This window comes from Ostrinia furnacalis, unplaced genomic scaffold, assembly GCF_004193835.3.
Source record: "Ostrinia furnacalis isolate ACB-3 unplaced genomic scaffold, ASM419383v2 OfSCF7542, whole genome shotgun sequence".
Classification (NCBI taxonomy): Eukaryota; Metazoa; Arthropoda; class Insecta; order Lepidoptera; family Crambidae; genus Ostrinia; species Ostrinia furnacalis.
In genome coordinates this window covers 640-72,728 of record NW_021137781.1, presented here as the reverse complement: position 1 = coordinate 72,728, position 72,089 = coordinate 640, and the positions used below count along the sequence as shown (strand labels likewise).

General features: G+C 39.3%; 4 protein-coding genes across 4 annotated transcripts in view; all 4 read left to right on the top strand.

Annotated features, from left to right (window-relative positions):
• The window catches only part of Pex19 (peroxisomal biogenesis factor 19), a 17,763-nt gene extending 12,812 nt beyond the window's left edge, over nucleotides 1-4,951 (top strand). The window contains exons 7-8 of the mRNA XM_028321504.1: nucleotides 1,891-2,011; nucleotides 3,631-4,951. Of these exons, the coding sequence (XP_028177305.1) occupies nucleotides 1,891-2,011; nucleotides 3,631-3,741 (232 nt within the window). The 3' untranslated portion in view covers nucleotides 3,742-4,951. The remainder of the gene's footprint in view (nucleotides 1-1,890; nucleotides 2,012-3,630) is intronic.
• A 7,017-nt stretch (nucleotides 4,952-11,968) lies between these two features.
• On the top strand, nucleotides 11,969-15,099 carry LOC114365057 (trypsin, alkaline C). The gene is made up of 4 exons (XM_028321509.1): nucleotides 11,969-12,062; nucleotides 12,734-12,905; nucleotides 13,957-14,218; nucleotides 14,779-15,099. Exons 1-4 carry the CDS (start codon nucleotides 12,017-12,019, stop codon nucleotides 15,070-15,072), a joined length of 774 nt encoding a protein of 257 aa, XP_028177310.1. The 5' UTR covers nucleotides 11,969-12,016; the 3' UTR covers nucleotides 15,073-15,099.
• Nucleotides 15,100-25,601: 10,502 nt separating this feature from the next.
• Nucleotides 25,602-64,437, top strand: LOC114365055 (fatty acyl-CoA reductase wat). Its single transcript, XM_028321507.1, has 11 exons — nucleotides 25,602-25,712; nucleotides 44,902-45,094; nucleotides 55,067-55,160; nucleotides 55,605-55,727; nucleotides 56,658-56,812; nucleotides 57,445-57,561; nucleotides 58,937-59,046; nucleotides 59,514-59,575; nucleotides 59,948-60,167; nucleotides 61,579-61,759; nucleotides 63,787-64,437. The coding sequence occupies exons 2-11, from the start codon at nucleotides 44,904-44,906 to the stop codon at nucleotides 64,142-64,144; spliced, it is 1,611 nt and encodes a 536-aa protein (XP_028177308.1). The 5' UTR covers nucleotides 25,602-25,712; nucleotides 44,902-44,903; the 3' UTR covers nucleotides 64,145-64,437.
• Nucleotides 64,438-66,645: 2,208 nt separating this feature from the next.
• Nucleotides 66,646-70,193, top strand: LOC114365059 (uncharacterized). The gene is made up of 3 exons (XM_028321511.1): nucleotides 66,646-66,673; nucleotides 67,193-67,417; nucleotides 68,392-70,193. Exons 1-3 carry the CDS (start codon nucleotides 66,646-66,648, stop codon nucleotides 70,191-70,193), a joined length of 2,055 nt encoding a protein of 684 aa, XP_028177312.1.
• The last annotated feature ends 1,896 nt before the right edge of the window (nucleotides 70,194-72,089 follow it).

Genomic DNA, 72,089 nt, shown 5'->3' with positions numbered 1-72,089 from the left:
AGTGTCTAAAGTAGGATGGGTGACCGCGCTTAAAGAGCGTAGCAAGTGTCTTAAAGTTGGATGGGTGACCGTCATAGTAAGTGTCTAAAAGATGGATGGGTGACCGCGGCTGAGGAGCCTGGTGAGGGGCGGAAGTTGGATGGGTGACCGCGCTTAAAGAGCGTAGCAAGTGTCTTAAAGTTGGATGGGTGACCGCGCTTAAAGAGCGTAGCAAGTGTCTTAAAGTTGGATGGGTGACCGCGCTTAAAGAGCGTAGCAAGTGTCTTAAAGTTGGATGGGTGACCGCGCTTAAAGAGCGTAGCAAGTGTCTAAAAGTTGGATGGGTGACCGCGGCTGAGGAGCCTGGTGAGGGGCGGAAGTTGGATGGGTGACCGCGGCTGAGGAGCCTGGTGAGGGTCGGAAGTTGGATGGGTGACCGCGGCTGAGGAGCCTGGTGAGGGGCGGAAGTTGGATGGGTGACCGCGGCTGAGGAGCCTGATGAGTGTCTAAAGTAGGATGGGTGACCGCGGCTGAGGAGCCTGATGAGTGTCTTATAGTTGGATGGGTGACCGGGCGTAGCAAGTGTCTAAAAGATGGATGGGTGACCCCGGCCGTAGCAAGTGTCTTAAAGTTGGATGGGTGACCGTCATTGCAAGTGTCTAAAAGATGGATGGGTGACCGGGCGTAGCAAGTGTCTAAAAGTTGGATGGGTGACCGCGGCTGAGGAGCCTGATGAGTGTCTAAAGTAGGATGGGTGACCGCGCTTAAAGAGCGTAGCAAGTGTCTTAAAGTTGGATGGGTGACCGTCATAGTAAGTGTCTAAAAGATGGATGGGTGACCGCGGCTGAGGAGCCTGGTGAGGGGCGGAAGTTGGATGGGTGACCGCGCTTAAAGAGCGTAGCAACTGTAGCAAGTGTCTTAAAGTTGGATGGGTGACCGGGCGTAGTAAGTGTCTAAAAGATGGATGGGGACCGGGCGTAGCAAGTGTCTTAAAATTGGATGGGTGACCGTACTAGCAAGTGTCTTAAAGTAGGATGGGTGACCGCGCTTAAAGAGCGTAGTAAGTGTTTTAAAGTTGGATGGGTGAACGGGCGTAGCAAGTGTTTTAAAATTGGATGGGTGACCGCGCTTAAAGAGCGTAGCAAGTGTCTTAAAGTTGGATGGGTGACCGCGCTTAAAGAGCGTAGCAAGTGTGTTAAAGTTGGATGGGTGACCGCGCTTAAAGAGCGTAGCAAGTGTCTTAAAGTTGGATGGGTGACCGCGCTTAAAGAGCGTAGCAAGTGTCTAAAAGTTGGATGGGTGACCGCGGCTAAAGGGCGTAGCGAGTGTCTTAAAGTTGGATGGATGACCGCGCTTAAAGAGCGTAGCAAGTGTCTAAAGTTGGATGGGTGACCGCGCTTAAAGAGCGAAACAAGTGTCTTAAAGTTGGATGGGTGACCGCGCTTAAAGAGCGTAGCAAGTGTCTTAAAGTTGGATGGGTGACCGTCATAGCAAGTGTCTTAAACTTGGATGGGTGACCGTCATTAAGCAACGTAGAGTTTGGTCACTATAGGATGGGTGACCGCGTCAAGCGACCTTAATTCTGGTCACTATAGGATGGGTGACCGCGGTCAAGCAACTAAGGTTGGGTGACAGTGATCAAACGGGACTATTTTCCCACCTCTCGTTCCCACCGCTGCAACTCCTGTGTAGCCAGGATCTACAGCTTGACCGCCAATAACCCAACCAGTGAAGGTCAAGTTTGTCCCGGGGGAAAGTTAAACTGTTACTGTCATTGGACCCGCAACGAAATTAATCAGAAGTGACAGTGGTCAATCAGCCTTTAGTTTAGTCACCATGTAAATGTATGCCCAATAGCGTATTCTCAAAATCCAAAATCATTCGTTCATTCATTCATTCACTTGCCTCCAGGTACGAAAAGCAGATGGTGTTGATGCAAAAAGTATGCGCAGAACTGGAAACCGAGCAAGAATCCGACCCCGAAGACGTGAAGAGAAAACGCTTTGAAACAGTCCTAGAACTCATGCAGAAGGTATGTCATCATCAACATACATCATCATCATCAACAGCCCTTTACAGTCCACTGCTGGACTTTAAGCCTACTCTACTATAGTGGAGGGTTTTACCATAATCCCCACGCTTGGCAGGCGGGTTGGAGATCGCAGTTTAACACTGCAGTACACGCGCCCCTTTTTTACACGAATACACGCGCGGCCTACTCTGGTAAGCCAATTTAAAATCACTGTAAATCAGTTTGTAGTAAGTAATTTATGAATAGAATAATTATGTAAATGATAAAAGTGTTTATTATAGTTATTTTATTATCAAAGTTTCTTTATATAACTATTTGGGATCAAACATTATAAACAGATTTAAAAGTTGTAAATTTTTTGGACCAAAATTGCACTCTGAGACCAATGTTAACAAAAAAAAATTACTGAAAAAAATATGATTAGTTTTTTATCTGTCATAGTACTCATGACTTTCTACGGCCTGGTACACGGTGTAAATCCATTTGTTGCAAGTCTCATAATTTTTTTTGTCGAGTGATTTCGGGCTTTTGAGTAATTTGAGTAGACCCGCAGTTTTGACGGCCAATTTTAGAAAAGTGCGCAGACTCTAGCGACCCAAGCTTTACTGGCTTACTGACAAATTTAGTAAACGAGGCTTTCCTGGAATGCCAGCTCTCTGGCGCAAGTTTTCAAAAAGTTATAGCGTAAAATGTTACCCTGGTCTACTATAGTAGTCCGCGCGTGTACTCTAGTGTTAAAAGATTGATGTTTTTCAGAGAGCGCTGCTACTCGTTCTCTGTTTGATGTGTAGTCCCTAAGTCGCCTCTTACGAGACCCGCGGGAAGAGTAGGGGTTGGTGACAAATGTATTCTGCTCTGCCGTCACCACACGACTTTTAATATACACTCGGCGTCAAATAAATCGCACCTCCCGCGATAATAACTTTAAAGAAGTATTTTTGGGGTAAAAAACCTTTACTGACATAAAGTTTAGAAGTGGGCTTTCAAATGATATCAATATTGGTGGGAAGTGGGGATGCATACGTTTGAAACTGCTTGTCGCGGGAGGGAACATGACAAAACTATTCTTTCCTTTAGTCTCAGAATGTCCAATTTGCAAAATGTCAGTCTCAAAATGTCCAAGTTGCGAAATGTCCAAGTTGCGATATGTCCAAGTCTCAAAAGTTCAATGTTTCTTAAGCAATTATGAAATAAAAACTTATATTAGAAACTTTGAACTTTTAAGACTTGGGCACTCCGTAACTTGGACATTTTGAGAATTAGACATTTTGCGACTTGGGCGTTTAGAGACTTGGACATTTTGAGACTTTGACATTTTACTAAAGCCTGGTCCGTGAGCACGTAGAATTTTGTCCAATGACCCCAAGGTACCCATCCTTATCACTCGCGCGTAATTATGTTGCTGTCGCTCTCACACACTCACTGCGGGCGCGCGTCGCACAGTCGCGACAGCAATATAATTACGCGCGAGCGATAAGGATGGGTAGCTTGGGGTCATTGGACATAATTCTACGTGCTCACGGACCAGGCTTTACCACTTGACATTTTGCAAATTGGACATTCTGAGACTAAACCAAATTCTTCTTTTTGTGACCTTTTTTTTATACATGTTGTTACAGATGCAAGACTTAGGCCAACCTCCCGCGGAGCTAGTGGGCGATATAGGCGCCCCCCCTCAAGGGTTTGCCCCTCCCCCCGGGGCCGACGCATCGCAGTGCAGCGTTATGTAGTAACGCATAGTTATAAATACGCGATTGACCGTTTGCGACGCGATCTGTTAGGTGGTTGACCGTTTGTGAGGCGATTATTGACCGTTTGTGACAGTTTTTGAGGTGATTCATGACCATTATCGACCGTTTGAGACGTAGTTGACAGTTTCTGAGGTGATTTATGACCGTTTGAGAGGCTATATTGACCGCTTGTGGCGTTTTTGACCGTTTGAGACGCGATTTGTGACCGTTTGAGACGTGGTTGACCGTTTCTGAGGTAATTTGTGACAGTTTATGAGGTGGTTGACCGTTTGTCAGGCGATTATTGACCGCTTGTGGCGCTATTAACCGTTTGAGAGGCGATTGGTGACCGCTTGTGGCGTTTTTGACCGTTTGAGAAGTGGTTGACCGTTTCTTAGGCGATTTGTGACCGTTTGTGAGGCGGTTGACCGTTTGTCAGGCGATTATTGACCGCTTGTGGCGTTATTGACCGTTTGAGAGATGATTTATAACCGTTTGTGTGGTGGTTGACCGTTTGAGACGCGGTTGACCGTTTTTGAGACAATTATTGACTGTTTGAGATGTGGTTGACCGTTTGCAACGCGACTTCTGACATGATTCTTGACCACATTGGCTGTTTGCAGCGTGATTCTTGGCAGTTTGTGACGGGAATGACCATTTGTGACATGATGCTTGGCATTTGTAAAACGATTCTTTAAAAGGTTTTTTATTTACTTATAGGCAATCCGACACTGCCTCCTATTGTTTTCGATCAGTACTACCAATAAAAATAATAGTTGACAGTTTGTGGGTTTTGGAGCGATGACTGATTTTTGAATTTTACAATTATGTTTACATAATTAGTCAATTAATTTAATTTTACAATAAATGGAAAGAGGTCGCGTTTCAAACGTCACAAAGTGTCAAAAGCGTGATTTAACCCTTAAACGGTCATAGCAAATCAAGTCCTTTTTGGACCTCAATACAAGCAAGGTTGAGAATGCCTTATTTAGGGTAAATCACCCAAATATCGTCTGTCGCACTCGTGGTCCGTTCGCGAACTATTTGGTGCTGTGGATTACCTTTGCGGTATATTAGATATTGTGTGACAAATATTATTTAAAATACAGCACGTCAAGCTAAATTGCACTTATTTTCATAGTAATAAAAGTGTTTTGCAACAAAATGCGCAGCTTGGTGTGCTGTCAAAACTATATTTCAAATACTACGCGATGTATGGAATTTGTATGACTGCGTCATAAATGTATGATGTTCAGTCGGCGTCAAATAGTTCGTGACACCCAAAGTGGCCAAAAAGTGACAACACAACCTTATTCCAATGAGGGCTATCGTTTTTATACTTAACAGTTGGCACCCCTGGCGATTCACAGGACCTTACTCTACAGTGGCGCCATCTTGATGAGTGCAAATGCGATAGTCTTCCTACCACTTTCGCGCTCACCAGTCGGTGCCACTGTCTTCGCTACTAGCAAGTGACAGGACCTTACTCTACAGTGGCGCCAACTGGTGAGCGCTAAAACGATAGCCCTCATTGTAACAAAGACGTGCTGCGAACTTCTTGGCTACTTTGGGTGTCACGAACTATTTGACGCTGAGTGTTCAACGCGTAGTATAGTCCGGTCGTCGAGCACGTAGAATTTCGTCCAATCCAATTACCCCAAGCTACCCACCCCTATCGCTCACGCGTAATTATGTTGCTATCGCGCTCGCACACTCACTGCGGCCGCTCGTCGCACAGTCGCGACAGCAATATAATTACGAGCGAGCGAAAAGGATGGGTAGCTTGGGGTCATTGGACGAAATTCTACGTGCTCGGCGACCGGACTATAGTGTGAATATACCTTTAGAGGACACTGGAGTGTAAGGCTACAGTGCTGGACAAGATATTGTACACGTATCGGCGTTTTGCTATTTCAAAATGTTTTCAATTGATTTTGAATCTTGTGCAAAAGACATACGATTCAATATCCATTGAAGAAAGAAGTTTTGAAAGATAATAACTATTTCCTCAATCGATTTTTGACCTTATAGTAAAGGAATAAAGTTCAAAATTGAATGCATTGGATTTTAGAGAGATCTAAAAAAAAATCCATAGGTACAATATGTTGTCGGGACTGTAATATATTGTTATTTTTTAAATATAGTATTTTAATTAATTGTATTGTATTTGATTTTAATCATTATTGTTTTTTGTTGAGGACTCTTTGCATTTTTTCTGACGAAATAATTATTTTAACTTAAAGTTAAAAATAATTATTTTTCTACTCAAACCACGTTAATAAATTAAAATAACAAGGTTAGTAATGCCCGTTTTCACCATCAATACCAAATTTTTAAGTGACCCCTATGTAAACAAAATTCCTGTTATTTGTTACCATATCAAAAATTTCTTACAAAACTTTGCGCGCAAAAAGCAAATCTAGTATGAAAATCATCAAACTTGTAATGCTCGTAACTCAGTTCAGACTGAGTTTAGAGGTATACATGTCATAGTAAGTTTGGTTTATTACACTATTTTGTAATCAAAAAACAAAGTTTGGTCGATGGCCGCGCGAAAAAAAAAGACGCCAATTTCCGGCATTGTCTTTTTGTCAGTGTGTGCGTGCGCGCCGCATACGTGTTGGCGCGCTCACATACAAACCGCGCCCGTGCGTTTCTATGAAGATGACCTACTCATTTGTATTTACTCTGCTTCAAATTTGTCAGCTCTGTCACGTCATATGTCAATGTCACCCCTCCCGTGCTGCTTTCATACCTCAGGCACTGTTTAAGTTAAGTGCTAGACCTTACTCATACAAAATTATACCTAAATCCATGATTATCTTTTCTATTTAATGAACTAGAAAACACGAGGTTTTAAGTCCATAAGGACCCCTAGTTAAGAAACCCTATAAAAAACTTTACACAACTATAAAAATAAAATACATCCACAAAAAGCTTATTTATTTTAAAATACTAATAAAACATCACAGAGAATGTAAATTATGTTACTATTTTGTCTGTGGTTAGTTTTTTGACAGCTGTCACTAAATTGAGCGAATGAAGGAGTGATTTGTACGTTCACTCATTCGTTTTTCGCGCCAGTTCCTATGAATTGATTGAATGATATACATTTGATTTGATATTTAAATTGATTTCGAAAGGGTGGTGGAGTGTAGTATTAAAAATTATGTTTTAGTTAATACATTTATTTTGCAGTGCCAAAGATGGTAAAAATCAACCATTTTGAATATTAAAATGGATAAAAGAAATAATCAAGTGTTTAAATCAAAAACCTTTATGCAAGTTCCTTGCTTGCCTTTTAAAAATATTTTTATTAAAGGTTTAGTGCTTAACTCCAGTGCCTGAGGCATGGGAGCGGCACTGAGGGTATTTTTGTGACATCAAACGTCAGCGAGACTTCAGATTTGTATGCTCTGTCACGTCATAATTATGTCAATGTCACCCAGCATTGCCAGACGTCCTGATTTTTAAATCAAATTTAAATGTCCCGCGCGGGACAGGCTCGGTCCCGCTTTTCGGAGAGAGACACTCACTTCACCAGACTATTGTTTGAAACGCCATATTATTCTAAAGAATAAAACTTTTTTAATTTTTTTCTTTTTTTTTTCTAAAGACGAATTTAACGATAGAGTAAAATATTATTTTTTTGTTAAAATTCATTTTCTATATGCTACTTTTGCTATCTATTGTCACGTAAACGTAATTTTAAGTTAATTAAAAAGATAAATATTTGAAAACCTTTGATTAGGTATATACGTTTTTTTACTATGTCCCGCTTTTGACGGAAGAATCCCGCTATTTTCACTCAAAAAGTACCAAAGTCCCGACTTGGCGAAAAAAAAACTGGCAACGCTGATGTCACCCCTCCCGAACCGCTACCATACCTCAATCATTGAGTTTAGCGCAAGACCTATAATATTGTCATAATGTATTGTGATGTCAAATAGAGTATTTGAAACCAACCAATGAATGTGGGTTTCCTTAATGGGGATGTTGCCTGGGTCAAAAAGCAAGAGTTTTAATTAGTCCGTCAGTTAACTTATCAAAAAATACTCTACACGTATTTTTCACTTTTTCAAACTAATGAAAATTTAAAGAGATAAAGCGCCCCAAAGTTCATAAGAAGAGGCCCGTGACGTCAACGCTTGCTTAAAAATGCCGCACGTTGTGACGTCGTGCGCAACTTCAACGCACCATAACTATGTAATTATTTGTTAGATTGACAAATAAAAATATATGTGTCCAATATTTTTTGATATTAAACATTACGGACTAAAAAAATTTTTTTAGGCAACTAGCCTATTACGATCATCAGTTGGCCCCACTGGAAGGTAAGGTTCTGTCGGGTCTGACGCAGAATGTGCACTTCGCAAAATGAGCATTTCGCGAAATGCGCACTTTTCCATACTAATATTATACAAAAAAAACTCTTCAGCCTTTACATTTACGGGACTATTCCCACCGCTGCAACTCCTGTAGCCAGGATCTACAGCTTGACCGCCAATAACCCAACCAGTGAAGGTCAAGTTTGTCCCGGGGGCAAGTTAAACTGTCATTGGACCCGCAACGAAATTAGTCAGAAGAACATAGGAGTTCGAAATTAAGCCTTTACATTTGTATAGAAAAGTGCTCATTTTTCGAAGTGTACAGTCTGCGTCAGACCCGTTCTGTCATTTGCCAATAGCGCCAACTGGTGATCAAAAAAGAAACCTCATTCTATAGAGACAAAAAAACTTAAAAAATGATTTTGCCTTTTTGATGGGAAAGTAAGCTACCTAAATACCTTTAATATAATAATTTTTATATGCATTTGTTTAAATCCTAGTAATATTAACTCTTATTGTAAAAATCAAAAAGCATTATAATAATGTCAATATTATAAGTTACAATTATATTATACCTATCCTCTTCCAACCAATGTATAGTGAAAGGGATGACAATATTATATCAGTAGCTAAATTATTATTAATGATTTTTTCTCACAACTTTTAAATTATCTTAATGAGTGGTATAAAGTTAATGCACAAATCTGTATTTATTTTTATTATGATTGTGTTTGGTTCTTTTGTTAAGAAAAAATAAAATAGTTACCCAAAATTATTTTGTTTATTTTGAAATAATTTTAAATAGTAGGGTACACTGGGTATGGTTGTAACAACTCGAATGTTATCGTTCCCTTTGTACCTACCGAGCAACAGTCGAGTTGTTACCTGTACCCTGTTACAACCGTACCCTGTTACAACCGTACCCTGTTACAACCGTACCCTATTACAACCGTACCCAAGCTTTCCTAGGTTAATATAAAGTACCTACTAAATTATTTAATAACTAGCTGTGCCCACGACTTCGGACGCGTGAAAATAGTTTGAATAATTTCCCGGTTCTGCAACATTTTTCTTTATTGCTCCGCCCCTATTGGCTGTAGGGTGATGATATAAAAGCCTTCCTCGATAAAATAAATGTTTCCCTATTTTGCAACATTTTTCTATATTGCTCCGCCCCTATTGGCTGTAGGGTGAAGATATATAGCCTAAAATCTTCCTCAATAAATGGGATATCCAACACAAAAATCATTTTTCAAATCGGACCAGTAGTTCCAGAGATAAACGCGTTCAACCAAACAAACTTCAGCTTTTTAATATTAGTATAGATTTTTCTTTTTACCTAATGAACAAAGCGTGGAATCCGTTAAATCCATTAAAAGATGACTCAAATAATACAATGACGTCTAAATAGTGGAAAACCTCATTAACGTGTGATTAATATCACTATTGTTTGTACTTTTGTTGTTTTACTTATGTTAATGATTATTACTAAACTTGTTTACCCGCAAGGTGGACAGACGACCTAATATAGGTGGAAGGCTGAATGCAGGCCGCTACCAACCGGGCGATGTGGCAATCATTGGGGGAGGCCTATGTTCAGCAGTGGACGTCCTGTGGCTGAAATAGTGATGATGACAAACTTGTAATTCTTTGTTCCGTTTGGGTTGTAGTGACAACTGCGGTCACGAGATGTCAATAAATGATTTAAAATAATCATTAGCAGGCCACTTCTTCACTGCAGGAGTATGACCCTCTCTAATTTACCAGAGGCAAATGGAGGGTTTGGCCTACACTCCACGCTGCCCAGACGGGTTGGGCAGGCCTGTGGGCTGAGTGTGAGTTACATAAATTCTGTACCCCCAGTGAAAAGGGAGTTAAGTCGAAAATGGTGATTTTTGGGAAATCGCATTTGAAGTTAAAAAAAATCCTGCTTCATCGCTATTAGAGATAACTTGGTGAAATATTTTTAGGTGAAAGGTAATGTTAGATATAATTAGGCAGTGTGCCAGTTTGGGAAATATAGCATGTGGTTTTTTCGTAATTAAATAAAAACACAGTTATATCACCATGCACGACAACTTTACATTCGTGTAAAGTGATGTAATGGGACATAAATCATTTTACACCACACTGAATTGACCACACGCTAACAAGTGTAAAGTGATACATTTTCCGCCATTTCTGTTGATAATTTTTTGTTTCTTCAATTTTAGAAAAAGTTGTAAAACAAACATAAGTAATTACACTATGAGGAATCATTATTTCAGGTTATTTAGGGTAAATCGTCCAAAAATTTTTACTTATATCAATATACACCAATTTTGTGGTGAGAAAAAAAATGTGTAAACTGATCTAACTAACATAACAGCGATCTAAGTATCCAAATAACTATGTGTAAAGTGATATAAGTGGCGATTGTAAAGGAATAAGGCTAGAATTTTAAGACTGAATTCTAATTATTTACTCCTTAAATGTTTATTCTGATCTGAAACTACTATTTTATTAATTATTACACCATANTACTGTTTGCCCTGTTTTAATGAAAAACACTTTAATTAAAAACAAATATTATAATTTTATGGTAACTGAAATTTTGTTTTATTCCCATCCCTAGTCGAGACACAAATTGGACTTTCTTTCAGTGCGAAATGAGGCAGAAAAGATGTCATATATATTTTTTTAATTTATTCAATACCAAAATGTCATAACTGCGGGCGAAGCTAGTTTAAGGTTAAACATCTATTTAAGTTTATAATAGAAAAGTTTCAAGCCAATATTGTCTTTCCTGAGCTATATTTAAAGTATTTTTAGAAACAATATTTTGTGAGGCAGAAAAGGTCTCATACGCACTGTAAAGAAGTTCAATATTGACTCGAAAAGACCTCATACGCACTGGCTGAAAGTCTACGAAAAATGGTTACGCAGTGAGCGTGTTAAGTTGCAAGATTTGACGACAGACACCAGACATGTGAAAGTAATAAAAAGCTTGTAAAAACTCACACTCAGCCCACAGCTCTCTGATGTTCCCGTATTCGCCACTAAGGCCCATTGCGATTTTGCGATGGGCATCGCTGTGCGACAGGGTGGCACTGCTCAGTTTTCTCTTCCATTGTATGTTTTATGTGTTACCTCTGTCTTGTTTGTTTTTTTTTATTTACCTCTTGTATTTTGTAATGTCCATTAATTGCGATAAATGTTTCTTTCTTTCTTTCTTTCTTACTTTCAAATAGGTACTACCTACACAACCTCCTCTTCGCTTTGGTGGAAACCGGGCTTTAGTCACCTCTTCCAAATCCACGGGAAAAGTGAGGGTGATTAGGGACCACCCTTTCTGCCACAACCAATACCTAACTTAAGTTATTGTACCTACTTCTTGTTTATGTTCTTATGATTGTATTAGAGTAGGTAAGTAAGTACATCCATTCGCCACCTCATCAATAGATACTAAACCTTTGGGACCGCGTTATTTATGTTTATGACCCATTGTGTTAAATAGAGTACTTACATACTTATGTAAGTAAGTACTTACGTTAAATGTGGAACTGAATCAATGCGCCATAACTTATTTTACTTATATATGACAAACTAGGTGCCCGCGACTTTGTACGCGTGGACCCCGTTTTACCCCCTTAGGGGTTGAATTTTGCAAAATCCCGTCTTATTGAGCACCTACGTTCTAAAAGGAACCTCCATGCAAAATTTGAGACTCCTAGCACTTGTAGTTTCTGAGATTTCGTGATGAGTGAGTCAGTCAGTCGCAATGTTGTAGGAAATATTATGTTTAATCAAAAATTAATAAGATAGTCAAATAATTATATTGATAACAGTGATTTACAGTTTACCAACTAATCAATTTTTATCGTATGCCAGTGGATTATAGTGATTGTTTACATATAAATACCCTAGCTAAAATCAGAATAATTCAGTGTAGTGCCGTCATAACAAAAATGCGTACCTTCATCATTTTACTCTTGGGGCTTGCTGCTGTGTCAGGTACCTAATTAAATTATTTTTAAAGATTTAGATAAATAAATTATTATTAATTAAAAATCTTGCTTTTTATGCATAAACATTAAAAAAAACTCATTAAAACTCATTTATTTCTGTAAATAGGCTTAAAAAAAGCACTTTTACACGTCCCAGTATTAACCCTACCACTGCTTCAGGACAATAAATGGGCCAGTGCTGAGAAGAAGCAGCGCAAGAAACTCAGTCACTATTGTCAGCCTCTTTTTCAAAGGTTTACATGCTTTAAAATGTACAAAGTTATAAATATTTTTAAAATGTACAAGGCATTTGACCACAATCACACTTTGTGTTAAGTGGGATGCAGTCTAGGATGTATCATAAAATATCTGCCTTGTATTTGCCTATTCACTCTCGCCTTGAAAAGGCCCGGAGTATAGTCTTCGGTAAAGAGCAGCAGGCAGCGAATTCCAGTCCCTAGCTGTTCGCTTTTCTAAGCGATTCGAGTCGCTTCTCAAACTAAATTTTACAAACAACTTGAAAATCGATGAAAGAGCAGTCGCCTAGCAAGCGAAAGGTCGTGGGTTCTCTCTCCCAGCGACATCATCCAGTAAAACTCAAGTAGGTAAACTACATTAAGCTAGAAAGGGACTCTAAAATGGGGGTTTTACACTAAAGTCTAAACCAATTTCTTACAGCATACCCTAAGAAAATCCAAAGAATCGTTGGAGGTTCCGTGACTAGCATCAACCAATACCCCGAGATGGCATCGCTGCTATTCTCCCAGGGAACAGGCAGCCTCTACAGACAGGCGTGCGGAGGCACCATCCTCAGTTTCCGCTCCATCCTCACAGCCGCCCTCTGTACCATGTGAGTTAAAGCCCGGTCTGTGAGCACGTAGAATTTTGTCCAATGACCCCAAGCTACCCATCCTTATCGCACGCGCGTAATAATATTGCTGTCGCGACTGTGCGACGGGCGCCCGCAGTGAGTGTGCAAGCGCGACAGCAACATAATTATGCGCGAACGATAAGGATGGGTAGCTTGGGGTCATTGTACAAAATTCTACGTGCTCGCAGACCAGACTATACACAAAATAAATCCATTTCCATTTTAGGGTTCTGTAGTCCTGACAAGGAACCCTTATAGTTTCGATATGTCTGTCTGTCCGAGGTTTTGCTTGGAAACTACTGGCACTAGAGAGCTGTAATTTTGTGGAGGTATGTATATTGATCACGCCGACAAAACGGTAGAATAAAATTTTGGAAAAAAAATTTTTTAGTGTAGCTCCCCTACATGTTAAGTGGGGATGATGTTTTTTTCATCTTCTACCCCATCGAGTGGTGTATCACTGGATAGGTCTTTTAAAATGGCTACGGGGTTTCTAAGACTATTTTTCCATTTAGGGATCTGTTTGCAAATTATTAAAGTTTAAAGTGCCAGTTTTTGTTCGAATAGGGCGTGCCCCGCCATCTAAAAACTGTTGGCTTTAAAAATCCGAAAAAAATCGTAATGATACTGCTTTTCATGAACTTTTAAGAAAAACTATAGCGGTTAATATAGATCAGTTAGTTTAAGAGTAATAGCACAGAATAATAATATGTACTAATAGTCATTTGACTGATGTATTATAAAATTTCTTGACCAGCATAAATTCCTTAGAAGAAAATAATATGAAAAGTGACTTTCGATGAAGTCATTGCTTGCTTCTGAAATATATTGTGGTAACGACGGATAACTAAGGAACCCCACACTGCGCGTGGCACGACACGCACTTGGCCAACTTTTGGGTTTTGGGACATCTGGCCCATGCAGAAACTGGGCTTCGGGCTTATTGTATTAGACGTTCATAAGTGCCACCAGTGGTCAAAATTGAATAAAATATTTTTGATTTTGATTTAATGAAAAATTGTATTTTCAGTGGACATGCTCCAATAAGATGGCGCGCCCGAGTTGGATCCACCTTTGCGAACAGCGGCGGCTTTGTGCTCGACACCCAAACAATCACCAACCACCCAAACTACAACGGCTGGATACTAGACAACAACCTGTCCATCATCCGAACCTTTCGTGACATCCCCATCTGGAATAATAGCACCGTGCAATTTGCCAACATCGCTGGTGCCAACTACCAACTTGCTGACGACCAAGTCGTCTGGGCTACGGGATGGGGTGCCACTTCTGTAAGTTGCTTTTTTCTGTGACCTCCATATAAAAACTTCTTAGGCGACTTCGTACGCATGGACCCCGTTTTACCCCGTTAGGGATTGGATTTTGCAAAACTCCGTCTCAGTGAGCACCTAAGTTTTAAATGGAACCCCCATGCAAAATTTGAGAGTCCTAGCACTTGTAGTTTCTGAGATTTCATAACTCAAAAACGCCTTGAACAATTTTACCAATACTTTTTTGAAAATGTTTCTTGAATTCTAAGGATGGCTTTTACGGCGAGAAAAATCGAATAATTTCCAGATAAACCACGTCGAAGCCGCGGGCGGAAAGCTAGTCTTTAATATTATAAAAAAATGAATCGCAAAATGTTGGTAAGCGCATAACTCAACAACACTGCAACGCCTGGACCAATTTTACCAATTCTTTTCAATAATATTTCTTGAATTCTAAGGATGGTTTTTACGGCGAGAAAAAATCGAATAATTTCCGCGAAAAACTCTAAAAACAGCCCTTTTTTCACGCGGATGAAGCCGCACACGGCCGCTAGTTTAAAATAAATTTTGACCTATTTCAGCAAGGAGGATCGTCGTCTGAAGAACTGCGCCACGTGCAAATCTGGACTATCAACCAGGCCATTTGCCGACAGCGCTACGCTACCACGGGTGACACCATCACTGACAACATGCTGTGCGCTGGTTGGCTCGACGTGGGCGGTCGCGGCCAGTGCCAGGGCGACACTGGTGGACCGCTGTTCCACAACGGGGTCGTCGTCGGCGTCGGTTCCTGGGGCCGTGGTTGCGGTCAACCCTTCTTCCCTGGTGTCTACACCCGCGTGTCTCGGTACACCAACTGGCTTTCATGGGCTTAAGATTTAATACATACTCGCTAATTTCTATAATCTTATGTTTTACTAGCGGCCGCCCGCGACTTCGTACACGTGGATCCCGTTTTACCCCCTTCATCTATCTTACGCGGTTTAGATTTTTTCATACAAATGTTTTTTCCCGCTAACTCCCGTTCCCGTGGGAATTTTGCAATATCCTGTTGTAACTAAGCTTTAAGTTTACTAGGTACCTGCATGCCAAATTTCAAGCGTCTAACTTAAGCGGTTTAGATTTTTCATACAAAAGAATTTTCCCGCTAATTCCCGTTCCCGTGGGAATTTCGGGAATTCCTTTCTTAGTGCACCGCTACGGTACCTAAGCTACGTCCCTCCAAATTTCAAATGCCTATGTTTAGCCGTTTAGGCTGTACGTTGATATGTCAGTGAGTCAGTCAGTTTCTCCTTTTATATTTAGATTAAGCTTCAACCACAATGCAGATCGCCATCGCCGACGCGATCATAGGCCAATGACAGGGCGCGCGGACTGTCAAGAAAAACCTCGGACAGACAGACAGACATGACGAAACTATAAAGGTTTCTTGTCAGGACGACGGAACCCTAAAAACGGATCTGCGTAAAGGCAATAAACTCGTGCGTACTCAACAGGCTGTCACTGTAGTTTATTTTTACTTAATGCAGTCTATATTTGGCTTGAGATGCAAGCAAGGTAGATGAATACAGTAATACCATCATCATCAGTGTGCTTACCATGAGTTTATGTTACGTGTGCTGGCTAGCGACTGCGTAAAAAAATACATTAAATGTATGACAGATTGTACAGCGCCCCTAGCGGTTACTTTCAGAACTTTTTTCAAAATCTTCGTAGATTTTTTGACGTCATTAGAGAGGGTCGGGCTCCTGCAGTGGAGACTAAATAACTTGATGATGATGATGACCTTATAAAATACTACAAATCTAACTTGATATGCTCTCTATTGTGGACCTAAATGACAGTTAACTTTCTCCGGGACAAACTTGACCTTCACTGGTTAGATTATTGGCGATCAAGCTGTAGATCCTGGCTACACAGGAGTTGCAGCGATGGGAACGAGAGGTGGGAACAGTCCTGTATATTATGGACCTACTGAAATCAAATTGTAAGGTGTGTGAAATACTGCTGTGACGTAGGTACTTACTAATGCGTTTATTTTCGTATTTTATAAATAGCTTTTTGCCGATTAGGTGCAGTAAGGCATATTGATAAGATATGAGGCATATTATAGTTTGTTCTCTGTAGTTGTGCCTTATACACCTCTACATTTTTATCACCGAAAAATTTTTAACAGGTCATGTAGAAATGTGTAAAAAATTTAAAGTAAAAAAAAAATTTTTTTTCATAAAGTTATTTTTATTATTAAATTTTCTTTAGTCCGTATTTTACGCGTCACAGCTGGGTCACTCCGCTGCTCGCTAGAGTAGTTATACGCGCTCGCACATTGCCCCGATCTGTCTGTCTCGCTCACGCTTCGACCACGCTTCCAGTGTTATTATTACTTACTTAGCTAACTTCAAGTAATTTTGAGTTCTAATAAATGTTACATTATCTTACGTAATAGTGCTATCGACGCGTGTGTCCATAAATTACCAATTTTGAGATGAAATTTTGAGTAACTTTATTTAACTTTTTTTTTTGCATAAATAGGATCAGCACCTATCAATAACTCATTACCCAGATTTTTTTTCGGTGATAAAAATGTAGTGGTGTATAAAATAAATGAATAAATATTTTGTTCCTAATGAAAAATTTCCACAACAATACACACACAATGTAAATCGATTTAGTTGTTGACCGCCTCGCCTCCGATGATGACGTAGTCATTTACGTCATACGTCATTGGACTGGTGGCAGTGTCGGACTGGCCGACTCGAGATCCGAGGAACGCGGGTTCAAACTAGCTAGGGATGTTATGGATTATGTAGTTTCGGTTATGGATACGGTTACGGATATTGAAATAATATTATACCGGTTACGGTTATATTTTATTTCGGATATCCGAAAGTTTCGGTTTATCCAAAAGTTTCGGATATTTTCGGTTACGGATATTAGAATTTAAAAAATGTAAAATCCAAATGCTGTGCGACCCACAACCACTTTATACTATGACGATACCTATGATAAAGGTAGTACAGGTAAACTCAGTCAGTAAAGTTCACTAGATTTCTAGCTTTCGTTAGGTTAGAGGGAAGTCGAAACTTCGAACTCATTCTATGTTCTCCTGATTAATTTCGTTGCGGGTCCAATGACAGTTTAACTTTCCCCCGGGACAAACTTGACCTTCACTGGTTGGGTTATTGGCGGTCAAGCTGTAGATCCTGGCCACACAGGAGTTGCAGCGGTGGGAACGAGAGTTGGGATTAGTCCCGATTCTACTCGTGTCTCCTGGTGTATACAAAGCTTTAAGGTTATTAACATGACTCTTTAAAAATCTGTTGTTTTGATAACTCATCAAATATTAGGTACTAAAAATAAAGTAACCATTTCGCGGTTGGGTGCTAATTTTTTACTAGAATTATTGTTGATTTTGATGCTATCTGATCATGCTATTTTAAGACCCAAAGTGACCGCACTTGGACGCAAAACATTTAACCATTAAAAGTAACTAAAATATGACAGACAGTTGTTGCGGCGCTTCTTCTCAGCACTTGCCAAAATTAAATGTTGGTGTCGAAGCGCTGATAGGGTAAGAAGATTATGAGACATGTAGAGGCTCCTTAGATGATGCGGGGGTCGGCTGGTGACTCCAAACAACTCAAAAATACAGCTGCATAAAACGGAAACCACCAACCTGCGGATCAGAAGACGGAAACCAGGCTTCGAGGGTCGACCCGTCGATATTTCTTGCGGTTTTGATTAATTCAATTTATATTCAGATTCAGCGGATTTTTCACATTGACTTCATTTGACAGACGTTCCAAGACAAGATTTTATATTTTTTTATATTTTTAAACCGGCAGACAGTGGTGACTGAGTTTGTTGCGGCGCTTCTTCTCAGCACTTGCCAAATGTTTGTCTCGAAGCGCTGGTAGGGCAAAAAAAGAATGAGACATGTATAGGCTCCTTAAGAGCATTTGACGATTTACAAGAACTAATTTAATTAGTCTAAACAAATAAAGATAATTTTGATTTTTGATTTTTTTTTTGAAGATGGAGTTTTTTCTTAATTTTCCATAGAGGTTTTTCGCGAAGGTTGGCTCCTGCGAAGGTGCTGGCCCCGAATCCGATACAGATTAGTGGGAAACCATCTCATGCAGCTAGATAATTTGAGAGTTGGAGCCACCGAAGAAAAGGAAGAGAAGAAAGTTGGACATAGGCCCAACCAGTAGCACTAACAGGAAGGCGCTGGATGCAGGCCGCTACCAACCGGGCGATGTGGAAATCATTGGCGGAGGCCTATGTTCAGCAGTGGACGTCCTGTGGCTGAAACGATGATGATGATGAGTTGGCAATTTAAATGATAGATTGCATGGTATTTCTGAAAGCTCATATTAGGTAGGTACAAAGTACTTTTAAATTAACCTTTAGATTAACCGTAAAAATAGAGGCTACTGCGTTTCTTTGCCACTTCTCAGCTCCAATTAGGTATGTTGAATTTAAATATTATCTTATAATACGCTCTTACCTAATCACAAACATTACTATGAGGTTTCACAATGCGCGTGGACGCACAGGGCGACACACGAACCAATCACAGAGCTCTATTCAACCTTGTGCGTTCGATTTGCGGCCTCACTTAAGCAAGCATCGTTTGTAAATACGGGTGTTAGTTTCTTTTGCCCCTTCTGTACCTACTTTTGTGAATATTTTTAACTTTACGAAGCCACAAACCATAAATTCTACTTACTCCGAATAGACATAATAAGACTGCCTACGCACTGGGAATTCCCTTGCACCGACCTCATGGAATATTTACAAGAAAAATACAACCCGGCGGTTTTGCAGCGCGGAGGTTATATTTAGAAAGGGAGTTTTGACAATAAGGCTTCTCCACAGTAGAGCAACGTAAAGAAATCTTTGCTTTGTGGTAATGATGGACAAAAATATAAGGGGGCGTCTATTTTGGCGATTTTTGGACCCTATTTTCCCCCTTGGTGAGATATTGTGAGATATAGCTCGACCCCTTCCCCCTCCCTCTAATTTCACTTGCAAAAATAAAATGAGCTTTATGAATTTTTATTCAACCCAACTAGCGATCCGGTGCTGACGGTGGCGCCCCCAGTGTAGTCTAATATAACTGAAAGGTGACTGACTGACTGACTGACATAGTGATCTATCAACGCACAGCCCAAACCACTGGACGGATCGGGCTGAAATTTGGCATGCAGGTAAGTAGATGTTATGACGTAGGCATCCGCTAAGAAAGGACTTTACGAAACTCTACCCCTAAGGGGGTAAAACGGGAACCACGCGTACGAAGTCGCGGGCGGCCGCTAGTTAATCTATATTAGGGTTCTCTTTTTACCCTTTGAGTGAGGAATCCTAAAAATTTACGCTACGAAACCCTACGATGAATACTTACACTTTTGAACTTTTTTTTTATCCACAACGAGGAAGCTCTTGGCCTGTATCTCACCTGATGGTAAGTGATGATCAGGCCGAAGGTGGAAGCGAGCTTCACCCGGAATCCTCAACCACGGAGGAACTGGATATCTTACCTCTAACTGCCGGAACACAACAATTTTGTTAACATTGGGGGCATTTCATGCGAAGCGGGCAGGTAAAAAAAGTCGATGTTTCCGATTTCAGTAATATTTGAGTATGTTCTACCTATACATATTATTGATACGTGTACCAAATATTTTTGTAATATAATGACTAGTTTAAGAGTTATGGGTCTTCGAAGTTTTCGACAACCGGTTGGCATGCAGTACTTCAAAGCTGATTATGAAGTCATAAAATTATATATTAAAATAATTAAACCACGGGATTTATTACTTCATTTACCGTGCTTTTTAACTGTATTTTTGGAAACGAAAAAAAAATTATTTTTTCGTAAAAAAAATGCAAATTAATTTTTTTTCCTTGATTTTCACAAAGTTCGACCCTTTCGATTTTTTCAATTTTTTTTATTTAAATAGCTAATATTGTGTAGAACATTCGTGCCAACTTTCAAAGCGGGCGTGGAAGTGGATTCGGAGCTAGACTGAAAATACTGCCGAAGGGTGGCGTCCAGCGCCGCGCCGTCGCGCTGCCGCGCCTGAAGCCCGCCGCCTGTGCGCGTTTAGTGAAACTGACAAGCAAGTAAAATCACTTTTGACGTAATGTTTTTTAGATTTTTAATAACACCAATACATTTTTAGTACCTATTAAATACTAAAAAATACGTTATGGCCAGACTTGTTCTTACTCGGACACTGAAAGGATCGCTCCGAACTCGGAAAATCGGTCAATTGAACTAGTTCGGTCTTCTAGTACTATTAACTATCACATTTTAGTACACTGATTCTATTAGGTAGATCGAACGAAAAAAGTCTTTATTCATATGCACTTATGGTCCAATATCGAAAAATACTCGCTACACACTCACAGAGCCGAATCCATCTCGCTCGCGCGCGGTTGTCACCAATTTCACGTCTCGTTCACACCTATTCATTAGTGATCGGCTGTACTAAAGTGAACTAAAAGACCGATTTGAACGACCAAGACGGAATAGTACGTTCTCGTTCACTTAGTTAAAGGAATGGCTTCCTATTAGTACATAGTACATGTACTACACAAGCCTAGTTATGGCGTACCGCACATGCCGGGCGGCACGGCCGATTCGGTTCGGTTCTGGGTGTTAGTTAGTCCTGACCTAAATTAACTGGTGGATCTATTAATCCAGTCCACAATATCTTCTAATTACCAATAATTTACGACCTTTCAAAAGACTAGATAGAATGAAAGGTCTAGTATTCATTATATCTAAAAATTATTATGAGCCACTTAATTTCATAGGAATAGGATGAAAGCACTGACGACCGTCTGCCTCCTTAACTCGAAAAGTATAAAAATAACAGCTCATTCTATTTTTGTTAGGAAATATTCACAGTTACGAGTAATGTAATTTATATTTCACGATACGGAAAAACGCAACTTTATTTACTACTACTACTTTATTTTATAACGTATTTTAGTATTTAATAGGTATTAAAAATGTCTTGGTGTTATTAAAAATCTACAAAACATTCCGTCAAAAGTGATTTTATTTGCTTGTCAGTTTCACTAAACGCGCACAGGCGGTGGGCTTCAGGCGCGGCAGCGCGACGGCGCGGCGCTGGACGCCACCTTTCGGCAGTATTTTCAGTCTAGCTCCGAATCCACTTCCACGCCCACTTTGAAAGTTGGCATGAATGTTCTACACAATATTAGCTATTTAAATAAAAAAAATTAAAAAAATCGAAAGGGTCGAACTTTGTGAAAATCAAGGAAAAAAAATTAATTTGCATTTTTTTTAGGAAAAAATATTTTTTTTTTCGTTTCCAAAAATACAGTTAAAAAGCACGGTAAATGAAGTAATAAATCCCGTGGTTTAATTATTTTAATATATAATTTTATGACTCCATAATCGGCTTTGAATTACTGCATGCCAACCGGTTGCCGAAAACTTCGAAGACCCATAACTCTTAAACTAGTCATTATATTACAAAAATATTTGGTACACGTATCAATAATATGTATAGGTAGAACATACTCAAATATTACTGAAATCGGAAACATCGACTTTTTTTACCTGTCCGCTTCGCGTGGAATGCTCCATTGTTGTTATGGCGACAGACTTAGGTAAGATGGTGGTAGCTAGCCGGGCGGACTTAGAACACACAACTTAGCCCTACCACCAACCAAAACCAACAGAAAAATCTGCCTCGAATCGAACCCGGGACCTCGACGTCTGAAGCAGGTGGTCTTACCACAGAGAGGCGGTTGAACTCTAGACTCTTGAGTACTTTATACGTGGTTTTATAATTTAATGGGCCTGCTGAGCTGACGTGTTCCTAACTACCTAGGATACTTAGGAACCAGTTCATATTTTTACAAAAAGACTGATCTATTTCTAGACTCAGAATAACTTGATGTTTGGGGTTAATATCCTTTGACGAGAATATTACGCCCGTGTTCACAAACATTACTATGAGGTCTCACAGGATGACACATGAACCAATCACACGCCAGTATTCACAAACGCTTCCCTAAGTGAAGCAGCAAATCGAAAGCATAGCGTTGAATAGAGCTCTGTGATTGGTTCGTGTGTCACCCTGTGCGTGCACGCGCACTGTGAGACCTCATAGTACCTAATGTTTGTGAATACGGGCGACAGAGATCTATTCAACGCTAAGCTTAATTTTCACGGTATCCACCGTCTTACGAACTCTGTCGCCATAAGAAAAATGTTAACAGCATTGTTATGTTTCAGCAGTTGGAACTTGGAGAAAAGATATCCGGTTACTGTGGTAGAACATTCCGGGTGAAGCTCGCTTCCACCTTCAGGCTGATCATCACTTACCATCGATGCAGGCCAAGAGCTTCCCTGTTGTATGAAAATATAACAAACTCTTATTAGGCCGAGTTGCACCACCTAGACCGTAACTTTGACGATAGCCGGTGTTTTTTGTATGAAATTTGACAGATTTTTGACGTTTGTCAAAGTTAAAGTAAGATGATGCAACCCAGCCTTAATTATTTGTTTACATCAAACCATCGTCCATGGTAATTTAATTGCGGAAACCTGTTATCCATGGCGAAAACTTTCACTTGCGGTGCATCTTATGGCGATTACCGCGAAAGTGATGGCACAATGGCATGTTCCTGAGTTTTTAATTAAGAAGAACTGACGATCTGGTGAAGGTCTGGCGCCTGGATGCGGTAGCGCAGGATCGGTCATAAACTAAAAAATTCTCTTATAAAACTCATTTATTGCAAGTAGGCTTTTAAAAAGCACTTTTACACGTCCCAGTATTAACCCTACCACTGCTTCAGGACAATAAATGGGCCAGTGATCGTTGGTGAAATCCTGGGGGAAGGCCTTTGTCCAGCAGTGGACTGGACGTCATTTGGCCAAAACGAACGAACTAAAAATAAAAGAATGTTATTATATGCGTCAGAAACAGTGGTCAAGGTTATATTATGTCCTAGAGGGTTTTTATGAAATGAAATTAATGTGAATCACCCAGATATTGCTACATTAAGATAATAAAATTACCTAGTTTTCCTCAACTTTACGGAAGTGAAATTACAAAAAAATATTAAGAATTTTTCAGTTTTCCCTACAAACTATCCTGTTGAGATAACACCCGTATTCACAAACATTACTATGAGGTCTCACAGTGCGCGTGGACGCACAGGTGACACACGAACCAATCACAGAGCTCTATTCAACGCTGTGACGATTTGCTGCTTCACTTAAGCAAGCATCGTTTGTGAATACGGGTGTAAGTATCTTAGACTATATCCACCTCTCGTTCCCACCGCTGCAACTCCTGTGTAGCCAGGATCTACAGCTTGACCGCCAATAACCCAACCAGTGAAGGCCAAGTTTGTCCCGGGGGAATGTTACTGTCATTGGACCCGCAACGAAATCAATCAGCAGAACCTGGTATGTTGACTTTTTAACACGCTTTTATTAGGTCGTTGTGTATGTACCTAACTATGTAATGGAATCTAAGAATCTGAATTACACGCACTTCTAATTCTTGTATCATCATGAAACTTGGCAATTATGTGTAAATTAGATGACGATGCAATATTATGGTATCATCGAGCTGGTCTGATAATCGGACTGGACGGTGGCCATAGGAAACTCCTAAACGAAACTTTGGGTTCAGTGATTTTGTCTTTTAGAGCACTTTAGTGCTAGATGATGTCCAGAGTTCTGATGATGGAGTTGACCAAAGCCTGTTTTTAGTTTTTTAAACTATTGATTTGAAAATTAAATATAAATAATTTTGGTTTTGATTTGATTTTGATCAAACCTTTCAAAGAATGAGTTTAATTAATACACAAATGCACGCAGTATTAGTAAGTATGACGATAAAATATATCTCATTATAATAATTGGGCGTTTTTGATGCGCTTGCGTAGACCTGACGGCTTTGACGTCATCCGCGGATGCACCTTCAGGTTCGATGCCCAGTGGGAGCTATGCTATAAACTGACTAATAATATTTTTTATTGAGTGGCGACTGCGGACCGGAAGACTTGTACTAGGTGTTGGCTTTGTTCTCATTCGGTGAACCGACGATCTAGTGAAGGTCTAACCAATAATATTTTTTCTCAAATGGCTACCACGGACATGAAGACGTGTTGTATAGACAGGGATCTCACTCGGTGGAACGACGATCTAGTCGGTCGTTATGGAACTTCTTGGAGAAGAGGTAACCCAGCTCAAGCCAAGAAAAGCGACCGCAGACTGGAAGACGTGTAGGTGTAGGCAATGTTCTCACTCGGTGGACCGACGATATAGTGAAGGTTATCATAGAAATTATTGGAGAATACCTGAATAGGTTAAGCATAAAGCCCACTGTTTTATCACGCCCACATATTTACTTATGTAAAAATCAAATCTATTAATATGATTTGATTAGAATAGGTAACCAAGTTGAAGCCAAGAAAGATAACTGGGAGTAGCTATTACAAGATTAATTTAAGGAAACCTTATAAGCAATTTTTATATCATCATCATTTCAGCCATAGGACGTCCACTGCTGAACATAGGCCTCCCCCAATGCTTTCCACGTTGATCGATTGGTAGCGGCCTGCGTCCAGCGCTTCCCTTCATCCATCCATCCATTTTTATAACTTCTTGGAAAACCACACATCAAAACACAAGGTGAAAGTTACAAAAGGTGTACCTATATTTTTATCTATTACATAATGAGGTAATTAATTAAAAACTAGGTAGGGTAGTTTCCCACAACAAACTTAACTTTCCCCAAAAAACTACTTAGTTAATGTGTGCCGATAACTCATTCTTATTCTCAACTAGCGGCCGCCCGCGACTTCGTACGTATGAATCCCGTTTTACCCCTCTTAGGGGTTGAATTTTGCGAAATCCCTTCTTAGTGAGCACCGTTCTAAAAGGAACCCCCATGCAAAATTTGAGACTACTAGCATTTGTAGTTTGTGAGATTTCGTAATGAGTGAGTCAGTCAATTAGTGACCTTTCGCTTTTATAGATAAAGATGACTGGATTTCAAAAAATAATTATTGACCCCCTTAAAATGCACTAACTAATACAAAGTTTCACGCTTGTTCAACACAACAAACGTTACTAAATTACTGAACTGTTTAAAATCATTAAACGTAATTACGTACAGGTTAATGTTTTCATTAATCTTTGTTTTGGTACTTTCCAGAAAGATATCGAACGTTGTGCAAATAAATGGATTAATCAATTAATCGCAATTTAGTGTCATTAATTACTCATTCATCAATAAAAAAATTACTAATAGCAAACTCATTATTAAAAAAAAACAATTATTTAATCTGTCAGCTGTCGCATCGCATCCACTGTGCAGCGGTCACTCAAGGTTCATTCTTACGACACCTCCAATCTTCGCGCAGTTGTAGTTTGCTCGCGACGTGGGCCGGACGTAGTGGACAGTGTGCAAATTGTGTGTTTTCTGGAAAAAGTCTTGGTGAAAAATTTTCGGTGAGTATTTTTTTTTTGTTAAAAATTTTTAGTCAATGCGTGAAAAATATTTTTTTTTAAACATTTTCATCTGTCTCGATAAAGAGCACACAATTAAGGATTTTTTCTAATTATATTAAATCATGTAGTCGAAATATTTTTAAAAACTATTTTTTAGAAAAATATTTTATTATTATTATTATACTTTATTATGATAAATCCACTCTTATACCTACTTATGCATTTCTCATTCATCCTGAAAATAAGAAGGAACTTACGAAGGTCGTTTCTACCAGTCAACTTAGGTAATGCACGGCTACATATCTAGTACTTACTAATATCCACAATTAAAAAAATATTTAAAAAATACAAAACAAACAAAGTTTTAAATAGGTTACGGGACTATTCCCACCTCTCGTTCCTACCGCTGCAACTCCTGTGTAGCCAGGATCTACGGCTTGACCGCCAATAACCCAACCAGTGAAGGCCTAGCCTATCTATACGTTATTCTGATGAATAAACAAAATCCGTTCAGTAGTTTTTTGCGTGAAAGAGTAATAAACAGCCTTACAAACTTTCGCATTTATAATATTAGTAGGATAATAATTAAGGTAGCAGGAAGGCGCTGGATGCAGGCCGCTACCAACCGCGCGATGTGGAAGTCATTGGGGGAGGCCTATGTTCAGCAGTGGACGTCCTGTGGCTGAAATGATGATCCCATCAAAAACAATACTTGTCAAAAAAACCAAGTCTCGCAACTCAGTTGTTCTACGGTAAAAAGTTGTGAGATCCATGTAATACCAAGTCCAGGCCAGGAAATCTTTAACGTTTTACATAAATTATTGACTTGGCCATCGCACTAAATAATTTAATTTACACGTGTTTTCATGCGATGGCCAAGTCAATATATTTATGTAAAACGTTAAAGATTTCCTGGCCTGGACTTGGTATTACATGGATCTCACAACTTTTTACCGTAGAACAACTGAGTTGCGAGACTTGGTTTTTTTGACAAGTATTGTTTTTGATGGGATCTCATTTCTTTTTGTATTTTGTAGACAGCAGTTATGTATCTAGAAAACTGGACCGAAATTGAAAAATTTTACTCGACTTGGCGGTTGCACTACCGTGCCCCCAAATATTTTAGTTTTTCCTTGATTCATACACCAAACACTACTTATATTCCAAATTTGAAGCTTCTAGGTCTGCTAGAAGTGCCTTAGAGTTTTGATGATCGGTGAGTCAGTGAGTCAGTGAGTCAGTGAGTCAGTGAGTGACAAAATTAAGTAACTTTGACCCGTTATAATTCTTAAACTACTGGTTCAAATTGAATGAAATTTTAAATATACCGTGTCTTTACAATGCTTGCATAGCTAATGAAAATTCAGCCTTCTAGTTTTATGCACAACGAAGTTACAGGCAGTCGAAAATGGCCTGAATTGCTTCGAGAAAAGGATGGTACGGCCGTGCCGCTTTTTTGCTCGACTTGGTGGGGGCACTGCCGTGCCCCCAGATGATGATGAATAGGATATGAATTACGAGAAGATTAATTTGTAGAATTAAGAATAAATTATTTTAGGAGGTGACAAGAACGTAATGACAAAAGTAAATAAATCAATTCACATCTTACTGCGAAGATGTTCGCACATAAGTTCTAAAGCAAACAGAATAAAACGTAGTAAGCAGACGTTGTTTGGACTGTTTTATAACCGACGTCAAAAAAGAGGGATCTCGATTCAATAGAATGTTTTTTTTTGCATGTATGTCAGTACCTCTAGCATGAACAACTTTCGTCTTCGAATCGTTTGCGTACTCGATAAAATTCGATACTCAATCTTCGAATTAAACGATAACGTGACAATTTTGATTCTCAAAATAAGTTTTGTGCAACCACATCTCATAGTAAGTTCACTTTACGACACGTTCACAAGGGCGCTGTTGTAGTTTTCTTACTAAATCTTTTGATGGCGATTCGAGTACGCTAACGATTTGAACTCGAAAGTTTTTCGTGCTAGCCGTACAGCAGACTTCGTAATTTTGAAAAAAATTTTTTTTTTATTATAGTGACCTAAAAATTTTATTAAAATAGGTTCAGCAGTTAAGTTTTTGAATCAAAATAACTTTTTTTTATACTTGACATTTTACACTGCGCCTCTAGTCCCAAACTAAGCAAAACTTGTACTTCTTCTTTTCGTGTCGACAACACACCTACACAGTGTCAGCCCAAAACTCCGCCACAAGAGTGGCGTTGTCAGCAGCACTCATCAAAGTTTGTACTATGATGGATACTACAAAAATTTACTACAAAATCATCGTCAGGTCATTCAATCTCCACTGCAGGAACATGACCCGCTAATTTACCAGCAAATGGAGGATTCGTCCTACACTCCCCACGCTGGCCAGACGGGTTGGGGAGGCTTGATGCTCTTAATTTGTCCCTTACGCCCGTATTCACAAACATTACTATAAGGTCTCACAGTGCGCGTGGACGCACAGGGTGACACGAACCAATCACAGAGCTCTATTCAACGCTGTGCGTTCGATTTACTCAAGCAAGCATCGTTTGTGAATACCGTCGTTTGTCGCTTACGACAATCTATGGGAAGAGTGGTTGCATACTGTATGCCTGTGGCTTGCCGGAACTACAAGTATAAGATAACAAATCCAAGTATAATCGTATAATTAACAGTGTCTACCTACATAAGGTGATAATTTAAGTGTCTCAATAGCTAGGCTTGGAGCAAATGGGCTAGGGATGTTATGGATATGTAGTTTCGGTTATGGAGACGGTTACGGATATAGGAATAATATTATACAGTTTCGGTTACGGTTACGGATATTTTTTATTTCGGATATCCGAAAGTTTCGGTTACGGTTACGGATATCTGTGCTTTAGAATGCAATTTGCAATAGTTGTCCAACACGGTTCATTCATGGCCGCACACTTTACATCGAATAAAAAGTACTTAATAAAAAAATAAAAATTTATACTAGATGGCATAATATTTTAAAGGTAAGTCAGGCTGTTATTTCTTTACATATTAAACAAAAAACAAAAACTATACAAAAACAATTTAAACTGCCTACATCCGAAACTTTTGAATCAGTTACGGTTTCGGATATTTTTTTATTTCGGATATCCAAAAGTTTCGGTTACGGTTACGGATATCCATAACATCCCTGCTTCTTTGTACGGAAATAATGACCATGATCCGTATATTCTATTTCCTACAATTTTTCATAATTGCAACTAAGTTAATCATGAGGAAAATACTTCGAAATTAGCTAACAAGTGTAGTTCCTGTAGTTGACAACTGTTAAGTGTCGGACATGTTGATTTGGATTGCGAAATATAGCCTCTGAGCGCGGTTTATAAAAGACTAAACGCGCTCGTGTCCTTTCCAAAAATGGTTTCCAAAAATTATTGTAATTATGATTGACAGGCTAACGACTTTCTATACATCCAATCCAATCTAAATTATGTAAAAAGGTAACAAACAAAGTTACCTACTTTCGCATTATGATAATACATACTAACTTTTGCCTGCGCCTTCGCACGACTTGAGTCTGTCATAGAAATTATATCAATAAATATGGTGTACAGTTTTATTAAAATCCGTTCAGAATTTTTAATCTATATATATAAAAATGAAACCCGTTTCGCGTTGTCACGGCATCACGTGTAAACGGCTGAACCGATTTCGATAATTCTTTTTTTTAAATGTTTGTGGAAGTCCAAGGATGGTTCTTACGGAAAAAAATATTAAGAAAATCTCTACGCTAAGGCGGTACGAAGTTCGCCGGGTCAGCTAGTGTAAAATAATACCAAACATCCTAATAAACTTTCACATTAAATGGATAATGTGTGTGTTAAAAGTTTTTCAAACTAAAATGTACACTACCATCTACCTAAGGCAAATAAACATGTTTTTCGACCAACTATGGCAAAAGCATGTTTTTGGTTATTGCTGCCCAAAAATGGTGGCGTCGGCAAAACTCGTTTGTTGTGACGTGGATCCCTAATGGCGAACTTGATTATTGATCGAGGTCAGTTAATTGGCTGATCGATTTGAACGGGATTTGATCGGTTAAATACCTTAAACTGTCAGTTAATGCAAAGATTACTAGTCAAGTTGTTCCTGCTGAGTATGATAGGACCATTCCTACTAAATGTCGTAAGCGACTAAGGGACAAATATGGCCGCCCCGACTCGTCTGGCCAGCGTGGGGAAAGATCATAATAGAACACTTCTCTTTCTGTGGATGTCGTAAGCGACTAAGGGATGATACGAACATCCAGGCCTCCCCAACCCGTCTGGCCAGCGTGGGTGTGCAAGCCAAATCCTCCATTTGCTGGTAAATTAGAGAGGGTCGTGCACCTGCAATGGAGACTAAATCACCCGATGATTATTAGGCAAGTTGTAAACAAATTGCGTCACATAAAAAACAACTTCAAATCACGTAAAACAAAATGCGCACGTAAAGAACGACAGCGTTTTATCATACTAAACGATACGAGTGTAGTTTGTTGACCACAACCTGGGCCTCGTGACAGTTACATTATGGCAGAGATTAACTACCTAATTTTAACTAACTGTTTAATAACTTAGTGATAAAATAGCTTTTGCTCACGGTGAAAATTGGTCTGTTGTCACAGAATATCACGTCCCCCTTTCTTGAACTAAAATTAAAAAAATACTTACTACCCAATTGTATGCCTGTGGGCTGAGTGTGAGTTTATATTAAACGCGCTCACTAAGCGCGTTTAAAAAATTTATGAAAAATTTAGTTTTTGAACGTTTCCGCTAGGGGCGCTGTACTATCCGTCATACATTTAATGACATTTTTTGACGCGCTCGCGCGAAACTCGCATTTACTTAGTGTGAAACATAGGATACATTTTTAGAATAAGTATTTTTTATCCCAGTTTTAAAGGTCACAAAAGTAATAATTTCTGCAGGTGTAGTCGTAGTTATAATAAAGTCTGGTTCACCAGTATCTTCCCGAAAATGATACAATCGTTGACAAACGACATAATAAGCTGGTTTTCATTCAATCCTTATCCAAATCCGTCCGTCAACTGTCAAATTTAAATATTATGTTTTTCGTCAAAATGTCTGCGGTTTTCGATGTTTTTACACTTTCATATTGTTTATAAGAATATTTAAACATTAACAAAATGTAAACGTATTGAATATTATGGATATTTATTCTAAAACTAATTTAAATGACAGTTGAAATCCGGATTTGCACAAGGATTGAATATGGGAGACGGGCGATAAAAAACAAGAACGTCAACCAACTAATTTGCGTAGTGTTTACAGAACAAACTAACGCAGTATTTTGTTGACACGTCCAGTTAGTGTGGACATGTCAAAATGGTTAATCAAGGTACAGTCAACGTCAAATAGTTCGTGACACCCAAAGTAGCACATCATCATGCATCGCAAAAATCAAGCAGTGGGCGGGGCACATAGCTCGTAGAGCTGATGGCTGCTGGGGCAGAAAAGTTCTCGAGTCGGAAGACGTAGCGTGGGCAGGCCTCCCACTAGGTGGACCGACGATCTGGTGAAGGTCGCGGGAGGTGCCTGGATGCGAGCGGCGCAGGACCGTGGAAATAAATCCTTAGGGGAGGCCTTTGTCCAGCAGTGGACGTCATTCAGCTGAAACAAACGAACGAATGAACGAACCCAAAGTAGCCAAAAAGTTCGCAAGACGTCTTTGATTGGGAATAAGGTAGTGTTGTCAACTTTTTGGCCACTTTGGGTGTCACGAACTGTTGCGGACAGCCGCTCGGGCGTGCGGAAATAAGAAAAACCTTCGGATTAAAATGAAGACATATTTCTGCAAATATTGCCCACAACGGCTATCAAAAAAACATGTTTCAGAACTAAAAGAAAAGGTATCAAAAAAAGTAAAAAAGTACAAAAACATAGATAATATAAAAAAGAGGTTGGTCCACCTATCGGTTCCCAACACGAACTATTTGTTGCTGACTGTACAACTGCAGAAAAAGTAAAGGAACGTATTATTTTTGGTCACAACCCGCCATTTTGAATTTTCCTCCTACATTTCCTTGCCGCCTCGCACTTCAGCCTAAATTAAACCTACTTCCTATTGACATAGGTGCGTGTTTGTCATGCGCGTACGCATGGTCAACAGTTTTGACCGTGTCAATGTTAGTTCCTCAGGTTTTCTTGCGCAAATCTTTTGACCTTAACTTTGTCTACAATGTCCAAATATGGTTTATATCAGGTAAAAATTGTACTTAGCGTTAGGTGTAGGACAAAAAGTACCTATTTAGTCAAAGTCAAAACTTCTTTATTTGTATAGACTATTATATCGTGCTTACAAATCGTCAAATATTTTCGAGCCTCTACATGTCTCATAATCTTTTTACCCTACCAGCGCTTCGAGACCAACATTTGGCAAGTGCTGAGAAGAAGCGCCGCAACAAACTCAGTCACCACCACTGTCAAGTTTAAGTCATGTTTACGCCCGTTGTCTGTAGTTTGGTAGGGGAGACTGGGTACGGTTGAAACAATTTTGCTTTAATTGTCTATAATTTTGTTTTTTAATAACCAAGTGACGATTATGATACGTGAAATTGAAATTTGAAGTTTTAGCTATGATATGGCTGTATCATTATAGTTCCCGGGTTACTATTCATAGAAATATACGAAATTTAAAAAACAAGAAATTTTGTTTCAACCGTCCCCATGCCAGGGGCGGTTGAAACAGCGATTGGAATCTGTTGAAATACATACAAATAATACAAAAAGTACTAATAAAACGTGTTTTATTTATCATTAATACCTACTACGAATATTAAAATTATGGTACCACATGACGACATTAATCAGTCTAAGTATTTAATATTTCTAAAACATTAATTAGCCTTTGATAAGTAGTAAAAATTTAAAAAAATAACAGAAATATAATTAACTAAACGATATTTCCAAACCTAATAAACATTAATAATAAAATAATATTAACATTCTGAATAAAGTTAACGAAAATCTTTTTTTGTTTTCAAACTATCCTTTTCCGCCACTTTCCGCAGTGAATCTCCAGCTTTTACCTCCTCTTATGCTTTACTAAGTCAATTTCCTCTCTGGAAATATTCCTTACCCAAACTTTCGGTATCTACAAAAAATAAACATTAATAAATTTTCTGTTTCAACCGTACCCACAAAAAATGTTTCAACCGTCCCCAACCCCACTTTTGGTAAAATATACTTTATAGTTTCGACACTAATGATAACACATTAAAAATAGTTACTGGACCTTATTCTACAAGCTTTATTTTAATCGCAAACGCACACTCGATACATTCACATAAAAAGAACAGGTAGTATAAGCGTTAATGTCTGAAGAAAAATACTTAGTTTTGGGTAGTCAAAAACAATATGGCGTTTTGCACACAACGTCAACGCGTTAGGAAGTTTTAGGCATTAAATTCGTGTTCGGACCTGTTGTCAGCTTCTTTTTCCCCTAGGACCCCTAACTCCTCGCGGAACCGTTTACGAGATATTTGCTCTGTTTCAACCGTCCTTTGTTTCAACCGTACCCAGTCTCCCCTACCTTAGGTATATCCATGGTGCAAGCTTATTTAGCCTAGGCGCAGACCACCGACTTTTAGTTGGGCGATAGTTGGGCCCGATTCTAATTTGTATGAAGAATCGGCCGATACCAAATCGGTGTAATGTGCGCACTTTCATATCTCACTGATCAACAGCCGTAGTTTTAAAGATCTAAGCATACATGGAGACAGACAGACAGGAAAGCGACTTTCTTTTATAATAATTAGTGATAGTGATGATTATTAGAAACTATAGGCACCTAAGATACTGCAAGCGAGAACAAAAACTGCGCGACGCAACGATAAATTAATTTATTGTTAGGTTTTAAAAGTTTACTTATTATAAGTATCTACCTGCATAATGATTTTTATTAACCGAAATTCAGAACATTAATGATCAAAGTCACCTATAACACAAAAACAAAAAGAAATTATCTCTAAAATTAATTCTAAATAAAAAATATTGTTACTTTTTTGTCCAACGAACTTAAAAAGTCTCAAATTCAACACAAAGATGTCAAAGTTAGGTAAAAAACCTCTTTTTCTAGGGGTTAAAAACATTATTAATAATTATTACCTACACCAACGGTTGCCATGTGGCTCCAATTTCATTAATGTTAATCAATTCAATAGTTTACCATTGACAAAACCTGTCTTAAGAAGTAGTCAAAAATCAAGGGCATTGTGCGTAGATGTAATAATATTTGTTAAGGAAATGATGGCAAAGTTATTGATATTTAAACCATGTTGGAAGTACAAATAAAATAGTTCGGTCGTTTGAACCAAATGCCGTCCACTGCTGGACAAAGGCCTCCCCCAAGGATTTTCACAAATACCGGTCCTGCGTTGCTCGCATCCACGTGCTTCCTGTGACCTTCACCAGATCGTCAGTCCATCGAGAGGGAGTTTTCAGTCATTTTCAACACTGCTGGGCTTAGGCCTGCCCCAATAATACACGCTATTAAATCAGTTTATTTACAAAATTACGTACAAATAAACTAGTAATTTTCTGATTGGCTCAAAGGTTGACTAGAAGATACTCCGCCTTTTGCACTGATATTATTGTGTGCAATAAAGTTTTAGTTAATAATTACTTACCTATATTTTGCTTTAACCGACATGATTTTTACTTACATATTCCCACTTTGTACCTACACTACATATTTTAACTACGTACTTTTATGAGTTCATTCATAGAAGTACTTATTACGTTTTCCTTGGAATTCAATGGACGTACTATATTTTGTTGTTTATGTGCTTACATTATGAATAGAAAACAGTAAACGGGTTATACTGGTTTTTCTCAGTTCCTACCTATAAATATGAGAAAATGATTTAGTACATAAACACGTTAATATTTGGTTTCTTGTAAATTAAAAGTCTTTAGGCGCGTAGTTTCGGCAGAATAGAATAGATTCACTGCCACTCTTTCTGTGGATGGTCGTAAGCGACTAAGTAAGGGTGGATTCGACCAAACAAGAGTAGGTAAATAATTTTAATCTCAGAATAAATCGTCAGTTTTGACATATTGTCCATACTGAAACTGTCAATGTGTCAGTTATAACAGTAGGCCTAAGATGCGCACCGTGATAACTTTTATCGACGTCAATATGTATGGGCAAAATCGATAAAATGGCGTGATAACCGCCTATCACGGCGCGCATCTTAGGCCTACAGGAGTTATTCTCGGATAAAAGTATGGTCGAATCGGGCCTACAACCAGATGCTCCAAAACATAACCTCTTCTAGCGCGGTCGGGTAATTAAAAAATATCGACAAGTCTGGCCAAGAAAGTCTTTATTCCAAGTGTCATAAGCACCACATTTGCACAATGTCACTCTTGATATGCCATCAGGTTAATGGTATTTTTTATATTTTTTGACGTCGTCAAACCAGTTTTTCTTAAAACTTTACTGTTTGCAAAAACAATAAATGTTATGACGTCTTTTCTTCTTTATGTTGTACCTAAGCTCCTGTGTGTATTTAAAATGCCATAAAAAGTTAAATAAATGTTCTATGTTTTGTTCTGAGTTCGGGTTCCGTAATCAAGCTCAAGGGTGCCAATGGGACGCTATAAATATGCCATTTTAAAAAAAAATCAAATAAGACAGAGCAGAATGGGTAGGACCACTCCACTCTTCCCGTGGATGTCGTAAGCGACTAAGGGACAAATATACGAACATCAGGCCTCCCCAACCCGTCTGGCTAGCGTGGGGAGTGTAGGACAAATTCATCGTAGTTGTATAATATTTCCATTATTTACGAGTTTCTCTCATCATATCAAATGTGCAATGAAATTATAGCTTATCATTTTGGCCAATTGATTGATTAGTCCTGAAAAAACTTTTTTTTTCCATTAAAAAGTTAAAAAAAAGTTTATATTCCGCTAAACACTTAATTTGTTTAACTAAGTACTTATAATTAAGGTCAAAGTAACGCGTAAATAACTATTTCCATGTAACAACGTTTGCTAATTACATTGTATTAATTAATGTATACGTATGTTACGACATTTAACAGTGCTTGTTACAAAATTAATCCTTTATTTGTATGTAAAACTTGTAGCACATACTCGTAGCCGTCGCGAGAGCGATACGATGTACCTACCTATGTGTTAGGACTTTTTCCATCTTTGTTCCTACCGCTGCAACTCCTGTGTAGCCAGGATCTACAGCTTGACCGCCAATAACGCAACCAGTGAAGGTCAAGTTTGTCCCGGGAAAGTTAAACTGTGATTGAGTGACTGTCATCAGCTCATTTTAGTCTCCACTGCAGGAGCATACGACCCTTCTAATTTACCAGCAAATGGAGGATTTGTCCTACACTCCCCACGCTGGCCAGACGGGTTGGGGAGGCCTGATGTTCGCAAGTCCAAGTCGCTTACGACATAGAGTAGAGTGAGAATGATGCTACGAGTATTCTATTCCTTTTGAGACACTTTCAAATCATTAAATTAATAGTCGACTAGCGGCCGCCCGCGACTTCGTACGCGTGGATCCTGTTTTACCATCTTTTCCCGAATTTTCTTTGCTATAAACCTCACGGAGCCCGAAACCTTTCCAACGAATGCAAAACCGTGGAAATCGGTTCGTGCGTTCTGGAGTTATAGCGTCAGGGAGGAAAACCCGACTTATTTTTATATAGTAGATGGGTCAAAGAAGTGACGTCACAACTTTTGACTAACATTTGATGGCCAAGGCACCTTTCATTTTTTAACAAAACTCGAGAAGTGGGAAAGTAGACACAACAGATATGAATTATTTAGTTTAGAACTCGTTTTTGAAACTAGATAGATTTACATTCAAATTATTGTACGGAATTTTGCCAACTTCAAACTTGTTTTTGACCTCGGCCACCTGCTTATTTTGTAAACGCACAATCTAAATTAGTTTTAGTAGCTTCACAAACAATAACTAAAATTTTAGAATACTTACTTAGCGTCCAGCTTACTTACTTCTTTCGGCTGAAACGAACGAACTTACTTATACCTCAGTCCAGCATTACATTACTCTCCGTCGGGACCGGGAATAACTTGACCTCCACTGGTTGGGTTTTTATTGGCGGTCAAACTGTAGATCCTGGCTACACAGGAGTTGCAGCGGTGGGGACGAGAGGTGGGAATAGTCCCGTAACTCCGTCGAGTAGAATTCTTAGCCCACTCTACCCGTGGACGTCTTAAGCGACTAAGGGACAAAAATGCGAACATCAGGCCTCCCCAACCCGTCTGGCCAGCGTGGGGAGTGTAGGACAAATCCTCCATTCGTACGTTCTTTCGTTTCAGCCGAAAACATCCACTGCTGGACAAAGGCCTCCCCCAAGGATTTCCACAAAGACCGGCCCTGCGCCGCTCGCATCCAGGCACCTCTCGCGACCCTCACCAGATCGTCGGTCCACCTAGTGTGAAGCCTGCCCTCCTCCATTGCCTCTGGTAAATTAGAGAAGGTCGTGCTTCAGTGACTACCTAATGATGATCTTTAATAGTGAACTTACTCTATATGTATAATTTTCGGCCTTCGTAGATCAAAGAGTTCTTACGTAAAACTGTCGCATGGTGGGCAATAAAATTGTTATTAAACTAATTATGTAACATAAAATTGCTTTGTCAAAAAAAAACTAGTCCTTTTACGCGTAACGAGTTCAACTAGACTATCCCCACCTCTCGTTCCCACCGCTGCAACTCCTGTGTAGCCAGGATCTACAGCTTGCCGCCAATAACCCAACCAGTGAAGGCAGGTTTGTCCCGGGGAAAAGTTAAACTGTCATTGGACCCGGAACGAAATTATTCAGAGGAGAAGTTAGGCCAGTGCTAAGAAGAAGCACTAGAAACTCAGTCACTACTAATTGGCATAAGCTGCGCCCCAGAAACAAATTTTGATTAGGATTCTTGCTTTCTATGTTCCAAAAAGCAAAACAACTTTCTAATTATTTGACTATTTCTGTAACATTTCATCATCTACCTTGTTAATCCTCTCTATCGCCCGTATTCACAAACGATGCTTGCTAAAGTGAAGCAGCAAATCGAACGCACAGCGTGGAATAGAGCTCTGTGGTTCGTTGATACACTATTATGTTGATACATTGGGTAGTTTGGTATAATCTTCATGAAAATATCTTAAAACTGATTCTGTTTCAAAAAAAAGCTCTCAATTTGCATTAAAATGTTAATTAATGAAGATTTTTTGTTAATATTAATGCTAAAGAGCAGGGCCGTGGCCTCAAAACGAAACAGGTGTAAAATCTTTGCATTTCTCTGCAACCTTGGCCTTAGTCATCTTACATACAGGGTGTCCAAATTAGGAGCGACTCAATCATTAACTTAATCGATTTACGTAAAAAAACAATGTATTTCTTTCTTAATTAATTATTTTTATCCGCTGTGCGCGGTTCCAAAATTGGCACACGTGGATAATTTGCTTCGTTCATAGATAAATACTTACGTAGTTACACACAATTAAATACAGAGCTTTCGAGTTAACCCATAAAAAATTAAGATAAATGGGCATTAAAAATAATTAAGATAAAGTTGTAGTATTCATAAATTGATCTATGATCATCAACAGCCCTTTACAGTCCACTGCTAGACTTGAAATTGTTCTATAGAGCTAAGTAATTTAAAAAAAATTGTACACTTGATTGAACACTGATTACAAATTCACCCTGTATGTTATGCAAGTGAAAATGATTGTTTGTTTGTAAAATGACCACACAAGTACAACAAGTACAAGTCTTTGTGTGTAAATCATTTAATAATTATCATTTTTTTAAATTAGTAGGTACAAAAACTTAGGGTGACTTTACTTATTGTTCTTCTTGTCGTGTCGACAACAAACCTACACAGCGTCAGCCCAAAACTCCGCCACAAGAGTGGCGTTGTCAGCAGCCTTCATTAAATCTTTTACTTAGTGTTGTTTACTTTACTTTACTTATAAAAACAAACTAGCTTTTGTGTCTGCGTCTTCTCTCGTATGAATTCGTCACTCTGTTTCGTGTCTCTTTTACAAAAACCAGACAAAAATTGGGATCATAAAATATATTTGTTCCTGTGTCTCGCTACTTTCATACCAAATTTCATATAAATAGGTTCGGTGGTTTAACAAAAATTCACTCATCCATCTTCACCGACCTTATTATTATTTATCTATTATGATTCGTCTTGAATTATGTATCAATAATAATGATAATTTATGTAACCCTACATGACTCTACAGTTTAAATAAATACAAATTTTCACTTTGTTCTTTCCAAACTGAAAATCACCCGAGAAAAGTCACGAAACAAACTAGCCTTGTTTACTCACTAAAAAAAGAAATAAATTACCAGAATCACATCACATTAACTGAATTACTGTCATTGAACTCAGATCAACCTTAAAATAATTATGGACATAATAAAAAACTCGATTCTCAGTCAGCAGACATTCATTAATTTTACTGTAATTATACAGGGTAGAAACATTACCAAACCAAATAGTTTATTCAGTACATAGACGTAGACGTAGTGTGGGCAGGCCTCCCACTAGGTGGACCGACGATTTGGTGAAGTTCGTTGGAGGTGCCTGGATACGAGCGGTCTTCGTGGAAATCCTTGGGGGAGGCCTTTGTCCAGCAGTGGACTTCTTTCGGCTGAAACGAACGATAGGCCCTTTCCTAAACGCTTATTATAGACTATAGACGGCCCAAATATAGCTTGCCCTACCACCACTTCAGGACAACATATTATTATGGGCTGCTGCTGAGAAGTGGCGAAAGAAACTCATGCCCGTTTTCACCATCAATCCCTAATTTTTAAGTGACCCCTATGGTAACACATAACAGGTTTGTTTTCATAGGGGTCACTTAAAAATTAGGGATTGATGGTGAAAACGGGCATCAGTCTCCTTTGTCAGTCTCTGTTAAATGCTTTCCTTTGTAAAGTGAAAACATTGAATTTTCGGATAGATCCAGTTTATTCTCATTCTCATGAGCTCATAAAGCACTTTCAGGATCAGTAACCAGTTTTTCGATATCTTGTATAGTTTAGAAATAATCGAGTGAGATTTCACTTATCGTTTTCACCCTGTATGTTGGGAACAGTTTAATGTCAACATGAATTAGGATGAAGTTTATGGTCCGAGATTTAATGGCTCGAAACTTGTTGGGGATTAATAAGAGAAATTAAATCGTGTGAATTTTTTGGCAATGTTTGAAAGAAAGAAAAAACGGTGGTACCAAGATAACGAATAAAAGGATAGAGAAATTAGGGATTATTAGATACATATTAATGTACTATGAAATTTGTAACGCATTTTTCTTTTGTTTTCATTTTCATTTTTGTTGGTGATCAAATAAATAAATATACACAACAGTGAACAAACTCTACGACTCACGATCTGTTTCATTTTGTTTACTATCAACATGTTAACTAACTAATACGAGTATGATAATTTTAATAAGAAAATTAAACTCTTAAAGGGGTGAAAAAGCATCTAAAGTTTGTGTTTGGATTCTGCAATTTCTCTCTTTTTTCTCATTTCATGCATTTAAATCTTCGATCAACAATACCAACTCGCGTTAGCGCAAAAATTACGTTTTGGGAAATAAATTAATATCTTTTTTCGTCATGCATCAATTTAATGTAATTTATAGTCTTTAAAATTCCCATCTAATTAAATGATAAGAAGTCACTTCTCAAGTGCGCTCTTATTTCCTGAAACGTAATTTTTACACTGAGCTGATATTTAGTTGGTATTGTTGACCGAAGGTTTCAATCAGTCGGCCGTTTGGTGTACTACCTACTATGCCGAGAGGTCCCAGGTTCGATTCCCGGCCGGGCAGAAATTGAAATGATGAATTTTAATTTCTGTGACGGGTCTGGGTGTGACTATGTATAATATGTATGTATTTAAAAAAAAAGTATATAAGTAGTATATCCGTTAAACTAGCACCCATAACACAAGCATTAAGTTGCTTACTTTGGGGCTAGCTGGCGCTGTGTGAAATTGTCCAAAGATTTATTATTATTATTATTATTATAATCAAGATAAGATTTGTTATCGAGTGGCGTTAAAGATTTTCTATGATAGATAAAAATTTTATCCTGCGAAATCCGCGATCGAAACACAAGCTCAAGGGTCCAATGACGTAACCATTTTTACTGATAAATATTTGTACAAACTTTAAAATGTTAGCTTAGGACTGTTCACGTGAATCCAACCAGTTATGTATGCAAATCTCATAGTACGTACGTAAAACGTGAGTTTATGGTAATTTTAGGATCTTGTAGGCTTTAAATGTTTAATGTTAAGAGGATTGTGATACAGTCAGCGTCAAATAGTTTGTGACACCAAGTGGCCAAAATGGTGACAACACAACCTTATCAATTAACTGCGTCTGTGTTACAAAGACTGAGGACAAGTGGGAATGGAATCCTGGAAATGATTGCTGTAAGGCCTGACTCAGCCATTTATGGTCGCTTTGTTGACTTACACATTAGGCATGTAAAGCAATAAAACGTCCATATTAAAAGAGTCAATATAATTATAGTTTTGTCAAACCCATGCTGTACTACTAACATATTTCTAAGAACATTGTTAGTAACCAAAATATGAACTGATTTGTCTGAAAAAATATATTTTTTAATTTATTTTATTAAAATTGTTACAAAGACGTGTTGTGACTTATGAACTTTTTGGCTACTTTGGGTGTCAAGAACTATTTGAAGCTGACTGTACAGACAGCACGTTCACCTATCTGAGTATAATTTCATAGATGGATTTTAAACTTTGTTTTATTATGTAAAAAAATAAATTTGACTGAGGAAGTGTTTTGAAATTATTTACACTTCTAGGGAATCTTATAGCTAAGTAGTAAAAAACCAATTAGTTTCTAAATTATAGACAAATTAATTTAAAAACTCGTATTTTGCTTGCATAAGTAAACGAAACTGTGTCTGTCTGTGACGCTTTCACGCTTAAACCACTAAACCGATTTTGATGATGGCATAAGATAGTTTCCACTTCCGGAAAGGGACATCAGGGATAGTTTTTATCCCGGTTTTTGAAAAAGGGACGCGCGCGATTATGTTTTTCTGTGATGAGGCAAAATTTCACGCGGGCGAAGCCGCGGGCAAAACCTAGCTTAGTATAAAAAATGTAAATTAATGATATCCGCTGTTGATATTAATATTAAGAAACTGGTCCCGCCGTAGCACCACACACTATTGCGAAGTGGATCCTCAGCATAATTTATAACCAATATTCCAAACTAGTATGATAATCGTCACGTGTTACACAACTTGTTTCGTAGACTTGTACCTATGTAATCTAGTAGTCAAAGCTTCTTTCTTGTCGACAACAAACCTACACAGTGTCAGCCCAAAACTCCGCCACAAGAGTGGCGTTGTCAGTAGCATTCATTAAATCTTCCTGCGTGCAGTTGTTTGGGCACGCAAGGCACGACATCATGCGCTTCATCGACTGGGGAACAAAACCTCACTTGGACTCCAAGTTTGAGCCATCCAAGAATCCCCACCTGAACAGTACCTCTAGTACGAAAAACTTTCGAGTTCGTTTCGTTTGCGTATTCAAAGTGTCATCGAAAAATTTTGTATGAAAATTTAAACAGCGCCCCTTAGGGCGGCTATAATATAGCGGGCGCTGTTTAATTTTTCATACAAAATTTTTCGATGACACTTTGAATACGCAAACGAAACGAACTCGAAAGTTTTTCGTACTAGAGGTACAGATTGTCCTTACTACGGCCGACCTGCGTCCGAAGTCTATTTAAAGACTTACGTAAGCCAGGGGAGCTTATATCCAGGTGGAGGACTCTCAGACATAGGACTCTTGTCCGCCTGCTCTCTGCGGTTATGGCGTGGTTTTTAAAAGTAAAAAAGTAAAAGTATTTTATTTGCCAACAAAAAATTTACAGTCTGTTTATCTAGCGGCTGCTGCACTAAGCTGTGCTTGTGTCGCGGCAGCATTAAGTAGTTAACACAGCTTTAGCTAAGTAGACACTTTATTGGGTTTGATTCTAAGAGGGAGCAAGAAAAGTAAAGATACATGGAAACACCTCGACTGATCTGAAAAAGGGATATTTTGGTGGTCAAATACTTACAACAAAATATTGTATGGTGGGACCATCATCTATAAAAAATCTATTTCTTTAAAAGTCATATGCGACTAAGGAACAAATGACAGGCCTTAAAACACATCTGGCTAACATAAGAAGTGTAGGTCAAATTCTCCATTTGCCTCTGGTAAACTATGCTTACATGTCAAGCAGCAAATCGAACGCATAGCGTTGAATAGAGCTCTGTGATTGGTTCGTGTGTCACCCTGTCCGTCCACGCGCACTGTGAGACCTCACAGTAATGTTTGTGAATACGGGCGTAAGATAGACCTTACCTCGTTTTACCTAAATACAGAAAGAAGCATTGAACTACTTAAACCGACTACTTTTCCTCAAATTTTCGCTTGACACAGATATTATTTGGCGTAGAGCAGGTATTATTAACGTTAAAATGAGTTGAATAACTAGTTTTGGTTACAAGTTACTTGTTTAGTTAGTCATTTTCGTGGTTAATAATATTGCTAGGTTTAAAGTCTTGGAGTCTTACTAATATTATAAAACAAAGTCCACCACAAACAACTCCTCCTATGTTCTTCTAATTAATTTCGTTGCGGGTCCAATGACAGTTTAACTTTCCCCCGGGACAAACTTGACCTTCACTGGTTGGGTTATTGGCGGTCAAGCTGTAGATCCTGGCTACACAGGAGTTGCAGCGGTGGGAACGAGAGGTGGGAATAGTCCCGTTAGCTTATCACGACTACCTGAACAGATTTTCATGTGGGTTTCGCTAATAGAATAGATTTAAGAGTGATTTATGAGGAAGTTTTAGATTTAAATATTGATGTAGGTACCTTTCCAAATAACTACCTAAATAATTGTTAAGAAGAAAAACGTAGGATAGTTTTTATCCCGGTTTTTGAAATAGTGATGCGTGCATTAGTCTGTTTTATTATCTCTTAACCTAAATTCGTTTAAACTGATTCAGTGTATTTTAAGGTGCTAAATGTAACAGACAGACAGTTACACTCTCATATTTTATGTTATTAGTAATGGATGTGGTATAAAATAATATGTAATAATACTAGAGCAGATCTAGCCGACTTACAACAGAAATTGCATAATATTAGGAAACTAATTCAATGCAATATCTAGAATTACTTACATAGTACATTACTGTGGCTTGATAATTTAAATTGGCCATCTTGATACCGCGTGATTGATTTGAACCACTTTGCTATGAAATGAGATCTGTAGGATATCCAAAGTTGTCAAACTTAGGGCTCATGCACAGATCACAGAATCTAAAGGGAGATGTGACAAGGGGGCGTGGCCAGTGTCGCAGCAATATGCCCAAAAACAGCCCCCCTAGACAAAACGCACTTTTTGATCGAATCGAAAATCGAATCCGTCAAAACTCCATACAAAAAAGGGGCTTTTCGACCACTTTTCGACTGGTTTGCGATTATAATTTGCACTTTGTCTAGACCCACAGAACACATTGCTCGTGAAATGATGACAGCAGTAATGTCATAATGTAAACATTGCTTGCGTAGTACTAAAGATTATTAGAACCTTGAGTACTGACACCGCAGTGGATAATGAGCACATTTTGATTACATTGTGTGTGTGAATTTCTAAAGAAACACTGACGCCCGTATTCACAAATATTACTATGAGGTCTCACAATGTGCGTGGACGCACAGGGTAACACACGAACCAATTACAGAGCTCTATTCAACACTGTGCGTTCGATTTGCTGCTTCACTTAAGCAAGCATCGTTTGTGAATACAGACGTGAGTGCATTAAAGCCCGGTCTGTGAGCACGTAGAATTTTGTCCAATGACCCCAAGCTAGCAACTCGCACACTCACTGCGGGTGCCAGTCGCACAATCGCGACAGCAATATAATTACGCGCGAGCGATAAGGATGGTATAGCTAGGGGTCATAGGACAAAATTCTACGTGCTCACGGACCAGACTATAGTTGATATCTCTCTATCTCTCTCTATGGGCTCATGTGCCTGAAATTCCAATTCAAATTCCTTAAATGAGTTTATTTTAATAATTGATTTTTTTTTCAGAAATGACGTATGACATCCCCAACGTGGAGTTACTAAATCCAAAGGAGGGGGGAGATATTACATACATGGACATGGTGGAAGAGAAAGAATCCATGGGAGAGTCTCAGATCCAGAAAATGTTCGCAGGATCTTCTGTCTTCTTGACTGGAGGCACAGGATTTCTTGGAAAGCTACTTTCGGAGAAATTGTTGAGGTAAGTTTTTATGATTTTTAGTTTTGTACCTATATTTTCGCAAAGAAACACCAAGCATAGCCCTCTCCATAGCACGCTGTGCAACTTTGAGCTTCTGTATAAGGCCTATAGTGAGAGGCCACGTTTCTTTGCGAGATCGAATCAGAAATGAGGAGATCCGTAAACGAACCAAAGTCGCTGACATAGCCCGACGGATTAGCAAGCTGAAGTGGCAATGGGCAGGGCACATAGTACGCAGAACTGACGGCCGAGGGGCAGAAAGGTTCTGGAATGGAGGCCGCGTACCGGAAAACGCAGCGTGGGACGTCCACCTACAAGGTGGACCGACGACATCGTAAAGGTAGCAGGGAAGCGCTGGACGCAGACCGCTACCAATCGATCAACATGGAAAGCATTGGGGGAGGCCTATGTTCAGCAGTGGACGTCCTATGGCTGAAATGATGATGAAATGATGACCTATATTTTAAGTCTGTTGTTTATTTTGTGACGAATAAGGACTTTTCTATTCTATTCTATCTGTAAAGTGTGGGTGTGGGGAGTGTTGGCCCAATCCTCCTCCATTATACTTCAGTGTTGCCACTTTGGCGGTTGTACCACCAGAACTGGGGTTTTCTTTGGCTTGTTTTCATTAACTAGCGTTTTAATTTTTCTGGATGTTTTTAGCGGTTTTTCAGAATGGTCTTTTAGTGGTTTTTCAGTAGGCATCAAGTAGTTTTAATCTGGCACTGAATAATTTAGCAGAATTTGGTGGTCTTTTAGGTACGAATTTCTGGAATCTCGCGGAATTTTCCTTTTGAACTATCGTCTTAATGAAATCTGAGGTGGCAACACTTAGCCATAGACTTTTTTATTAATGTTATGACGTCAGATTGTCAGAAGTCCATCAAATCCTTGTCCAATTTAAATTAGTCCGACTAATTAACAGTTTGCGTACGTCCAAAGTCGCACGCGCAGCCTTCGCGATTGCACAAGCGTGCGCACATAGCGTGTCGTTTAATACGGTCTTAACCGACTTCATAAAAGGGTTCTTAATTCATAAAGTCATAAGAGTCATCTGCAAATAGGCAAACTGTAACACCTACAAACTTGAAAGGATGATGGGCACAAATGTATGGAAAGTGGTACCCGCTCCAATAGCCATAACCAATATATATTTTAAAAGGCCTTTAGATGTAGGAAAATGTCTGCTATGGGGCCAGTTCTAATTCACGTTTTGAAAGCAGTAATTCCACTAAGTTTTATAATGAAAGTATAACACAATCATCCATGTATACGAGTATGTATTATGACTACAATCTATTAATATAACTAAAAGAAGCATTGAAAAGGAAAGGATTATACCTACGATGAACTACCCAAGCTATTAGCCCTTTATTCGCTTTCATCATCATCATCATGATCATTTTAGCCATAGGACGTCCAGTTGAACATAGGCCTCCCCCAATGATTTCGGTTGGTGGCGGCCTGCATCCAGCGCCTTCCCGCTACCTTTATGAGGTCGTCGGTCCATCTTGTGGGTGGACTTATTGGGTCTTGTGGGTTTATTCGCTTTAGCAACCCATAATAAAACCCTTAACAAGTAATAAAACTTTAACCCCTTTATTAATAAAAGTTACACCCTATCATTTGGTATGGAAATGTCATTTTAATCCAAGGTTCTTCCTAGGTGTAACTTTTTATTAATAAGGGGGTAGTACTTCTTTAAATAAAACTATTTATTTCACAATTATTCCCATCAATAATTATAGAGTTAAGGAAGCATGCTGGAGCAGTAAACCCTTCCTGCCTGGTATAACCTAAGTACCATACGATGGACACGTATGATACTTCTTCTTCTTCTTCCGTCCCTCACTGATGAGGATCGCGACCACAGATAGTGTTCCTCCACAGACTGCGGTCATAAGCTGTGTAGACCGCACGATGCATACTCCCGCCTACCGTTTGCCTCACCGCGTCCGACCATCTCGTCGGTGCCCTGCCCCGAGCGCGTCTGCCTTCCATACTGTATGATACCTACTTAGGTTACACAAAAAGTATCTTTATCTTCGAACGCAACCAGATCTGAGGCTGGTGGCCATAGTAAATGTTGTTCGTCTTGGTAAGACCTTTCAAATGACACTACAAACATAACTATTGGAGCCGGGTACCATTCTGCAAAAAAGTATGTATATCTTCGTACACAACCAGATCTGAGGCTGGTGGTCATAGTAAAAGTTGTTCATCTTGGTAAGACCTTTCAAACGATACTAGACACATATCTATTGGAGCCGGGTACCATTTTGCCCATTGTCCTTTGGCAGATAGGTTCCTTAAAGGGTGTAGACATCCGCTAAAAACAGATTTTACGAAACTCCGGTGGACAAGGGGGTAAAACAGGGTCCACGCGTATGAAGTCGCGGCTTAGAGTCGCGGCCAGCTTATAAAAAGCGCTTTTAACACGTCCTCTTTTAACCCTACCACTACATCGGGATATTTAACCATTTTTATAAGTTTTTGTACATTTTTGTTAACCTATCTTCATCATCTTCATTTAGATCTTAATTTTGTTTGAAAGTAACAGTCCAGTCCAGGAACATGAGCTCTAATTTCGTTCAAATTAGATGGAAAATTTGGCTTCCACTTCCCGTGCCAGACCATACCTATCCATACAAAAAATAAAAAGGCAACCTTATCGCTATGAAGCGATCTCTTTCAGACAACCCAGGAAGAGGACAGTTGCAAATAAGGATACTTTTGTTGCCCATCAGGATATCAATCCTATTTTTCAAAAGTCCAACGCCCTGTTACAAAACAAACAACCGCCTTAAGGTTGAAAATGGCTTAAACGCCCGCCCCATTAGTATTCCGTAGGAGTAGTGCCAACAATGAGATATAGTACGCAGGTTCAACATCTGGAAATACCAGCCTAACAATCTTAGGCCCGCCAATGCGTTTTGCACTAAAAATCAAATGCTAAATAGGCGGAAATTGTTTGTATAAATGGCGTGCGTACTGCATAAGTCTTTAAATTTAAAGTGCCACACACGTTGTTTTGGACAAAAAATCTGTAGTAGGCAGGCCTCCCACTAGGTGGGTCGACGATCTGGTGAAGGTCGCGGGAAGCCCTGGATGCGGGCAGTGCAGGACCGGTTGTTGTGGAAATAATTGGGGAGGCCTTTGCCCAGCAGTGGACGTCATTTGGCTGAAAAGAACACATTATTTTTAGTGAAAATTTACTTGAAATCATCTATCTTTGTTGTTAAAACTCTTCTCGGAGATGTCGTAAGCGACTAAGAGACGAATAATGCAAACATCAGGCCTACCCAACCCGTCTGGCCAGCGTGGGGAGTGTAGGACAAATCCTCCATTTGCTGGTAAATTAGAGGGTCGTGCTCCTGCAGTGGAGACTAAATGATTGTGATTTGAACTGAAGGATGCAGTGTTTTATTGTTGAAAATAATGTTTTGAAATCAATCAAATGCGTAGGTATTATAACTCTATTGATTTGTCATACCTCAATTTTATGTCACTCTTTATTGCTAATTGCTTTTATTTTATTGTTTATAACTCTATTTCAATTTAAATAATTAAATCTAGTAATAAATATTGGTATTCCAATAGGTCCCATAAACTTCAATTTTGCTTTGTCAGTGTTTTGCAAAACAATTTATCTATGTACACTATTTAATGTTTGAAAGTACCTAATACTTATTGATATTTTGCGTGGTTTTTGTCTACTAAAAATTGATATAAAAACTCGACAGTATGAAATTAAACTTCTACAAATACGGATGTTAATATCACTGTAAACAAATTTTGATATTTGAACAAACCGATCAAACATTAGTTTTTATTATGCGTATTTGATTTGATTTTGACGAAATATTTGTACAGGAACCAAGTAGCCAAGTAGGTATTTGGATGTTTTTTATTCTTTTTAGCATTGAAAAAGTTGGAAGTTTTTAATCTTTCTGATCGGGCACTCTGAGATGTTTTTTTGCTCTAGTCAGCCTTCAAAATAGGATAAGTACCTTCGTACCACGCACTTACGACTTTTTCTTTATACACATGCGTTTATTTTATCTCTGAGAAAGAGTGCATTATATACCTTGAAATAAAACAACAAACATAACGCCAAAATGACGTCCACTGCTGGACAAAAGCCTCCCTCAAAGATTTCTACAACTATCGGTCCTGTGCTGCCCGCATCCAGGTGCTTCCCGCAACCTTTACCAGATTGTCGGTTCATCTACGACGGGACTATTCCCACCTCTAGTTCCCACCGCTGCAACTTCCGTGTAGCCAGGATCTACAGCTTGACCGCCAATAACCCAACCAGTGAAGGCCAAGTTTGTCTCGCGGGAAGTTAAACTGTCATTGAACCCGCAACGAAATTAATCAGAAGAACATAGGAGGCGTTCGAAATTAAGGACGTCGGTTTACCTATTCGGAGGCCTATACTTCATCCATCAGCTCTAATAGCTATGTGACCCGTCCAGAGACCATACAACGTCAAAGTACTTAGGCCCCTTGCCAGGGCACTTAATACGTCCCAAATATAGCTTGCCCTACCACCAGTTCGGAACAACATATGGGCTGGTGCTGAGAAGAAGTGGCGAAAGAAACTCAGTCGCCTATAATAGGCTAGTTTCCTAAAAAAAATTTTTTAGTCCGTCATGTTTAATATCAAAAAATATTGGACACATATATTTTTATTTGTCAATCTAACAAATAATTACATAGTTATGGTGCGTTGAAGTTCCGCACGACGTCACAACGTGCGGCACTTTTATGCACGCATTGACGTCACGTGCCTCTTCTTATGAACTTTGGCGCGCTTTATCTCTTAAAATTTTCATTAGTTTGAAAAAGTGAAAAATACGTGTAGAGTATTTTTTGATAAGTTAACTGACGGACTAATTAAAACTCTTGCTTTTTGAGCCAGGAATAGGGTTGCCAGGCGTCCGGCTTTAGCCGGACATGTTTGGCTTTTTACGGTCTTGTCCGCCCAAATATTGTCTTGTCCGGCCTGTCCAGCTTTTGTTAGGCTTTTTATTTGGCCTGCCGCGTCAGGCGAAAGTCTCGCTACAGAATATGAAGCGCACGCATCAGGATGTTGGGCAACTGATGATACGATGACAGTACTCACTCGAGCTATGACACTAATTGCACCCCTCTCCCCATCACATGTCCGGCCTTTAGGGTAAAATGTCCGGCCAAATGAAGCACAGAGTCCGGCTTTTGTGTTTTTGGACCTGGCAACACTAGCCAGGAAACATCCCTATTCTGTAAAGATATTTCTTTACCACTTTGTCCACCTGGGACTGTAATAACTGTTTAGAATTCCATCATCGCTTGCTACATATAGTGATGGTACTTATGATACGAATGCGTAGCTCATTTGAATCGTTTGTTAAGAATTAAGATATAATCTTAGGAAAACCAATGCAGCGCGTGTCGTTGCATATAAATTGCGGTATTGTATCATACGTTGAACTCTGTAAAAAGTAGGTACCTTTTAGTTTAAGACTTGGGTAGGACCTAGCGAAGTTAAATGTAAGATAATACTACTAGGCCCATCTGGCCCATGGTACAGGACTATTCCCACACATGTGTAGCCAGGGGTATCCTTCCGTTTGGCCAAATTACTTTTCGCCAAATTTCACTTCGCAAACAACTTATCGCCAAAGTTTCATTTCCCAAATGAACTTTTAGCAACTGTACTTTTCGCAACTAATTCATTTGGTCAAATTATCATTTGGCCAAATTTTACTTGGCAAATGTTTATTTAGCAAATGTTTTATGTTGCCAAATATTATATCCCAAATAATTTGTTTGGTCAAATTGACACTTCACATACTTACTTACCCACCGTTACCCACAAATCAAAGCATAAGGCACATTATCATGGTTTTCACAATAATTTTATGTAAAACATTGCAGAAAATAGTATGGTTGCAAAAAGTAGGTATTGCAGAAAATAGTAGGTTAGGTTAGGTTAGAACAGTGACCCTTAATGCGCGAAGGCGAGCGAAGCGTGCCGCGGCAGCGGCCGCCGAGCGCTAGAATCACCTCTATTGTTAATGAATCATTTGGAAATTTCGATACAAAGAATGAAATAAGGAAATTAATGTAGAACAAATTTTATATTAACTCCCCACTAAGCAAAATAATAACCACAAGCTAATTTGTATACCATTCTATGCACCAATCAAATTATTTTGTAAATAGTTTATCGTGAAATATTTTTGCCTAATGAAACATTTGGCAAACCATACTTTGCCAACCAATAATTTGCTAAACAATAATATGCCAAAAAAAACATTTGCGAATTAAAAGTTTGCAATAAGTTGCTTTGCCAAATGAGAATTTGCCAAATGAAAATTTGCGAAACGTTGTTTGCGATGTGATAATTTGGGAAACGTTTTTTGGCCAAACATTAGTAATCCAGATCTACAGCTTGACCGCTCAACCCAACCAGTGAAGGCCAAGTTTGTCCCGGGGGAAAGTTAAACTGTCATTGGACCCGCAACGAAATTAATCAGAAGAACATAAGAGGAGTTCGAAGGTTCGACTTCCCTCCAGTGCAAAGCGGGTAGTACCTGGCGAGGCCTTAAAAAACTCATAAAAATCTTTTATTTTTGCAAATAGGCTTTTAAGAAGCACTTTTACACGTCCCAGTATCACCCCTACCACTGCTTCGGGACAATAAATGGGCCAGTGCTGAGAAGAAGCAGCGCAAGAAACTCAGTCACTATTGTCAGCCTGTCCTGTCAGTTTGTCCAGCGGTGGATGTCATTTGGCTAAAATCAACGAATGACTTTAGGTTAGAATAGCAAGGTTGTCCTTACGTTGCGTGTATTGATTTGTTAAACTAACAACAATAGGAAAAACTAAAATTGTACAAGAGTTTTGTTTCAAATTTTATTCTAAACTCAAGGAAAAGGTCAAGCCTTTGGTAGAGCATTCCTCCTACATCAATCTTACTCAGGATTTGTTTCTGCATACTAACTGGAAATCATCGTTTCTCAAACTTTGAGACAAGCACCCCGTGGGAGTAAATATTTTTACCTTCTGAAGTCCACATTCATTTGTAGACAGATATCTAAATATATAACTCAAAGGTGACTGACTGACTGACTGACATATCTACACTAATATTATAAAGTGGAAAACTTTGTTTGTTTGTTTGGTTGTAATGAATAGGCTCAAAAACTACTGGACCGTTTTTAAAAATTCTTTCACCATTCGAAAGCTACATTATCCACGACCACGAGTAACATAGGCTAAATTTTATTTTGGAAAAAAATAGGGTTCCGTAAAATATGTAGATAATGTAGTCCACGCGCGCGAAGCCGCGGGCGGAAAGCTAGTTGATCTATAAACGCACAGCCCAAACCACTGGACGGATCGGGCTGAAATTTGGCATGCAGGTAGATGTTATAACGTAGGCATCTGCTAAAAAAGGATTTTACGAAACTCCACCCCTAAGGGGGTAAAACGGGATCCACTCGTACGAAGTCGCGGGCGGCCGCTAGTTCTGTAATAATTTACTAATTATCAGCATTGCATCCGTGCGAAGACGGGACGGTTCGCTACTTTAAAAATATTTTTGGTAGATTAACGAAGGAAGGAATTGGAATTAATTAAATTACCATTAAATACTAATTTGGATGTTATCATCTGCAACATAGATAAATGACATGTTGATATTGTTATTTAGCTTGTTTTTCATTTCATGTTATGACAACCAGTGGTGACTAAGTTTGCTCCGGCGTTTCTTCTCAGCACTTACTGAGAAGAAAGGCATGTATGTTTCGAAGCGCTAGTAGGGCCCAAAAGACAAGGAGACATGTAAAGTGCTCCTTAAGGGCTACCTTTTTTTTTTACTGTATTTTAAAGTATAAGTGCCACTAGTGGTCACGTTTCACTAAACGTTAAATAAACAACTTGAAAAAATCTAACTGCCTAAGGCGGGACTCGAACCTACGACCTTCCGCTTGCCGGGCGCTTGCCTCTTCCAACTGAGCTACTTAGACACTGGATATGGATAAACCTGGCAGTTACAATTTTTCAAGTTGTTTATTTAAAAAAAAAGATTTCGATTTTTGATTTTGAAGTGGCTAGGCCATCAAAACTTTGAGTACCCCTACCTCGCCTATTAAGCATTCAAGTCGCGCACTGTGATGGCATTGGGACGTGCGCCGGAGTGCTTCTGATAGACAACTTTCATCGGATTATGGACCTATAACGGGACTCGTCCGGTCAAAATACTGCTCTTACGTCATAGTACAGCAGTGTCAAAAGAGTCAGTTATGTCATAGTAGGTTACTCATATTAATATGGCCTCCTGACACTATAACATCAGTACTAATGACATCATATTACTGGTTCTATGGGTTTATGATCTATTTACTTTTTAGAAAAGGACCTCAAATTACGAGATAAGTGTTCAAGTGGCCGGAAGACGTAGCGTGGGCAGTCCTCCCACTAGGTGGACCAACGATTTGGTGAAGGTCGCGAGAGGTGCCTGGATGCGAGCGGCGCAGGACCGGTCTTTGGAAATCCTTGGGGGAGGCCTCTGTCCAGCAGTGGACGTCTTTCGGCTGAAACGAACGAAGGGGGTTAAACGGGGTCCACGCATACGAAGTCGCGACGTCCGCTAGTTGCTAATATTCTTTAAAAAATATACTACAGTGTTTGACATGCTGTTAACTGTCTTGTTTGTATATGCGCCTTTCCTAAGGTCACTTCTATGTAAATAACAATAATACAAACACGTAATCAAATGATTACTAATTAATTAACTAATTTGCTATGTCATGGAAAGAATTAATAATTTCTTTCCTTAATTAGACTTAAAATGAGTTAGAACGGTTTCACAATACGTCCGATTCCGTTCCGAATCCGTCACAATACGGATCTAGAAAATTAATAAAGAAATTGGATGACGGATATCGGATCTAGAGCTTAAACTACCATACAATTAGTTACTTATTTTCTATTTGTTTTTAACTATAGCTGTTTTGCATCATCATCATCATCATCATTTCAGCCATAGGACGTCCACTGCTGAACATAGGCCTCCCCCAATGATGGCGACCTCATAGAGGTAGCAGGAAGGCGCTGGATGCAGGCCGCTAGCAACCGGCCTTTGTGAAAATCATTGGAGGAGTTGTTTTGCATAATCTCTGAATTTAACTATCTACCTATTACGGTTCATGAGACAGCCTGCTTACAGACAGCGAGGTTATTTTAATAGGATCCCGTTGGCATCATCTGGATCGCTGGATACATCGCTATCAGGTCATTTGGTATCCACTTCAGGAGCACGAATCTTTTCAATGTAACCAGAGGCAAATGGAAGATTTAGGCTACACTTCCCACGCTGGCCTGACGGGTTGGGGAGGCCTGATGTTCACATATTTCTCCATAAGTCGCATTTTACGACATCTTCGTGAAAAGTCTTGTCTGTCTTTTCTGAACACTAATCCGCGCCTTTTCAAGGCGAGAGTCACTAGGGCAAATTTAATAATGTACCATCTTAGACTGCATCTCACTTAACATCAGGTGCGATTGCAGTCAAATACCTACCTTGTTCTGCATAAAAAAGTGGAAGTGGCTATTAGGTATAGAGCCGTAAAATGATGACAAGGATGCGTGGTCAGTTCAGTCTGCACATATTTGATGTACTTGAATTTGGTTATTGTTACCGTTAGATAATTCCTGGCAATAAGTGGTGACTGAGTTTGTTCCGGCGTTTCTTCTCAGCACTTACCATAATAATATGTTTGTCTCGAAGCGCTGGTAGGGCCTAAAATATAAGGTGACGTGTAAAGTGCCCCATATTATTAAGGGCTACCTTTTCTTTTTAATGTTTGCTATATTTGACGTTCATAAGTGCCACTCTTGTGGTCTAAACTGAATAAATATTTTTGATTTTGATTTTTATGAGATAAAAACACTTTAAAACAATTTCTCCTTCTTCCTCAGATCATGTCCAGATATCAAGAAACTGTACATGCTGGCGCGACCAAAGAAGAACAAGGACACCACCAAAAGAATACAGGAACAATTTGATGACGTGGTAAGTTTCATACAATGTCTTACGCCCGTATTCACAAACGTTACTATGAGGTTACACAGTGCGCGTGGACACGAACTAATCACAGAGCTCTATCCAACGCTGTGTGTTCGATTTGCTGCTTCACTTAAGCAAGCATCGTTTGTGAATAGGGGCGTCAAAGTAACTCGAATTCAAAATACATCCTTTGTCCAAACTTGTGGGAGAGTCAGCTTCAAATACATAGTTCGTGACACCCAAAGTGGCCAAAAAGTTGACAATATAACAAAGACGTGTTGCGAACTTTTTGGCTACTTTGGGTGTCATGAACTATTTGGCGCTGACTGTACCTATCCGTTTTACGATTGCCTGTTGATAGAAGAGCATTCAGGTCATTTATTGCGGCTCTTAAAATTCGCAACAAAGATTGTAACTTCAACTAAATTCCTAAATATCTTTCTGTTTCAGCTCTACGATAAACTAAGGAAAGAGAGGCCCAACTTCATTCAGAAGATCGTGGTGGTAGAAGGAGACGTGGGTCAAATTGGCCTCGGCATGAACGAGCAGGATAGGCTCAAAGTTATGAACGATGTAAGTAGTTCAAGTTTAAATATTAAAACTCATAAAAAACTCAACACTTTTACACGTCCCAGTATTAACCCTGGCCTACCACTGCTTCAGGACAATAAATGGGCCAGTGCTGAGAAGAAGCAGCGCAAGGAATTCAATCACTATTGTCAGCCATGTCCAATCTATCTTATAGGTAACAATAGCACATAGTATCGGTGTCGGATAGGCGGACTCCAGATACGAGGAACGCGGGTTCGAACCCCGCTGCCGCTTGACTCTCTTGTAACATAAGCATAATTATACGAAAATCATGCCTCCCTAACTCATCTGGCTATGTGAGGAATGTAGGTCAATCCTCCATTTGCCTCTGGTAACTTAGAGAGGGTCGTGCTCCTGAAGGTCTATTCCACTTTGATTACCTGGATTTGATCACCCAGGTGATCAAAATGGACTCCATGCGACACTTTGGTGTCCTTTGATCACCCGTGGATTAGAAGTCCACTTTAATCAACTAGGTGATTTATCCATAGGTGATCAAAGGACACTAAAGTATCGCCTGGAGTCTACTTTGATCACCTGGGTGATCAAGGTGAACAAAGTGGACCCTCCTGAAGTGGAGACTATACAGGGTGTTAGGTAAATGGGTATATGAGCCGACACTAGCCCATGTTAACATGGTCATATAAATGGTATGGTGAACAGAAAATTGATATCTTCATTTTAATTATTTTAATTTTCATACAAATCGGATTTTAAAAAAATTATTTTGTATGACAATTAAAAAAATTAAAATGATGATATCAAATTTCTGAGTTCACCATGCCATTTATATGCCCATGTTAACATGTGCTAGTGTCGGCTCATGTACCCATTTACCTAACACCCTGTATAACCTGATGGTAATGATTGATTGATGACTCATCGTATTAACTAAAACCTGGATAATTGCAGGTGGAATTCATCTTCCACGGAGCAGCGACCGTCAGGTTCGACGAGCCCTTGAAGACGGCCGTGGAAATCAACGTCAGGGGCACCAGGGAGATCTTCCAGCTGGCCAGAGCGTGTGGCAAGCTGAAGGCAGTTGTCCACATTTCTACTGCTTACAGGTAATACTCGGAATCCAATATAATTTCAGCCACAGGACAATCACTGCAGAACTTCCTCAATGAACGATTTCGAACTCCTCGTATATTCATTTAATCTATCCCCGGAACTACTCAACCTTCACTGGTTAGGTCATGCTGCAGATCCTTGCCATAACAGGAGTTGCAGCAGTGAGAAAGAGAGGTGGGATTAGTCTCGTTCCTCTTTTATTACTAGCTTTTGCCCGCGGCTTCGCTCGTATGAAAGTCATTCACAGCAAAACTTATCGCACGCGTCCCTGTTTCAAAAACAGGAGCAAAAACTATCCTATGTCCTTTGACTTAACTGTGTATCAAAATCAGTTCAGTGGTTTAGACGTGGAAGCGTAACAGACAGACATAATTACTTCTGCGTTTCGATAACTCTTTTATAATGCGAACAGCTAGGGACTGGAATTCGCTGGCTGCTGCTGTCTTTCCTGAACATTACCTAACTATAATCCGGCTTTTTTCAAAACGATCATGAATAGGCACCTATAGAGCAGATATTCTAGACTGTATCTCACTTAACACCAGGTGCGATTGTGGTAAAATACATGCCTGGTCAAATGCATAAAAAATAGTAAGGATATTAATAATTTCTGCTTCTTTTCCAGTAACTGCGCCCTCAACACGATAGACGAGAAGTTTTACACCAGCATCATGCCTGGAGACAAGCTCATCGACCTGGTCGAGACCATGGATGAGAAAATCATCAACAACATCACTCCAGGGTAAGATTTTTTTTTATCCACAACGAGGAAGCTCTTGGCCTGTATCTCACCTGATGGTAAGTGACGATCAGGCCGAAGGTGGAAGCGAGCTTCACCCGGAATCCTCAACCACGGAGGAACTGGCTATCTTACCTCTAACTGCCGGAACACAACAATGCTGTTAACATTGTTGTTATGGCGACAGACTTAGGTAAGATGGTAGTAGCTAGCCAGGCGGACTTGGAACAAGCCCAAACCAACCAAACCGAACAGATACCTATCTATATTTAAGCGACAATATCCCAATGGCGTCGGTGTCGGATTGGCCGAAGCAAGATCCGAGGAACGGGGGTCGATCGAATCCCGCTACTGCTAAAGCGCGACAGCAACATAATTACGCGCGAGCGATAAGGATGGGTAGCTTGGGGTCATTGGACAAAATTCTACGTGCTTGCAGACCAGAGCCCCGATTACGGTAATTTTTAACGTCTCCAATCCAGACACGCTTCTCGATTCTGCGATACGATTGGTCGTTCAACAGCGTACGTCAACTGTTTTGACCAATCGTATCGCAGAATCGATGAAGCGCGTCTGGATTGGAAACGTTAAAAGTTACCGTAATCGGGGGCTCAGACTATAGACTATTGTGGTATCCATCATTAACCTAGGCGCAGACCACCGACTTTTAGTTGGCCGATAGTTGGGTCGGGATTTTAATCACGGACATATTGTATTGTATGGAAGTGCGCACATTACACCGATTTGATATCGGCCGATTCTTCGCACAAATTAAGATCGGGCCCAACTATTGGTCAACTAAAAATCGGTGGTCTGCACCTAGTCTAAAAGCAGACCGACACTAACAACTTTGGGCTACTGTTGCCGTCTAAATAGGTATAATAACAAACCAACAAGTTTACCTACCTATAATTTTAATACAAAATTATTATGTCATTAAGCGCGTAGATCAGGATGTAGAATAAATTACCATATTAAAGAAGACCTATTTATTTTATTCAAATTAATCAAGTCAACTTAGACTTGCTTGATCAGAGTTCAAGGGTTATTTAAATGAATAAAACTTATAAAAATATTTGAAGTAGTAATGTTCTATTGAGTATGCATGACTAAGGAATTATTCTAATAAATACTTATGATACCGCAGTTTAACTTTCCCCCGGGACAAACTTGACCCTCACTGGTTGGGTTATTGGCGGACAAGCTGTAGATCCTGGCTACACAGGAGTTGCAGCGGGGGGAACGATTTGGGAATATTCCCGTTGCCCTATCACCACTTCGGGACAAAATATTTTAATATAGGCTGGTGCTGACAAAAAGTTTTTGTAACTTTTTCCATTATTTATCCAATTTCGCAATAATTTCAAATTGTTCTCAGGTTACTTGGTGACTTCCCAAACACGTACGCGTACACCAAATCAGTGGCAGAAAATATAATCATGGAATACTCCAAGGGACTGCCCGTAGCAGTCTTCAGACCCGCTATTGGTAAGGACTTTTTCATCATCATCATCGTCATCATTATTTTTGTGAACGATCTCTGTGAAGACACCCCTGGTCAAAAACTCAAAGGCCAGTATTCACAAACGATGCTTGCTTAAGTGAAGCAGCAAATCGAATGCACAGCGTTGAATAAAGCTTTGTGATTGATTCGTGTGTCACCCTTTGCGTCCACGTGCACTGTGAGACCTCATAGTAAAGTTTATGAATACGGACGAAGGACCCTATCTTTTTTTTTTGTTTTTTGAAAGTGTTTGTCGCGGGAGGTGCGATTTATTTGATGTCGAGTGTAGTTACTTATTTCTTTCGCGTTATTATGTATTATTTTATCATTGACGCTGTCATTATTATCATCATCATCATCACTTAGAAGTCTGGATACAAACTCTACTATTCCCCCATAGATAGAGTGATTGGTGCTTTTTGACGCTATGGCTTAATTTTTCTTTTTACAGTTATTGCAACAGTGAAAGAACCTGTGACTGGGTGGATCGACAACGTTTACGGACCTACTGGTGTAAGTATAACATTATTATAATAGTAATGAAACCTAAAAACATGACAAAACGGGACTATTCCCACCTCTAGTTCCCACCGCTGCAACTCCTGTGTAGCCAGGATCTACAGCTTGACCGCCAACAACCCAACCAGTGAAGGTCAAGTTTGTCCCGGGGGAAAGTTAAGCTGTCATTGGACCCGCAACAAAATTAATCAGAAGAACATGGGAGGAGTTCGAAATTAAGGTTCGACTTCCCTCCATTGCAAAGCGGAGATGACAGGAAACAAAGGTTTAATAACATATGCACCACGGACAATAAATATCAATTATGGGGGCCTATCTTATGAGCATATGATGATACTTAAGTAACCATTTAAACCTCTATTCCAGGTGGTAGTAGGAGCAGCCATAGGCCTCCTCCACGCGCTCCACTGCGATCCCAAAGCGATCGCCGACTTGGTTCCAGGGGACATGGTGGTCAACGCCTGCATTGCAACTGCCTGGAAGACGGCTAAAGAGTACCCTGGGAACCATGAAGATGCGCCACCACAGGATCTCCCGCCGCCTGTGTATAACTACGTATCGTCTGAACAGAATCCACTGACATGGGGTATGTAAACTTATTTTTAAATAAACAAGTTGAAATAATCGAAGTGCCTAAGGCCATATACAGAAAGAAAGCTGGAATGGCAATGCCAGATTTAGTATGGAAGGTGGCGTCTTTTTTTTTCGCGCGGCCATCGACCAAACTTTGTTTTTTGATTACAAAATAGTGTAATAAACCAAACTTACTGTGACATGTATACCTCTAAACTCAGTCTGAACTGAGTTACGAGCATTAGAAGTTTAATGATTTTACATACTAGATTTGCTTTTTGCGCGCAAGTTTTGTAAGAAATTGCAACAAAATAGTGACATTGTATGTGTAAACAAACAATACCATCCATTATAGGCTCCAGACATAAGTGTGGAGCAGAATCAGCGCAATAAAAAAAAATAGTGTAATATTTGTACATGTCACAGTAAGTTTGGTTTATTACCTACACTATTTTGTTATCAAAAAACAAGGTTTGGTCGATGGCCGCGCGAAAAAAAATACGCCAATTTCCGGCATTGTCTTTTATAAGCGCTTACCGGTGCTTGACAGCGCTGGTAACCCGCGCAGGAAAATAATTAAGTATATGAACGCGCGCCGATAAGCGTAGAACGGCGCCGACAAGTTTCAACACGCGCTGGTCAGTGCTGGACGCTGCCATAGAAAAATGCCATTCAACTTGCTTCCTTTGTGAATGAAGGGACAAGCGCTTATAACCTTCCAGCTTTCTTTCTGTATACGGCCTAAGGCGGGACTCGAACCCACGACCTTCTGCTTGCCGGGCGACTGCTCTTACAACTGAGCTACTTAGACACTGGATGAACCTTTATCGCGCGCGTGCCTGTTTCAAAAACCGGGATAAAAACTATCCTATATTCTTTTCCGACTCAAACTATCTCTATGTCAAATTTCATCAAAATCGGTTCAGTGGTTTAGGCGTGAAAGCCACACAGACAGATATAGTTACCTACTTTCGCATTAATTTATAATAATTATTAGTAGGGATTCTGCACAACAAACAACAAACAAACAACTGCACGCAGGAAAATTTATTTAAGGGTACTGAGTAGGTACGCCATTCTTGTTTGAGTTTTGGGCTGGACGCTGTGTAGGTTTGTTGTCGGTCGACAAGAAGAAGTAGCGATTCATCATCAACAGCCCTTTACAGTCCACTGCTGGACTATGAGCCTCCTCCACTATAGTAGAGGGTTTTGCCATAATCCCCACGCTTGGCAGGCGGGTTGGAGATCGCAGTTTAAAAGATTGATGTTTTTTAGAAAGCGCTGCTGCCCGTTCTCTGTTTGATGTGTAGTACCTAAGTCGCCTCTTACGACACCCGCGGGAAGAGTAGGGGTTGGTGACAAATGTATTCTACTCTGCCGTCACCACACGGCTAACGATTCTAATAAAACTTATTTTGTTACAGAGAAGTTCATGTCGTACACAGAGACGAACGGTCTCGACGTGCCACCGAGTCAAGCCGTGTACTACTACCTGTTCAAGCTGACTGCTTCAAGGTGGCTCTACACGATGTACTGCTTCTTTCTGCATTGGCTACCGGCGTACATCATCGACGGAATCGCTATGCTTATTGGGAAGAAGCCTATGTGAGTATCTTCTTTCATCACTTATGCCCGTTTTCAATCCCAAATTTTTAAGTGACCCCTATGAAATCACCATTCCTGTTATGTGTTACCATAGGGGTAATGCTTAAGGGGTAAGACTAATGCCCGTTTTCACCATCAACCCCTAATTTTTAAGTGACCCCTATGGTAACAAATAACAGGAATTTTGTTTACATAGGGGTCACTTCAAAATTAGGGATAGATGGTGAAAACGGGCATTAGTCTTAGTACTTAGTCAAGAACTCGATACTCTCTTCATCATCATCATTTCTGCCACAGGACGTCCACCGCTGAACATAGGTCTCCCCTAATGATTTTTATATCGCCCGGTTGGTAACGGGCTGCACTATCTGCTTTACCTGAAGCATAAATACTTAAATGGAAAATTTGTCCTACCCTCCCCACGCTGGCCAGACGGGTTGGGGAGGCCTGATGTTCGCCTACTTTGTACCTTAGCCGCATAATATTCAGAAAAATGGAGACTGGTCGTATTCAACTGCTAGACTCACAGTCAGATGGCTTACATGGAGCTTGTTTTTAACTTTAAATAACAACTATAGGTCTGTACAATAGTATAACAATTGACGTAACATAACTTATCATAAAAATCTGAAATTTGACGTCTCAAAACTTACCCTCCCGTGCCACTCCCATACCTCAAAGAGCGTTTACGCGAAGCGCGGCGTTTCAAGGGGCATCATTGGAAATGATTCGCGCGCGGCGTTTTTTAATAGTTTTCAAATGTTTATAGCAAAACAATAACAATGAATTAAATATCGTTTCAAAGTAAATATTTTAAAGAAGATGTTGTTTTATTATATTAAGCTATTATTATGTTGAATAAAGGAAGAATATTGGTGAAAAAATCACTTTGATTTTTGGGTATTTCACGTTCTTTTCATTTGTGATTTCTTATTGTAAAATGCTTAAATCTAAAAATTTTCTCAGATAACTATTTGCCCAAGGATCTATGCTATAGGATATAAATGTTTGTTAAATCGTTTTCACAGTATTTTTATAAAAATTTCAGCTTGTAAACTGACGCTAAAGTGGAAATTTACAAAACCTGTGTGGACTTATCTTGATAGAATTCTTAAATACTAAACTAATCGCAATATTTTCTCAATTAACTATTTAGACAACGAAATTGCCTAACTATTTATGCCTATGCCTATAACATATTTGTAGTATTACTGGTTAATGATTGTAACGAGTTGAAAAAGTACTGTTTTTACCCCAAACGGCGTAAACGCTCTTAAACACTAGATCTATAGTTACAGTCACCGGGACATAGGATGATAATTACAGGTTATTTTTTGTTAAAAATAACCCCTATATAGATGACCCACGCTGAACTGTCCCGCCAAACTCAATGACAGTGGGGCGCTACCATCGTTCAACTATATGGTTTCCAACATGGCAAACATCGGAACTAGCGATCCAGTATTGACGGTGGCGCCCCACTGTCAATGTCATGGATAGGACAGTTCAGTATTTTGGAACTATATTATTATCACAACTACAGAAAACGAATTTTCTACCATGCCTTCATAAGCAACTGTTTCTCAAACTATACGCAACCCCTCTGTTTCAATTTCTTATTGTAATATTTGACGATTTGTAAACATTATTTTTAACTAGATACTTTTCGAATTTTGTATGTGACAGAAAAACTTGATAGCGCGCGTCCCTATTTCAAAAAATGGGATAAAAACTATCCTATATCTTTTCCCGAGACTCATACTATCTCTTTGCCAAATATCAAAATCGGTTCAGTGGTTTAGGCGTGAAAGCGACACAGACAGAAAGACAGAGTTATTTTCGCATTTATAATATTAGTATAATAATTATGGTCAATGATCATAGCAGGCCGCTACCAACCGGGCAACATGGAAAGCATTGGGGGAGGCCTATGTTCAGCAGTGGACGTCCTATGGCTGAGATGATGATGATGATGATTATGGTCATGTGAATAAATTATTATTATTTGAAAGTTTTCTTTATTCCAGGTTAAGAAAAGCCTACACGAAAATATCGAAATTCTCCGAAGTGCTCGCTTACTTCGCGCTAAAACAGTGGAAATTCTACAACCGCAACACTCAGAATCTGTTCAGCGAGCTATGCGACGCAGACAAACGCCTTTTCGACTTCGATATGTCGAATTTGAACTGGAACGATTATTTCTACAGCTACGTCAGAGGTATCAGGGTGTACCTCCTAAAAGATCCTCTGGACACTGTTCCCAAAAGTGTCACGAAACATACTAGGCTACGTTACTTGCATTACACCTTCTGCTGTCTATTATCATTAGGAGTTTTAAGGTTGTTATGGGGGGTTTTAAGTTATATGTTCAGTTTAGTTCTCTAATTTTGTCATAAGTTTTAAGGTAATGTTTGAAGACTATTGAATCAGTTTTAGGGTCTGTTGTATTTAAATTCAATTGATAATTTTGTTAATTGCAATAAACAGTGTGTACAGGGCTAAAAATATACTTTATTGTGTTTAAAATGTTTGCTATAGGGCTACAATTTGTAATCCCAAACTTTCTAATGCAGTTTTTTTCTGCCTGAACTAAAAGATAGATATAAGTTAAATATTCAAGAACTCCTTAAAGCCCTCTGGGGGCAATTCTTTGAAGTTTGAGAACCAGAGACCACATTTTTTTCAAGAAATGACAACTTTTCACGTTGGACTTTGAACTTTATGTCGTTAGTACAAGATTTAAATTAATATAATTTTGCAATCGATGTAAATAAGTCTGTACCCATACGTCACTTGTTTTTAAACTGTGCTTTCTTTTATAAAAGAGGCTCAATATTTTTTTGTATTTTTTAAATCTTTGTATTTAATTTATTTTAACTTTAGTTCGACTTTGTACTATAATACAAAGGGCTCGCACACTAACTGCGGCCGCCCGTCGCAGGGTCATTGGACAAAATTATACGTGCTCACATACCGGGCTTTAGACTTTAGTACTTACTTATTCGATAAGGTTGTAGTACTTTTGTTGGTAGTTATGAACAATTTTATTACAAAATAACAGTTTTAGCTACTTATTTTCAATCTATTTATATTTTTTTAACTCTCTAAGGTGACTCATGTTTGTACATGCTTTAATATTTAAGTAATTGTAAAACATTAATGTGTGAATTTATTATAATAAATAAAACAATTTTCTATCCTAGCGCCACTAATTTTAAATCGTTGATACTTTGAGTGTAGTTAGTACATAGTACCTAATAATACAGTGTGTCCGGGCACGTAGTGATCAAACTTTAAGGGCGTAATCTATGGACAATTTTATCGATGAAAATACTTTAAATTTGGGGCTTGACCCATTTCTCGAAAAATTACATCGATTTAAGTTTTTAATTTTTAGTTTACACCTCTTCTTTAAAAAACAAGTGAAAGCGTGAGTAGCTTAACATTAATAGGCAAATATTTTATATCATGCGATAGCCAATAAAATTATCTATTAGTAGAAGAAGAAAGCAGACACAAGTTTTATACATTTTATGGGAGTAAGAATGGATTTAATTAGAAAAATACATTACTTTTTTCACTTCTTTTTCAGTTATTTTCCAACACAAGAAAAACCAGGTCGTTAAGGTATGTTTTATTTGCATTGTATTTTTAGTATTTGAGCTATTCTACAAAAAAATACAATGCAAATAAAACATACCTTAACGACCTGGTTTTTCTTGTGTTGGAAAATAACTGAAAAAGAAGTGAAAAAAGTAATGTATTTTTCTAATTAAATCCATTCTTACTCCCATAAAATGTATGAAACTTGTGTCTGCTTTCTTCTTCTACTAATAGATAATTTTATTGGCTATCGCATGATATAAAATATTTGCCTATTAATGTTAAGCTACCCACGCTTTCACTTGTTTTTTAATGAAGAGGTGTAAACTAAAAAATAAAAACTTAAATCGATGTAATTTTTCGAGAAATGGGTCAGGCCCCAAATTTGAAGTATTTTCATCGATAAAATTGTCCATAGATTACGCCCTTAAAGTTTGATCACTACATGCCCGGACACACTGTATATTACGTACCTACCTATTTATGTGCAATAAATGAATAAATAATTAAACAAATAAAATAAATAGTTTCCCAAAACTGACACTAGTGGCGCTAGCGTAGGTTTTATAGGTGATTGGATTTTTTTATTAAACCAATATGTGATAAATAATAAAGGATTTGCTCAGTTGTATTAGTAATAATTTAGATGCCATTTTATAATTATTTTTTATTTATGATACATTAATAAAAATGTGTATTGCAGATGTTGTTTTTTTTAACGTTTAAAACAGTTTTAAAAGTAAAATAATATTCTCCAAAAATATATTTTGAGGCTATAGGTCTAAACTATGCTGTTCCATTTAAGATTTCAAGAAGTATGTAAGTGTAGATGTAGATCTTATGTCTAATCAAGCTGGCCACCCCTGATATAGACTCAATTTATTGAACTGTCCTATCCGTGACATTAACAGCGGGGCGCCACCGTCAATACCGGATCGCTGGTTCCGATTTTTGCCATGTTGGAAACTACACAGTTGAACGATGGTGGCGCCCCTCTGTCAATGAGTATTTTTTTTATGCTAGACAAGGCAGGTATTTGACCGCAATCGCACCTGGTGTTAAGTGAGATGCAGTCTAGGATGGTACATATCTGCCCTGTTTGGTGGGACAGTTTAGTTTAGCTCATCTATATTTGTATGCTCTCTACTTCTCCCGTGCCGCTTCCATATAGTTCCAAAATACTGAACTGTCCTATCCATGACATTGACAGTGGGGCGCCACCGTCAATACCGGATCGCTGGTTCCGATTTTTGCCATGTTGAAACCATAATTATAGTTGAACGATGGTAGCGCCCCCTGTCATTGAGTTTGGTACGACAGTTCATTTTATGTCATCTATAGTTCCAAAATACTGAACTGTCCTGTCGATGACATTGACAGTGGGGCGCCACAGTCAATACCGGATCGCTGGTTCCGATTTTTGCCATGTTGGAAACTATACAGTTGAACGATGGTGGCGCCCCTCTGTCAATGAGTTTGGTACGACAGTTCATTTTAGGTCATCTGTATTTGTATGCTCTGTCACGTCATAATATGCCAATGTCACCCCTCTCGTGCCGTTCCCTACCTCAGGCACTGACTGAGTTGCAATAGAACTATAAAAAAAGTTTAAAGTTTCGATGGGGGTTGCATCGCCGAAAAGTTTGAGAATCACAGAACCATAGAGGTTTGAACGTCCACAAACTATAAACCATAGATATTCCCAAAGACTGATCCCAAAGATCATTCATCGCGTCATCATTGACAAATCATGTCATTTGTACCAACTTACCCAGATGTCTTTTTACAAATATTTTTTATGTATTATGACTTTTTTTATGCATTTTGAAGAGTTATCCACAAACGGCAACAAAGATTTGATAGTTGAAAATAAAGGGGTTGAAAACATTTCTCCTTGCGCGGCTGGTTTGGTGTTTTTTGCTGATGTCAACAATACTGCTGATGAGGATTTCAATATAGAGATGACTCCGGACCAGTGCTGTTTGGATACGGAGTCGGAAGAAGACTGTGAAGTGGTGGAAATGATCGGAGACTGTGTGGAGACTGTCCCTGGAGGTACAGGTTTTAAACCTTTGTTTGTCACCTGTCATCCGCTTTGCAATGGAGGGAAGTCGCACCTTAATTTCGAACTCCTCCTATGTTCTTCTGATTAATTTCGTTGCGGGTCCAATGACAGTTTAACTTTCCCCCGGGACAAACTTGGCCTTCACTGGTTGGGTTATTGGCGGTCAAGCTGTAGATCCTGGCTACACAGGAGTTGCAGCGGTGGGAACGAGAGGTGGGAATAGTCCCGTATCCCTGGAGGTACATACGTGCTTATTTTCTTGCCTTAGGTATAGATCGTTTCATCCAGGAAGACGCGCCCCACCATTCTTGGTTGGTCTCGCTGGTTGGGTTATTGGCGGTCAAGCTGTATTACCTGGCTACACAGGAGTTGCAGCGGTGGGAACGAGAGGTGGGAGTAGTCCCGTAGAATGCAACTCCTGTGTAGCCAGGATCTACAACTTGATGGCCACTAACATAATAGATCAGATAGAGAGATAGTTTTAGTGAACATCACATGAAAGCTGATAAAACACAATCAGTTACTACAATGGGAAACTTGGAATGGCGCAATTTAGGCACAGAAACGATCTTTGCCAGACATCTTTAGGAATTCAGTTTATAGTTCTATGTTATTATTTTTTGTTCTCTATCTTCTATCACCCGTATTCACAAATAATGCTTGCTTTAAGTAAGTGCGCAGCCAATCGAACGTACAGCGTTAAATATAGCTCTGTGATTGGTTCGTGTGTCACCCTGTGCGTCGCGCACTGAGAGACCTCATAGTAATGTTTGTGAATACGGGCGTTACTCCTCTTCAAGACTTAAAAATTCAGTATTTAATATGTCCCTCCCTATCAAAATTTGAGCAGACGCCATTTCAGCATGAACTTTATCTTGTAGTTTTAATTTTATTTACGCATTTATTTCAACAAATTCATCTCCAAATCGATGTAATCTTGAAACTGCTTTTATTTCTTTTCAAGGTACAACCAAAACATTGAAGTTAGTAGCACCGTTAATTGACCTATTCGAAAGAAAAGGACATTGTATCGTCTATCTCGATTCCAAGCCTAAGAACAGGCAGAGAGGGACTATGCGTGATACAGTCAAAATATCTTTTGATACACGACTGAAGAACATAAAGCAGGCAATGGAGGTACCGGATAATGTGACGCTTTGTAAGCGAATAGACGAAGACCCACTCAACGATTGCAAACCAGTCGATTGCGAATCTTATTACAATGGAAAACGACCGTATTTTGATAACAAAACGAAGAGGTGTACAGACGTTCCAAGCTGTGTATCTGATTCCAAAGATGAAGTGCCAAACGTCATTTTAGATTTGAAGAAGAATAAATGCATTTATGGAAAAGCTGTTTCAAGTAAAGATCTTGAATTAATAAAAGAACTAACCAGCCATAAAGAAAGAAAACCTAAAGATATTCTTATTATCAAAAACACTAAAAGTCAAAATCCAGCTGTTCCTATGAATTATACGTTTAAACAGTTGTACAAATCTCAAGATGCTCTCTCGAAGATTTCTCAACTGGCAAACGAAGATTTTGAGTTGAGGTATGACCCATCTAAACTTGAAGCTATTAAGAAAAAGGGTCTGAAGTTTTTAATGACCAAATACTTCATCACGAATAGACTGACACTTATAGCGTTCGGTGTAGTCATTTCAATACAATGTTTCTTGATTTGCATGATGATTTACTGCTTATCAAAGAAATGTGGTGGCTGCCACAAGAAGAAGGTCATTAGGAAGTTCTTCAACTACCGCCAAGATGCATCAGTAACTACTCCATTGATTTGCACCAGTAACATCGATACAGAAACTACAGAGTTCCAATATTTCAGCGAATCCTCGAATATAGACAAAAAAATCAAATGCTACAAAGCATGTCAGAAAGAGAGGAAAAACAACGTTAAGATGAGCATGTCTGATGACATTCTATCGAAATGCCTGACCAGGCGAGACTGGAGTAGTAAGCCAGCGAAGTCTGAAGCTATTCCAGAAATAACTACTGAAGACGAAAAGCTAAACAGACATGATACAATAGAATCTATTCGGGAACCATCTTACCAAAACTCTAGCAGTCAATCAAGGAAGCAGAGCAGTGCGAAAGTCAATTTCGAAAATGAAAAACCTCACAAACCTAAACCAGAAAAGAGGCATATAGTTAAAAGTATAGTTAGGAAGATAGATAGTAGACTCAGAGAGAGAAGGGAAGGGAAAGACTACGACGAAATGCAGGGAGAAACGTCGGAGAAGGAAATAAAATGTCACAGCTACAACTACAACATGGACGCCAATTCAAATTTGACAGGCTTCAAACCAAGTACGCACAGTAAAAAACTAGGAATCTTCAGATCGGACAAAAGCAAAAAAGGTACAGTTCCGTCTATAGAAAGAGGTGCTCAGGCGGCTTTTTCGAACGACTCAATCGACGATTTTTTGTCGGAACGCGGTCTTATATTTCTGGCTGGTGAAGATCTGTCCAAATATTCGTTTTCCAGCCAATCGATTGAGGGCAAAGCTGCATCAGTATCTTCGGAGGTTTCGAGTAAGACGTCTAAGAATAATGTCGTGAAGAATGTCCTTTCGTTGCTGCATAGAAAATCAAAGCACGGGCCGTCTTCAGACCCTGGTGTCAAGAAGTCCAGTACCAATTTAGACGTGGAGCTGATCCATATGTCACACGCGTCTGTGTATTCTTCTAATAACGAATCCGATTATCTGAAAAGTATGAAGATTACTAAAGACTCTAGAAGTTCGCTGTAGTTAGAATTTTATAGTTATGTCTGTAGTTTTAATAATAAATTATGTATCATGTACAGGTTTGACTTACTTTGACTTATGGTCCTATGTCCCCTAGATGAGGCAGAGAGCGTCCACAACAGTCCGGTTTTCTGATGTGTTCGTTTCGTTAATCGAGTATTTTCGGGCAAGTGCGTGATTAACCTGCTGTACCCTAGTCCGGTGGTGGGGCTGCCACCTCAGAGCTTCTGGACTCGCTCGGTTTTTTCCGGGTATCCTCCCTAGTGATGGGATTCTGTTTTCAGGCGCAGAATACTCGCCTTTCGCCCTGCATCCTCAGCTCAGCTGCAAGTCTAGGTAGTGGGCACACAGAGCGTGGCTGCAGCAGGTCCCAGGGTGGACGACGAGGACGTGGATGACGTGGACTGGCCGGGGTTCTGCTACATCGGTGTTTCACTACTTAACACAGCAGATGGTTTATTGGCATTTTGTAGGCAATGCTGACCTCACTACGTCAGCAATTACCACCAAGACCATGCCCCCCCTATGTAAAGGTTTGGCTTCATCTTTATTGTGGTGAGTAGAATATTCAGATTCTATCATTGTTCCAGGCGCCAAGCTATGGGACGCATCGCTTTTGATATAGGTTGGCGGTTAAGACACCCCGTAGATACAGACTTTTATGCCCGTTTTCACCACCAATCCTTAATTTTTAAGTGACCCCTATGGTAACAAATAACAGGAATTTTGTTTTCCTAGGGGTCACTCAAAAATTAGGGATTCTTGATGGTGAAAACGGGCATTAGTCTGCCGATTGTTGGGTCGGTCGGGCTGTCAATCATTATGAAAATTTAAGACGTAGCGTGGGCAGGCCTCCCACTAGGTTGACCAACGATCTGGTGAAGGTCGCGGGAAGAACTTGGATGCGAACAGCGCAGGACCGGTCAGACCAGCCTTAGGGGAGGCCTTTCTCCAACAGTAGACGTTATTTGGCTGAAACGAACGAACGTACAATGGTGACCACCCGACCTTACTACGTATGGCCGTTTCCCGCGAGGCGAGGCGTTTACGTATCACTGCGAATAAGTGTGCGTCGCTGTACGGAATTTCACAACAGAATATGCCTCGATATGATACGATTACGGTCCGTTTCCGGGCTCTTAAGTGTACTTCATCCTTTAGTATGAAGAACGCCGAAAATAAAACTAGCAACAAACAAATTTTTCATTTTGTATAATTATTTAAAGCTTTATCTATGTATTACAAACTGGGCACACCTCGCAGGGGGGGCACAGTGTCGATGTCTCTTCCGTGGTAGTCGTCACGTACCGTGGAGGCACCACCTGCAAAAAGGAGTATAAAACCATCAAAGTCAAAGTCAAAAATGTCATTATAATGTCCCCTCCCTATTCCGTAAAGGGTTTCTACTGATTTCGTTTTGTTTTCGTTTCGTTGCGGGTCCAATGACAGTTTAACTTTCCCCGGGACAAACTTGACCTTCACTGGTTGGGTTTTTACGGCGGTCAAGCTGTAGATCCTGGCTACACAGGAGTTGCAGTGGTGGGAACGAGAGGTAGGAATAGTCCCGTTTGTTCCATAAGGTGTCCCAAAATTAGCACGTCACACTGGGAGTCTTTCAGCGACTTGGCCCACTTTTAGCTTGGTCCACGGGCCAACTCACCGGTTTGACTTTTAAATATTTTTTTCTTCCAGCAACTGGGCCCACCTTCAATGTTTTATTAATTTAAACACCAAATCAACAAAAACAATGTGATTAAAAATGTCCTCGTTCCATACAGGGTGTTCCAAAATTAGCACGTCACTCTGACACTGGAGATAGATGGGCCTAAGGCCCGATTTCCACCAAAGCGGTGCAAAGCAGAGAATGTGTGTCGAATAACTGATGCAATGGAGAGTGTC

Bases quoted from the DNA above. Each gene is read 5' to 3' on its own strand.
- LOC114365057 (XM_028321509.1), top strand. From the start codon at position 12,017: ATGCGTACCTTCATCATTTTACTCTTGGGGCTTGCTGCTGTGTCAG. The intron at 12,063-12,733 runs GTACCTAATTAA...AATTTCTTACAG, and splicing joins GGGGCTTGCTGCTGTGTCAG to CATACCCTAAGAAAATCCAA. The intron at 12,906-13,956 runs GTGAGTTAAAGC...TTGTATTTTCAG, and splicing joins ACAGCCGCCCTCTGTACCAT to TGGACATGCTCCAATAAGAT.
- LOC114365055 (XM_028321507.1), top strand. From the start codon at position 44,904: ATGACGTATGACATCCCCAACGTGGAGTTACTAAATCCAAAGGAGGGG. The intron at 56,813-57,444 runs GTAATACTCGGA...CTTCTTTTCCAG, and splicing joins CACATTTCTACTGCTTACAG to TAACTGCGCCCTCAACACGA. The intron at 59,047-59,513 runs GTAAGGACTTTT...TTCTTTTTACAG, and splicing joins AGTCTTCAGACCCGCTATTG to TTATTGCAACAGTGAAAGAA.
- LOC114365059 (XM_028321511.1), top strand. From the start codon at position 66,646: ATGGTAGCGCCCCCTGTCATTGAGTTTG. The intron at 66,674-67,192 runs GTACGACAGTTC...TGCATTTTGAAG, and splicing joins GCCCCCTGTCATTGAGTTTG to AGTTATCCACAAACGGCAAC. The intron at 67,418-68,391 runs GTACAGGTTTTA...TTTCTTTTCAAG, and splicing joins TGTGGAGACTGTCCCTGGAG to GTACAACCAAAACATTGAAG.